Source organism: Narcine bancroftii, chromosome 12 (genome assembly GCF_036971445.1).
Source record: "Narcine bancroftii isolate sNarBan1 chromosome 12, sNarBan1.hap1, whole genome shotgun sequence".
Lineage (NCBI taxonomy): Eukaryota > Metazoa > Chordata > Chondrichthyes > Torpediniformes > Narcinidae > Narcine > Narcine bancroftii.
In genome coordinates this window covers 66,052,836-66,124,046 of record NC_091480.1, presented here as the reverse complement: position 1 = coordinate 66,124,046, position 71,211 = coordinate 66,052,836, and the positions used below count along the sequence as shown (strand labels likewise).

Sequence of the window (71,211 nt, the reverse complement as noted above, 5' to 3'; positions counted from 1 at the left end):
TTCAGTCCAGTGGGAGCCCCAACACAGTGTTCAGGAACGTCAGTCCAATCCGCAAAGTACTGTTTCGGTTCGTTATGGGCCTCCCAGGCTGACCACAAACACTTTGTACAGTTGTTTCCTTCTCCAGATGCTTCAAGGGCTAGGAACAACATCACCCATAGTCCCCACATAGTGTCCATCACAGCCCCCTAAATTCTGTTGACTTCAATATAGAAATATCATTTCAAATACTGAAATACAGTCACCGTAATCCAATAGTCTCTTTAAAGGGACCCGTTCAAACAGTTCTTAGTCCGTAGTTGCTTCACAGGTTCTCAGTCACCTCCGTTCGAATCTGTTCCAATGTCCGTGTAGGTGGGTCCGTTGCTGTTCACTGACTCCAATGATACCACGTCTCGCCTTTTCCCTGTAGTCAAACCGCATGGGACATCCTCTCCACCACTCTGTAGGGTCCTGTCCACCTGGGCTCCGACCACTTTCTTTTGATGACCTTTAGCAGAACCCACTCCGCGACTGATGGTATCGGTGTTTCCCCTTTTCTGTTGGGACTTGTGACCTGTTGTGAAAAATCTGACACCAGAGTCGTTAGTTTATCATAATAAAGCTTGCATCTCATTGAACTTACCTCATTCTTCGTGGTCTGAATTCCTGCTCCCGGTCTCGGAAACTGGTGCCCCGTTTGTAGTTCATATGGAGTAAATCCTGTCACAGAACTTACCGAACTCCTTATTGACATTAATGCCAGGGGCAACGCATCCACCCAATTTAGTTTGGTCCGTGCCTGTACTTTCCCGATCTTACCTTTTATTGTTTGGTTCATCCTCTCCACTTTCCCTTGGGATTGTGGATGGTACACCGTTCCAAAGGCATGTTTCAATCCCAACATTGCTTCTACCTCCTGTAGATCGTTATTCTTAAAATGACTTCCATTATCGGACCTAATTTTTCTAGGAAATCCGTGTCTCGGAATATACTGGTTGATCAGGAATTTACATACTGTCCTTGCATCTTCTCTTTTGGCAGGGATTGCCTCCGGCCACCCTGTGAACACATCTACTGCTACTAAGAGGTATCGATAGCCACTTACCCTCTCAATCATGTCTGTATAATCAAGTACGATTTCCTGCCCTGGTAACTTAGGTAACGGGAACTGTCCTTCATGTGGCTTTACAGTCGCCTTGACATTGAAAGTTATACATACCTCACACTCTCTAATATGGTTCGGCACCATCGCCGGCAGGAAGGGGTGCCACCAATGTATCAAATACCTTATCATCTGCTTCTTTCCACAGTGTGTTAGCCCATGCGCCTCCTCGAGGAGGGGTTTCATGAGTCCAGATGGTAAAACTGGCCTCCCGTCTATCGATCTCCATAGTCCTTGATCCTCGGTTGCCCCCCTTTCCTCCCATATCATCCTTTCCTGAGGTGATGCCTTTGCTTGTTCCTGTATTATTACTTCTACCCTACACGGTGGTAATAAGTCATGTGCTGTTCTGTCTGCCTGTATCATAATAAACTGCGGGCCGTATCCTGCTGCCCTTTTAGTGGCCATGTCCACTTCCTGATTTCCCCGAGCCACCATCGTATCTGTTCTATCATGTCCTTTACATTTAAGAACTGCTAATGCCCTTGGTTTCAGGAGGGCCTCCGCCAGTTTCCCAACGTCCTTCTCGTGTTTAATTGGGGTCATTGCTGCTGTTAAAAACCCACTTCTAATCCATTGACTAAGTTCAACCTGTATTGTCCCTACCACATATGCCGAGTCTGTATATATATTGACCTCCTTCCCTTCTGCCCATTCTAATGCTGCTATCATTCCCCGTAGTTCTGTGAGTTGTGCTGACTCCTTTCCTCTCACTGTCCCTGTAATGATTTCTTCAAATCCTCCTGTAGTTTTTCGTACCACCGCATAGGCAGCTTTCAATCCATCTGTGGGGTGTCTGTAATAACACCCATCTGTAAACAAGGTTTCATCTGGTTCTCTTAAGGGTGTAGCCTGTAAGTCAGGTCTTATTTTAATATCCTTTACTACCCTCTTCTCACAACAGTGTGGTTCTCCCTCTCCCATATTGTCTGCCATGTTAATGCCTTCATGGGAATTTGGAGCATTCAGGATCTTTTCTAGTCTCGTCTGCCTTAGCGAAGTCATTGTAAATGCTGTCGAGCTCACAAATGCTACAAAACTATGTGTTGTTAATACCGTCAGGCCATGTCCCATTACTATGTGTGCCACCTTTTGTAGAATCTTTGCTACTCCCGCTGCATGTCTCGTACATGGTGGGTGTCTGTCTTCCGTCAGGTCTAGTGTGATACTCACATACATGAGCACACATCTTCCACCCCCTTTTTTCTGAAAAAGAACACCATCAATTGTGTGTGCTTTTTCAGAAACATCCAAAAAGAAAGGTAGTTTATAATTTGGAATCGCCAAATCTATAGCTGTTGTAAGAGCTTGCTTCAATAGAATAAAACTCATCACAGCCTGTGCAGTCCAATCAAGTGTAGCTCCCAGATTCCTCATCCCTTGCTCATTCACCAAAGTTCGCAGTGGATGTGTCAACTCACCATACGATGGGATAAACTGCCTACTATAACCTGACAAACCCAAAAACGAAAGCATTTCCTTAACTGTCTTTGGTTTTGGATGATGCAGTATCGCTGTTCGATGTGCAGGGGAAATCCCTGTGCCTTTCGCTGAGACCATTCTACCTAAAAAGGTGACCACCTGTCTGCAGCATTGCAGCTTTGAGCGAGAGACTTTAAAGCCTGCCTTGAACAGCTGCACTAGCAGGAGACAGGTGGCCTCCAAACAGGAAGTATGATCAGGTGCTGCTAATAGGATGTCATCTACATACTGGATCAGAACTACCCCACCTGGCAGTGCTAGCCCCCCCAGCTGTTCTTTCAACACCTGATTGAAAATCCCTGGAGATAAGATAAAGCCCTGCGGAAGCCTAGTATACCGTAACTTTCTACCTTTATACGTGAACGAAAACACATCTCTTAATGGTTCTGCCAGCGGCAAGCAAAAGACCCTAACTTGTGGTCAGGGGTTAAAGCAGTCATGGCAGTATATGGGTTTGGTACTGAAACTGTGGGTGTTCGCACAATACCATTGATGCGCCTTAAGTCATGGGCCATCCGATATTTGCCCGTGTCCTGTTTCGGAACAGGTAAGATGGGTGCATTCCAACTAGAACACGAATGTTCCAACACCCCTGAATACATAAGGCTATCAGTGATATCTGCCAAACCTTCCTCAGCTTCAGGTTTGTGGGGATACTGCTTCTGCCAAATTGGGATGTAATCTGACAGTTCGAAGGTTATGGGATCAACCTGCTGACAAAAACCCACATCTGCTGATCCCACTGACCACAGGTTCTCAGGGAGAGAATCTAGCATAGGGCCCAAGTCGGGGTTATCCATCTTCTCTCTACCACGAAAGCGTTCAATCTGTCTATGCTCAAGGAGGACTCGATCATATGTCAGGGACAAAATCCTGTATGCCTGACCAGATGAGGAGAACTGCACTGTCGGCAATTGGGTATCGGACCAGTCACTTAGGGACATCAAGTTCTGACACATCGGTCCCAAATCTTTTGCCTGGTGAGTAGTGCCAATTGCAAGGGTGACTGAGGAATGGCCTCACCTGCCATCACATACCATTCCAGCTGTTCAGATGTCAGTGCTACCGTAGCGGCCACTCCCTCCTTTCCTACCACTATGTAGTCCGAATTAATCTCCCATTGCATGCCCTCTACCTCTTCATAAAAGGCATGCTGAAACATTTCATCCCCATCCCTATCGTAAAAGAGGGTCATATGGGGGAGGTCTGAGGGAGGGGTATACGGGTGTAACGTCTGGATCCACGGCTTCCATTGATTATAAAGCTTTAGCAGCCCTCCCTTTTGTGGGTCCTCTGGTTCCAACAGCCCCCAGTAAATGTCAGCCCATTGTCCCTCAGACGCGGATCCTCCAGCTGCCGCCAACAACATCTGAGAACCGGAATGAAGTGTAGTTACTGAACAGTTCATAGAATATCCATTTGGAAAGGTGACCTCTATTCCGCTGGGTCCACAAAGGATCGATGCTCCGCACCTGACCAGTAGGTCTCTGCCCAAAAGATTAGTAGGGCACCTGGCTGACAAAATGTATTGATGTGTAAAAGTCTGTCCCGCCACCGAAGTGACTAGTGGTGTAGAAAACGGCAGATTGTCTGGTGTACTCGAGAACCCTATCAGCTGGACGCTAGAGGATGATGTTTTAGCTTGAAACTCAGCGTCAGTGAGTGTTGAAAATCTGGCTCCCGTATCCACTAAAAAGGATACTTCCATGTCCATTACTTTAATCTGCAGGAAAGGGTCTGCCAACCTAGCCTGCTTGTGGGTGCTCGGGCTCTGTCACTGTGGGCAATATTGCTCCTCCTCTGTCAGCAAAGGGAATTGTCTCTTCGGAGCTAGAGTCGCATGGGGTGCCTGATGTACCAGGGGTGTCACTGACGATCTCTGGGGCTGGACCCAATGCTCATTTTGTGGTGGTCCATATCCCCTTCCCCCAATGTCCTGAGGACCCCAAACTAGGGGGCAGTCTCTCTTCCAGTGTCCTGGCTGACCACATACAAAACATACGGCTGGCTGCATTCGTGGAGCACCCCGACCTCTCCCTCTTACTCGGAATACCCCCATTGGACCTCCCGTTCTGCCCACATAGGTGGGACCCGGTGCCCAATTTGGGGCCGGGTGCCAACTCGTATTATTCCCTTGTGGTGGCTGCGGTGGCTGCTGAATCATCTGGTTCGCACCCTTTGAGGAAATCTTTTTTGCCTCGTTTGCCTTTTTCCTAGCCTCTTCCAATTGAAGCTTAAGGAGTTGCACTTGTGCCGACTCCGTAGTTTGTTTGTCCTCCTTTTGCTTAGCCCTGTAACGTTTCATGTGATGGGTCAAATGTTTTTCCCATTGCTCAGTTGAGCAGCCAGGAATATCAGGGTTATTCTCTAACGCCTCCCTAACTACAGCTCGTTACTGCAGCCTTAAAGAGTGTAGTCTGCAAGGGATCTGTGGCTGGGTGTACTCCTGCTTTATCCATCCAACTCTCCTTACACTGACTCAAAAAGGTCGAGATCTCCTCATCCTCCTTTATGGAAAAGGTCAGGGACTGCATGACACCGGGGGGGACGGGAAACTTATCCCGCATTGCCCCTCCTACTGCCGTAGCATGTTTGGCAAATGGCTCGGCATCGAGGCCCCTAGTGATTCCTGCGATCATTTCTACCTGCTGTATCTCCCACAGCCCAAGCTGTTTCCCCAATAATGCTCTCCAATCCCCTATGGCTATCTTATGTCCCATCGTATATTGGCAGAACTTTCCCATCCACCTCCCTCAGTCGGAGGTGGCATTTTGTCCAAAATACAATTCATGTCGGTGAATGAGAAGGGTTGATACCTTTCCCCAATTTGCGGACCCTTATAAATTAGCGGCATCTGTCTATACCTTTCTGGAAGCCGTACTTCCTCCCTGTCCCGCAACGCATATCCCAAAGGGGAGCGAGGGTTCTCCTGACCCTGTCTTCTGTGTGTGATCATGCTTCCCCTGATCGTGACTGGCTGTTCCTCCTCTTCACTCTCAACACTCACACTAGCTATTTCATTTTCCTCGTTCTGCTCTCTCTCCCGCTCCCATCTGACACTCGCTGGGTCATTTCCCTTCCTATTCTCCTCTTCTTGTCCCAGCTCTCTCTCATCTGTTTTTCCCAAGCACCTACTATTTTCCCTTACTGCACATATATCGTTCTGTATTTCGTGCACCCATTCCTTTGTTTCCTCCACTCTCTCCTGCGCAACTCTCTTCAGTCTCTCCTTCGCCTCATGTAGTACTGGACCTGTTAACTCAGTGACATCCACTATTCCCTCACTTATCTGCATCGTTGGCATCTGGGGAATAGGATAAGGTGGTGGCAATGTCTCTGGTAACTTTGGATATAGCAGGGCTGACGGCTTAACCTTCCCCGTTTTCTCCTTTGTGATAGGGGATCCCTTTTTAATATCATGTTGAAGGTTCGCTTCCACAGCCATGCAAGCCAATGTCATATTGTGTAAATCTGCCCTTCTCTGTTCCTTCACTTCTTTCTGCTGTTTAAGCCTTCTTCTATTCCATATAGATCCTTGTCCCTTTGCCTCATGTTCCCGTACCTCCTTTGCCGCTTCCCTCTCGGCTTCTCCTAAGTACATTACCAGCCGGATTTTTTCAAACCCTCGCGGTACCTTCCCCTGACTCTGCAGCTCTTTCCATATCTGTTCGTACCGTGCCATAGCCTGTACCTCCTCTCCCTTCGGTAATCCTCCCAGTAATTGATTCCTTGTTTTTTCCCACTGTCGGTTTACAGATGGGGGAACCCATCTGTCTTCCCCGAACTTTTGCCCTACATCCCTAATTACTCCTTCCATCTTATGTTCCGATTTTTAACCCTTCAGACTTTGTACTTCACTGGGTCCTCCCCTGGTAGGATTTTGCCACCCTGCAATCTACTTCGACCCTTCCCACGTTATTATAAACACCAGCGGCACACTGTACACAATCCTTAAACAGATACTTATTGTACACTATTATGATACACTATTCTTAACCAAATACTTATTATACACTATAGAAACAAATAACTAACACAATACACCTTTTTCTATTTGGCCAAGTGTCTAAACCTATATCTCGAGATCGCTACGAGGGGACTCTAACCCCGTTCTACTAGGGGGACTCTAACCCCCTTTTTCTACAGGGGACTCTAACCCTGTTCTACTAGGGGGACTCTAACCCCCTTTTCTTGCAGGGGACTCTAACCCCGCTTCTTACAGGGGACTCTAACCCCAGTTCCTTACGGGGGACTCTAACCCCCGTTTCTTGCAGGGGACTCTAACCCCCGCTTCTTACAGGGGCTTCTACCCCTGAAGCTTTATTCTTTGGCTTTAACTGGGACTTTTGCAGAGTAGTGACAACACACAATTTTATCGTTGCCAATAGCAGAACTTCGTTTAAACAGGCGTCTGCTAACCTCCTTTTGTTGAATGGCCAGTTGTTGTTATCACCACACCACAATTGACCGGTGTTTCGTATCTTTTTCTTCCGTCACTTCTCCATCTTCATCACGTCGGGGTCACCAAATTGTCGGACTCTGGCTTTACCTTACTCTTAATTTAGTCTATGTGTGGTCTGAGTCCAACGTATTCTTTGAATGAAATGATAGGAGAAGGTATTCGGTTCAACAGTCAATTTATTACACAGCACAAGATAAAAGCTTAACAGAGCTCTGGATCAGTCGTTAGTTCATAGGTCACCTGCACAGTGAGCTATTCCCCAAGACTGACCCCTATTGTCCAGTTGGCTCAGTTTATATAGATCAACCTTATCATACAGAACAAAAGTTGTCTTCCTTTGCTAGATCTTTTTGCATAAGGGTTATCACAAGTCATCTCCTGTTTTGCAGATATCTGGGGTGTAGCACTCCCGTCTTAATCCTCCAGGCCAGACTATCCTCTTGTGTTGATCAGAAATTAATTCATCCCCAGATATTTCTAATCACCATTCTGTCCCTGCCTGGCCAATTTCTGCTGTTCTCTTTAACACCTCCTCCTGCCTTAATCTTCCTCCTAGACTGGTTTTCCATTCCCTTTGTTTCTTGCAGGCCATTCTTTGTTCTGGTCTGGCCTGTGTCTCCTGTGCTACTCACCACCTCCTTCAGTTTGAGCATTCCTCCTAAATCGTTTTATGCATTTCCTCTCCCTGTATTTGGGAGCAGACCATTTTGCTCAGCCAACTTTGCTCCATGCTGTGATTGCCACTTAATCACATTCCTCTTTTTCCCTGAACCATGCAGTAAATATAAAATTATTAATTAATCTTATCTTTTATAATGTTTTAACCCCTAGATTCCAACAATCGCAGCAAGATGGCCACTGAGCCTTTTCGTGCCATATCCTCACTGCCACTCTCCATCGGCATGTAGTGGGTTCGGGTGAATTCAGGGTATGTAAGTGGGTTCGGGTGAATTTGGGGCAGACGGCTTAGGGCTGGAATTGGATCTGGGAGCAGTGCAGGCCCCGGACTTGCCTGGGTTTCCCCTCGTGCAGCAAACCCTCGCCCAATGCCCTTTCTTGCCACAGCTGGAGCACACTGAGTCTTTAGCTGAGCAATGAGATGGGGGATGCTGGCTCTTGATGCAGAAAAAGCGCTCCCTAGCATGGGAAGGTTGCAGGAGTTAGGGCAGGGGCAGCGGGAGCAGCCGGTCCTTGGAAGGGGTCATCTGGGTGAGCGAGCTCGCCAGCTTCGAGGTTGTTATTCTCGAGCTCAGCCTGTTCCAATGATTTGGCCAGTTCAATGTGACTAGCCAGTTCCCTCTTTCCCAACTCAAGTAGTTGTTGCTTTGTGTACCTTGAGTGGACCCCTGCGACTAGAGTGTCCTGGATCTGTTCTTCCTCGCGGACACAGCTTAGTACCTGAACCTCTTGGCAAGCGTCCACAGATCCAGCAGGTAGTCATCGATAGCCTCTCCTGGCCGTTGACGACATAGAGCGAGTTGGTGCCTCGCTAGGACCTCGTTTTGCACCTTTAGGTACTGAGCCTTCAAAGCCTTGATGGCAGCATTGTATGGAGTGCAGTCCCTGATGAATGCATACCCTTTCATTCCTACCCTGGAAAAAAGCGCGGACCTCCTGAGTTAATCGGTGTGGAAGACATCTCTGGTCGCGTTCAGGTAGGTTTGGAAGCCAGTATGTGAACTCCTCAGCCACGTCGGGGAACAGAGGGTCTACCAGCAGCTTGAGTAACACTTCCATCGTTTAGGGAATAAGCTAATAAAATTGTAGCATGAATAAAAGCTCTCACGACTGGAGGGAGAACAAACACTGTTATTAGCTTTTAACTATGAGTAGGATCTCACAGTCATCTTCAGAAGGGTTCTGGGTTTAGGTGGGAAACTGGGGTTATATGTGAGTAGATGGGAGTGGAGCCAAGTGGCAGGACCAGCCATCAGCACAACACACTACCAGTGAATCTAAGTTCACTGCACTGTTCCACTGCCCCCTCCTCAGTGCAGGACAGCCCAACAGTATGGATATGCTGTTGTTCTTAAGTGAATAAAAGCCTATTAGTTTCTCAACAGCAGTCTTTCGAGTAATTGATGGTGCATCAGGCCACAATGTTTGTTGACATTTCAATATTGACAGCATTTTGAAAGCAAAACATATCAGGGGCTTTATAAATTCTGCAATCCAAATCAAGTGGTGTAGGTTAATGGGTATAAATTGTCCGGCACGAACTTGTCCTGCTACCATGCTGTATGTCTTAATAATATTTTTTAAAAGATCAACTAAAGTATGTAGGGGCCAGTTTATAATGCAGTGGAACTCATTGAGATAGGCTTAATCCATTCATGAAGAAGATAATATTAGTGAGGCAAGGGTGAGAGGAGATCACAAGAGATAGAAGAGGCTTATGTGTAATTCAAAAACCTGTTTCAGGGTTATTCAAGCTTACTTTGATTCAAGGAATTTCGTGTATCTCTTATGAAACAACTTCAACTTGAACAGAACTCTGCTTCCTCCCCTGTCAGAACAGGATGGTCAGGTTTTATGAAATATGCAATTGAATTGCAACTAGGTCATGTGGTTTGAATCTAAAAATCCTACTTGACCAGTTTTAGGCATTGTTTTCTTCCTTGGAATTGCAACACAGCCTCATTTGGCCTGTTTATATTGAAGTAAATTCTTGAGGATATCAGGGCGTGGCAGTCAACTCACACAGCCCCATTTGCAGAAGTCCACATAGACCTGATTACTCTGCAACTATCTGTGAATGGACCCTCAAAATGCAGAGGCAAACAAGAAAATCTGCAGATGTTGGGGTCAAACATGATGGAGAAATTCAGCATGCACTTTGCTACTTTAATGGCCAGGTTAAATGATTTGAACGGAATCAGAAATCTCTTATAAAATAATTGGGAAGAAAATGGTATCCAAATAATATCCATGGTTGGTGTAGCGATTAGTGCTGTTACAGTGCCAGCGATTGGGGCTGGGGTTCGAATCCCACACTGTCCGTAAGGAGTTTGTACGTTCTCCCTGTGTCTGTGTGGGTTTTTGCCCAAGGGCTCTGGTTTCCTCCCACCCTTCAAAACATAACGGGGGTTGTAAGTTAATCAGGTGTAATTGGATAGCACGGGCTTGTGGGCCGGAAGGGCCTGTTACCGTGCTGTATTTCTGAAGACAGAAAAAGAAAAAGTCAAAGTGAGGCCGTGTCTGTGGTTCATTGAATATTCGGGAATCTGATGGCAGAGGGGAAGAATCTGTCCTTGTGCCACTGAGCGCTCGTCTTCAGGCTCCTGTACCTTTTCACTGATAGTTGCAGAGTGAAGAGGGCCTGGCCTGGGTGGTGGGGGTCCTTGAGGATAGAAGATGCTTTTTTAAGACACTGCCTCATATTGATGTCCTCGGTGGAGTGAAGTCTGGTGCCCGTGATGTCACTTGCCAGGTTAACAAATTTCTTGTTTTTTCTTGTTATTGGCACCTCTGTACCCAGACAGTGATGCAACCAGGCAGAATACTCTCCACGATACACCTGTAGAAGTTTTCAAGTCATCTCCTTGAGGAGTTTGGTATGTCACCAAAGACTCTTTCAAATTTCTATAGGTACTGCCAGGACATTTTCAATAGACGGTTGACAGGACGGTGGCCGGTAGCCTTATCTGCCTCAGTCTTCTCAGGAAGTGCAATCGCTGTTATGCCTTCCTGACAAGTGTGGAGATGTTGTGTGTCCACGATTAGTTCACTAGTTAAGTGTGTAACAAAGAGATGGCAGAGGAACTAAATTAATATTTTGCATCAGTCTTCACTAGGTAAGACCATGGTGATATACCTGACAGTCAGAGGCCTCAGGGAATAAATTAAGGACAGTCAGGATTACTAGAGAGACAGTGCTTGGTAAGTTAAATGGGCTAAAGATAGATAAGATAGATAAGTGTCCCGGACCAGATGATGTGCACTCACGGGTTCTGAAGGAGGTGGCTTTCGAGATTGTGGAGGCCTTGGAATTGATTTTCCAGGAATTAATAGACTCTGGCATGGTTCTGGAGGACTGGAAGGTCACAAATGTAGTCACGCTGTTTAAGAAAGGAGGGAGGCAGAAAAAAAGGAAATTATAGGCCTATCAGTCTGACATCGGTAGTTGGAAAGTTATTGGAGTCGATCCTCAATGTTGAGGTTATGAATTACCTCGAGGTTCATGACATGATAGGTCCAAGCCAGCATGGTTTCATGAAGGGTAGGTCCTGCCTGACCAACCCCAAATGGAATTTTTTGAGGAAATTCCAAGTAGGATGGACAAGGAAGAGGCTGTGGATGTTGTGTTATTGGATTTTCAAAAGGCCTTCGATAAGGTCCCACATAAGAGGCTGCTAAATAAGATGAGAGCTCATGGAATTACTGGAAAGAAATTAGACTGGGTGGAGCATTAGCTGATGGGCAGAAAGGAAAGGGTGGGAATAAAGGGATCCTGTCCTGGTTGGTTGCCTGTTACTAGTGGTGTTCCGCAGGGGTCAGTGTTGGGGCCATTTCTTTTTACAATGTATATTGATGATTTAGATTATGGATTGAATGGTTTTGTGGCAAAGTTTACAGATGACATTAAGATGGGTGGTGGAGTAGGAAGTGATGAAGAAACCGACAGGTTGCAGAGAGACTTGGACAGCTTAGGAGAGAAATGGCAGATGAGATCCAATGTTGAGAAATGTACGGTTGTATATTTTAGAACAGGAAATAAATAGGCAGATTATTATTTGGATGAGGATAAAATTCAAAATTTGGAAATGCAAAAGGACTTGGAGGTCCTCGTGCAGGAAAACCACTAGGTTGGATCAGCAGTAAAGAAAGTGAATGTTATGTTAGCATTCATTTCAGGGGGAATAGTGTATAAGAGTAAGGAGGTGTTGATGAGGCTCCATGGGGCATTGGGGAGATCTCGTTTGGAGTACTGTGTATAGTTTTGGGCCCCTTATCTTAGAAGGGGTGTACTGATGTTGGAGAGAAGATTCACCAGGATGATTCCTGGAAAGCAAGGGCAAACATATGAGGAACATTTAGCATTCTTGGAATGTGTTCATTGGAGTAGAGAAGAATGAGAGGGGATGTCATAGAAACATTTCAAATGCTGAAAGGATTGGACAGAGTTGATGTGAATAAGATGATTCCCTTCGTGGGTGAGTCCAGGACAAGAGGCCACAGTCTTAGAATTAGAAGGGACCCATTTAAAACAGAGATGAAGCCTGATTTTTCTAACTTTATTTAAACCCAAATAATTCGACTGTGGATAAACTTCTTCTATGGGACATGTTTAAAGTATATTTGAGAGGTCTCTAGGATTGAAAAAGCGTATATAAGGGAGGTGGAAAAATTGAAAAGGGAGATCACAGTGTTGGAAAATGGTCTTCAATGAGTGGGCTCTGAGGATAAACATAGATGGTTAATTAATAAATAGCATATAAAATGGAAAAAATGACAACAAGATCTAAACAGAAATACTATGAACAAAAGGGGAAAGAGCCCATAAGGTCCTCTCCTGGCAGTTGAAAGCAGGGCAAGCCTCCAGAACAATAAACTGAAAGATATAAATTAAGCTTTCAAGCAATGTTATGTTAATTTATATAAATCTCAATCAGTAGGGATTTGAATAAAATTGGGAGTTTCCACTTACAATTGGATCTCCCAAATTAGAATTTAGAAGAAAGGGTGGGACTAAATGCTTCCTTTACCCAAATTGAGATAGTGGAAGAGTTGGCCTCCTTGCGAATTAATAAATCCCTGGGACAGGATGGATTTCCATTGGAATTTTATAAAGAATTTAAAGATTTATTAATACCTCTGTTTATGGGTGCATTACATCAGGCAGTTGTGACCCACACTCTCTTGGAGTCCTTTTCGACAGCAGTTTGGTGATTCAAAAAAGATAGGGATCCAATGAAGCCGTTGTCTTATAGGCCCATATCACTTTTGAATACTGACTGTAAGATTATTGTCAAAGCCTTGGCAAATAGATTGGCAATTTATTTGCCTAAGTTAATAAATGGCTTTTTGCAGGGGAGACAATCGGCGGACAATGCCTGAAGATAGCTCAGATGTACACATCTGCTGCAAACAAGAGATGACTTGAGTGTCGGCATGGTTCTAGATGCAGAGAAAGCCTTTGACTGACTGGAGTAGGACTTTTTATTCAAAGTGCTGGAAAAATTTGGACAAGGACAAACATTTATTAATTGGGTTAGAACTCTATATTCTGAGCCTAAAGCTGAAGTAATAACTCATGGTCAAATTTCATAACCATTCTCACTGTCCAGATCTAGCAGACAAGGTTATCTCCAACTCTTTTCTATTGAACCGTTAGAGGAATCCATCTGTCTAGATCCAGACATAAAGGGTCTCAGGATCAATCAGGAAGATCATAAAATCAATTTATTTGATGATGACAGAACCAGTTAACTCATTACAAAAATTGCAGTCTAAATTTGAAGATTGGGGCTTATATCAGGTTATAAAGTCAAGTGGGACAAGAGGCAAGTTATGCCACTTACGGGAGTGAATTCTTAACAAATTAAGAGAAAATCTCAATTTAAGTGGCCGCTCAATGGAATTAAATATTTAGATATTAAGGTAGATAACAACCTGGAGAATTTATACAACTTGAATTATCTTCCCTTGCTTCGGAAAATTGAGGATGATCTTAATAAATGGGTGACCTTCCCAATAACTTTGATTGGAAGGGTCAACTGTATTAAAATGAATGTGCTGCCTAGAGTACAATATTTTTTTTCAAAGTTTGCCTGTTCCTGTACCTCAGAGCTTCTTTCAAAGCTTTAATGTGCATCAGGAAGTTTCTGTGGAAAGGTAAGCCTTCCAGAGTCTCTATTGATAAATTAATTTGGAATTATGAATTGGGAGGATTAATGCTCCAGGGTTTCAAAAACTATTTTTGGGCAACCAATTGAAGTTTGTCACCTTCCTCTTTGACGGAGGAGACAAGTCTTCATGTGTAAAATTGGAGTTGCATAAGGATAGCAGAATATGGAACAACTACTTTTTCGATGCTTCTCCTCACTGAACTATTAATATAAAAAGTATTAAATATTTGGTGTGGGTGTCTAAGTAAATTAGTTGAGGTAGGATGAATGGAAAATTGCTTCTATGAAGACAATGAATGGTGAATGATTTTAATTCTAACATTGGTATGTAACAACAAGGAATTTGGCCTTTCCTTTGAAATGCTGGTGGCATAACCACATTCCACCCTCTCAAAAGAGAGGATCTTCCTGATAAACATGCAGTGCAACTGGAGGCAGGGTTCACAGTCTATATAAAGAGCTTGCAGACTTTTCAGCCTTCACCAGATCTGGCAAGCCTTGAAAGGTTTCAAATCTACTTGTACTACCATCTCTCGAAAAATCCAAAATGCAAACTACAAAGAAGATTGAGCGCTCCAGCAGCAATCAAACCACTTCCTTTGTCCAGTTGAGTAACTCCGATATCGTGAGAAGCAGCGCTTCACCCACTTCTCAATCCTACCAAACCAGTCTCAGCACTTACAGTCAGTCGAATCAGGATGTCGATCCTCTCATCCAAGTGATTCGGAAAGAAGAAAAAGAACAGATTAAGTCGCTCAATAATCGTTTTGCCTGCTTTATTGAAAAGGTAATAAAAATATTCAAAGTCTTTTACTGAAAGTTTGCCTGTAAAATACATTGAACTTTCTTCCTGCAGTTTTTAAGAAATAATTCCTCTCAGGGGGAAGGATTTTGGAATCCATTTAGGATGTGGAATATTGTTTCTTTCTTTATTGTTGTAAGGTGGTTTATAGAAATGTTTGCCCTGTGATGCTCCCACAAAACAACGAATTTCGTGACTTGTTCATGACAATAAATTCTGACTCGGATTTTAACAGTAGTTGTTTGCTGATAATTTTGGTATTCTCTGACAATTCCCTTCCCTCCCTCCCACCACCCAAAAAAAAACATCCACTGCCACCTCTGCCTTCCAGGTTCGTTACCTCGAGCAACAAAACAAAGTTTTGGAGACCAAATGGGCTCTCTTGCAGCAGCAGGGAGGTTACACTTCCAACCAAGAAGATATGTACAAGGCATACATCAATGTTCTGAGCCAACAGCTGGACACCTTTAATCAAGACAAGATACGACTGGATGGCGAGCTAGAACAGATGCACAGGACGGTGACAAGTCTCAAGATTCAGTATGTATCCAACACAATATTGCTTTTCTCTTTTAAAGTTTGCTCCTCATTGAGTGAAGGGTGCAAATCCAGTAGTTTTAAAAATTTAGACATACAGCAGAGACTATGCCACCCAATTTACACCCAATTGACCCCCAACCCCTGATATGTTTCAAGCAGTGGGAGGAACCTGGACCCCCTGGAGCAAAGCCCACACAGACACGGGGATAACGTACAAACTCCTTACAGACAGTGTGGAATTCAAACCCCGGTCCCTGTCACTGGCGGGAGAGATCATCCAGTAGTTGTCTCTACCTTGGCTCTTTGTTCAAGCAGTCCAACTTTCTCTCTCATCATTGCCTGTGCCACCTTCCACCTTTTCCACTTTCTTTCTTGAGCTGAAGAGAAATGCCTCTTCTCAATCACTCGGTATCCAAAGCTCTCCCCTAATCCAGCAGCTCTCTGCAGAAGTGCACTGAAAGGAAACTCTCGCTCCAGTGTTATCTCCTTTTCCAGTCCAATAGTCCAGTTGTCAACTTCAGGATTCCATCAGGACCAACGCTTGGATCAGCTCAACTAGTTCATGAAAGCCTGTTCTTTTTTAAGCAACAAATGCAAATTAATCTTTGCATTATGGTGAAAGTGATCCCTGGCAAAGTGTGCAGTGAAAGCTCATATATGCTGTAGAGAAGGTGCAGAGGAGATTTACAAAGATGCTGCCTTTATTGGAGAACATGCCTTATGAGGAGAGATTGAATGAACTTGGCCTTTTCACCTTGGAGCGATGGTGGACGAGGGGTGACCTTGACAAGAGGTGTGTAAGAAGAGGAGAGGCATTGATTGAGTGGATGGCCAGAGGCTTTGCAGAGTTTCAAGGTGCTTGGGAGGATGTTCTTCACACAGAGCATGGTGGGTGCATGGAATGCTGGAGGTGATGGTGGTGGAGACAGGAACAAGAGGATCTTTTCAGAGATTCTCATACATGGAGCTTAGAAAAATGGAGGGTTGTACAATTGGAAAACTCTCGGCAGGTGAGTAGATTATTGGGCCAGCACCACACTGTGAGCTGAAGGCCCTGCACAGTGCTGTCGATTTTGATGCTCTATGTTCCATCAAGAGTTAGGAAGTCATCTCTGGATAATCATCTCTAGCTTTCTAATCTGCAACCTGATGGAAAATTCAAGTTTGCAACATTTGTTTGTCATGTCAGCAAATGATCAATCTTCCATTCAAGCTCACCTCATATAACTTCTCTCCGGTCCCCATGCGTGTAAGGAAATAGAGGTGTTATTCAAACTCGGAATTGCTGTCAAAAATGTAACAGCAGCTCCTACAGTGAAGTCACACCCCATGCAGGTGCATCAGACTATTTTGAAACATGGCTTCCTGTCAACTTCTTTTAAAACCTGCTTTTGCCTGAGAAATAGTTCCTGGAAAGGAGTCGCATTTTTTTTTCCCAAAAGACAATGTGAATGCGTCCTGAGGCCTGGCAATGCTGACAACTTGGGCCAATTCTACGATTTGGGAATGAGGAGAAGTGCAAAGGTGCGATACAGCAAGAAAATAAAGCAGAGCTGCTTTCTTCCCCTCCTCCCTTGACCTGTCCTTCCAGTTCTTCCACCCACTCAGCCTCACCATCCCTCCTCCCCCTCGTTGCTGCTGTCCCTCCCTCCTCTCTCCACCTATCATCTCCTGTCTTTGCCACCCCCTTCCCATTCTTTTCTTCAGATGCTTGCCAGCATTTTCTCATACCTCGATGAAGGGCTCAAGCCCAAAATGTCGGTTATGTATTTTTATCTTTGCTACATAAAGGACACTGTTGCTGAATTTCTCCGGCATTTTGTGTTTTTACTTCAACCATGGGTGTCTGGAGAATTTTGTGATTTACTTCCCTCCTCTAATTGTTCTCTGAAAGAAAGCATTTGTTCTGAATTTTCCCCTCCCTTATGACTGTACCTGGCAGACGAAGTACATCCAGGATTTATTTCAGTTCATTTTTACATATGTTTTTACATTTAACCATGGACTTTTTTTTAACCTCTCAGGAGGTACAGACAATTGAATATAGAACAATACAACACGGAACAGGGCCTTCAGCCCACAATGTTATGCCAACCTACTTAAACCTACTCATATCTCATATCCCCCTATTTTTCTTGTATCCGAGTGCCTGTATTAAGATTTTTTTAAAATGCCCCAAATGTTCCAGCCTCCGCAGCTCTCTGAGTAAAAAACAGACATCTCCGTGTCAGAATCCAACAACAATCAACCAGTATTGATGGATTTTGGTTGCCCTGATACCTCTTTTCTATGAAAAAACAGATGTCTCCCTTAAATCTTCCTCCCCTCACTTTATCAGATGGCCTCAGATGTTTGCTATTCTTGCCCCAGGGAAAAAGGTGCTGGGCATCCGCCCTATCTATGCCTTTCATAATCTTGTCACCTCTATATCCTTCTTCGCTCCAAAGTGAAAAGTCCCAGGTCTGCTAACCTTGCCTCATAAGACACATTCTCCAATCCAGGCCACATTCTGATAAATCTCCTCTGCACCCTCTCTATAGCCTTCACATCCTTCCTGTAATGAGGCTACCAGAACTGAACACAATATTCCATTGCGGTCTAACCAGAGTTTTACGGAGCTGCAACATTACCTCACAGCTCTTGAACTCAATCTCCCATCTGATGAAGGCCAGCACACCATAAGCCTTTTCAACTACCTGATCAACCTGTGCATATCTTGAGAGATCTATGGATTTGAACTCTGGGCCCCTCTGTTCATGCACACTGTTAAGCATCTGACTATTAACCATGTACTCAGCTTTCAAGTTGACCTACCAAAATGCATCACCTAACACTGATCCGGATTAAACTCCATCTGCCCCTTTTCCGCCCAACTCTGCAACCTGTCTACATCCTGTTGTAACCTACGACAACCTTCAGCACCATCCACAGCACGTCCAACCTTCACATCATCTGCAAACTTACTGACCCATCCTTCCACTTCGTCCAGGTCATTTATAAAAATTACCAAGAGCTGGAGTCCCAGAACAGATCCCTCCACTAGTCACCAACCACCAGGCAGAATGCGCTGAGGGAACTGTTCCATGCCACACAGTGTAGACTTTTGTGAATGCTATTTGGGGAAAATATTATCAAGATTATGTGGTCAGGAGACTTGCACAGGAAGATGATACCCTAAAAGTCTCCACAAGGGGCAATTTGAGATACAGTATTGAAATGCATGAAGTAACTGTTAAAAAAGCATGTTTAAAATTCCTCCATGTTAGCGCACATTCAGGTATGTAAAATGTTGTACAAATTTCAATGAAAATGGTATTCACTGGTTTAAAGACAAATATGTTTGCAGTGCCAGACACAAAAGATGCTGGAATCTGGAACAGGTTCTTGATGTAAAATGTCAACAGTCCTCATGTAGGGTCTCAACCCGAAATATCAAGACCTTGCTGAGTCTCTCCAGCAGTGTGTTTTTACATTTTCATTCCTAAATGTCTGATTCACAAAGGAAATAATATTTAATTTAATATAGGTGCTCACGATTGAGGCCTGGTTCTGTGGCTTTGATTCATGGGTTCAAAATTCCACACCAGGGATTTGAGCACGTCAAGAGGAAAGAGGTCTCGGTGCCACAAGACTTGCCCCACCAGATTCAGGAACAGCTGCTCCCCCTCCACCATCAGACTCCTCAACACCAAACTCAATCAGGAAACACACAATGTTGGAGAAACTCAGTAGGTCCAGCAGTGTACCTTATACAGCAGAGATAGACATAATGCTTCATGCTTGAGCCCTTCATCAAGGTATCAATCAGGGACTCATTTAAGGACTCTTTATTGATTTTTTTCTCTCTCTGTATCGCACAGTCAATTTGTTTACATTTCCTTATTTGTTTACATGTGTACATTGAGTACTTTTTTTTGCACTGCCAATAAGTGGTAATTCTGCCTGGCCACAGGAAAAAGAATCTCAGGGATGTATGTGATGTCACCTATGTACTCACCCTCCAAAGACATACTGGGGTTGTAAGTTAATTGGGGTATTTAGGTGGCATGGGCTGGAAGGGCCTGTTACCATGCTGTATGTATGGCTAAATTTAAAAAAAAATAGCACAGAACATATGTTGGATTGAATAACCCTGTTTGTTAACATCTCGAGTTAGTGAGGGGAGCAGATGCTATTAAATTCTGAGGGACAGACCTCTGGCCACCTGATAGTCAGCTGAGTTTTGAAAATGGGTATGGCATGAAGCATTGAAAAAAATTAATAATTAAAAGCACCCTGATCTGTATGGATCCCATTGGGATGGACAAAAGGCATTGTGAAAGAATACATTTATCAAATATGCTTAACAAAGAGTGAGAATATAGTTGCCTTGTAACATAGGTGAGAATGTGACTGCCATCTAACATGACCTTCCCTTTGCTGTAGTGAGATCATAACTAATACCAAGCACATCCTATTTTTTACCAGCTTGTCTGCAGACACCACAACGAAACATATTGCTGTAAAAACTGGAATTGCCAGCTGTGTGAAACTTATAAGGTCTCATGCAGACCCCAGGTTGAAGGTATATAAAAATGGGATGGATACTCCTAATGCTTTGAGTGGGGCTCAGTGTAGATAATGAGTTACTGAACTCTTTCTTTGTACCCCTCACTCCTTCTAGCTTTAACAAGGCTGAATAAAGGAAACTTTTGTACGCTTAATTGGTTTTGCTGTTTGTTTTATTACAGCGCAGACTAACTTTCACAGCATCTCCCATGCCACCTGACTGAATGTCTTGTTAATGCTGCATCAATCCTCTGGACCTGCTTGATGCTGTCATAACTGCTATTTTAACTTTAACTCTAAATCATTCTTGACTATGACCTCAAAAGTGTTTGACTTTCTTCTCATAATCACAAGCTTTTAAAATCTATGTTCATATATTTCTTCATACCATAGAAAGAGGCCATTCAGCACATTGTATCTGTTGCTCTGAGAGGGATCCTATCAGTCCTATTCCCCACTTGCTTCCCTATTCTCTTAAGCACCCCCACCCCCTCATCCCCACCAATTATCCTGCCCCCCCACAAACACTAGGGCTAATTTATAGTCACTATTGCTTTGATAAATAATATCCTTGTGAATAAAAGGGTGATCTGATTGCGTTTAGCTTTTTTTCAGCCATTATGCATGGCCTGTATTCTTTGGTGTTTTTATTAGCTCTTCTACCCACTTTAATAAATAAATATGTACTAGATTAAGGCCAGTTAATCACTCTCTCACTGAACTATTCCCAAGACACGCAACACTGAAATAGATTTGCTGATGTAAAAATTCATATCATGTACATCACAGCCTATCTTCTCTTTACCCTCTCACTCATCAGTTCAGTTTACTATGACAAAGATCACAAGATTACACGAAAAAAGAACAGAAGCAGGCCATTTGGCCCATCGAGTCTGCTCCATGAAACCTTCCTGAGCTAAACTGTTCTCATATCTAGTTCCAAGTTCCATATCCCATGATACCCTGAATAATTAGATACCTATCAATTTCCCCTTTAAATTCCCCCAAAGGTCCGGCCTCCACAGCTGCACGTGGCCACAAATTCCACAAATCCATGGCCCTCTGACTAAAGACGTTTCTTCTCATCTCTGTTGTAAATTGGTACTTTTTAATTCTAAGTCTGTGCCCTCTTGTCCTGGAATAGCCCAAGAGTTGGGCCTCAAGTACACATATGTAATTATTGTATGATTAACGGTAACACACTTTTTATGGAAATAAAAAATATTTTTTTTCTTTTTAATCAAAGATATGAAGATGAGATGAATAATCGTGCAGGAATGGAAAATGACTTTGTTACTTTGAAGAAGGTATGTTCATCACTGACACAGGACAACAAACTATTTTCAAAAGCTTTGCTTCCTGAAAACAAATTGGGAATGCTGATAGACAATTTCAAGCTGAACACAAAGATCGTTTCAGATTTGCTGCATCAGGTTGGAAGGTAGAGAAACATTAAATTAACTTTGATTGAATTGAACCTGTCTAATCACACCATGACACTGGCACGTCGCGTTCGTTCAACTGAACTAAAAATGTTTTTCCGCTGATTTCTGTTTGTACTCGGCATCTGATGCCTCTCGTGTCAGTGTCCAACAATAGTCGGCCAGCATTGATGGGTTCCAGTTGCCCTGATACCGCTTTTCCACAGTCGCAATGTCCTGGTGAAAACCTTTCACCGCGTCCGTCACTGACGGCACCGAGATCAGCCGGGAAGGAGTCCATGTGCGGATGCAGAGAATGAATTTTCAACGACATGTTGCACTTCAGGGCTTTTTATGAGTGAAGTCAACTTAAAATATGACAGGAAATCACCAAAATAGGTTATATCTAAAAAATGGTGCGTGATAGGAAAATTATAAGGTGATTTTCGTGATTAACAGCTCGAAATCCTTCCTAAAGTGTTCAGGAAGCAAACTCTTTGTTGTCCAGTGTTAATTTGATATATTCTAAAATAATCTTTACACGCTTGTGCTAAAATTGAACACAAACTGATTGTTCTTGTTTAGAGGGTTGATGATTCGTATCTGACAAAACATCAACTTGTGGATTCATTGGATGGACTTATCAGTGAGCTTGACTTTTTGAAGCAGGTCTATGATGAGGTAAAATTGTCATCAAACATTTTACTAGCATTATATAATAAAAGTGATGTTTTATCCGGCTTTCTTATAGTGTTCTATAGCTCAAAATATGATTTCTATCATTGTACAAGAATGAAACTTCAAACCCTAATGCATCTTTGAATACCTTTATCAATGCCTCTTTCATCAGGCCTTGTCTGAGATATTTTCCAAAGATCAATCCCTCTCCCAATTCCCAGGGTGCATGTGTCATATGAAAAATAAAAACATTTTTCTCAAGGGGTTTGTGACATTATCATGTGGGTTGTGTTTTAATGTAAAAATTCACAGAAAGGTAACTGCCATGCAGACTCTTTACTGCGACAAATGCAGAGGCCATTTGACCTGTTAGGTCTGTGCAAGCTCCGAGCAGAACCATCTCATCGACCTCATTTCAAGTTCAAGTTTATTGTCATCCAATTGCCCAAACAGAATGTGACGAAGCAGCTTTCTCTGGTGCAAAACATGCAGACACACAACCAGACAAAACACACATACAGACACAAAATACATACGCAGGACAAATATCCTCAAAGACAGCGCCAGATTTGAACCCTGGCCCCAATCGCTGGTGCTGTAACAGCGCTGCCCTGACCACTATGCTAACCCTGCCGATCGTGTTTAAATCCATCACAGTTTGTATGTTCTCTCTTTGTCCGCATGGGGTTTTCCTCCGGGGGCTCTGGTTTCCTCCCACCCTTCAAAACGTACTGTGGGGGGGGAGGGGTGGTGTAGGTCAATGGGTGTAATTAGGCGACACGGGCTCGTGGGCCGAAAGGGCCTGTTACCGTGCTGTACGTCTAAATACTTGGCACAATCCAGTTTTATGTTCCTTGCACAATGTTTCCCTTGGTAAAATAGTTGTGGATTCCTAATCTCCCACAATTTTCCACTTGTTCTTTTCTTCTTTGATCCAGCAGGCATCAATTTCTGGGCTGCCACCCCTCTTTATGCCTAATGCTAGCTCAAGCAAAAAAGTCATCCTCTTTTGCCCTCTCATGGGAGGCTCAATCTAACATTGAAAGGTGAGCGCATCAAAGGTCACTGAATAGCCCTGGCTAGGAAGCCTTGACCCAAATATAAATCAACAATCAGGTTAGCCCAATTAAAAGTTAAGACCAGTCCGCTCAGGTACACACTGGCCACAATGACCAGGCACTGGAGTTATTTCACCCAATTCCCTAACAAAGATATTTTTCTTTCATCTCAACCCTAGGAAATTCAAGAGATGCATTCACAAGTCAGGGATGTTGCCGTCACTGTCGAACTTGATAATTACCGTGACCTGAACCTTCAGGAACTTGTTGCGAACATGAAGGAGCAGTACGAACTGTTGGCAGTCAAGGGTCGTGACGAGGCACAGGCTGTGTACAAGACAAAGGTAACGAAATATGTTTCCACTAATTTAAGCAAGTAATTTGGAATGACATGATTTTCAGATAGTCTCTTGCCGATCTGCGTTTGGTCCAATCAGCTGCCCCTCCATTGATTAAAAGGACGGATGGGAGTTTGCATGTTCTCCTTGTGACTACTTGGTTTCACCTGGGTGCTACGACTTACTCCCACATCCCACAGATGTGCCTGCTTGGTAGTTGATTGGTTACTATATTCCAATTGTATACAATGAACTTGAGTGCAGGGAGGTGGCCGGAGAGAATTGGGAAAATAGTCCAGCACGCGACCGGCAACCCCGGTGTCTGACAATCTGGTCCTCCCATACCCAAGGCCCATGTTGTGCGCTGACAAAGAATAAACTGAACATGTGTAGCCTGAACAGATTTGCTCATTTGTTCATCAATAAATGCAGCTGAAGAGGCAATAATGTGGGCACCTGAGTGGAAAATGTTCTGTTCCACTGTACTCTTTTTTTAAAAGGGCCCAAATTTTGCAAACTAAAATAACCAAATGTGCAAGGTAAGTGGAGAGCATTTTCCATGGGTCTGGTGCTTATTGTGAGCTAGACTTTCAGGTTATTCTATCTGAAGATCTTTGTGTAGTCACCCCAAATGACCTTGCGTTTGATTGCTGACATGAATTTATTCTGCTTGCTCGTCTTCCTAAAGTTCCAGGAGATTGTGGAAATGTCAACGGCCTTCAGCTTTTGTACCCTCAATTGTTCATTTCCAGGTTGTGGGCATTTCTATTTGGCTCCTGAGATGGCTAGTGGAATGCTGCTTGAGGGGTTCCAGGGTTTTGATGCAGTGAGCAAGGAGCTGTGACATCTTTCCAAGATGGGATGGTTTATGATGGGGATGGGTACATGGAAGACCCTTGTGTGACTGGGATGGGGACATAGGTTGCCTCATGGGATTGTGACGGGTATATGGTGGGTTCCCCGTGGGACAGGAATGAGGACGTGGGGTTGTAGGGGTCAAGCAGCAGATTCACCCATTCTGATCCCCTGTAGTGTCACATTGATTCCTCCTGTCATATTATCTCCATTTCAGGTCAGTCAGCTGTCTGATTCTGCTGAAAAATATAATGATGAACTGCGTCTCCTCAAGGGCGACCTTGCTAACACAAATAGGCGGATCACGAAAATGAATTCTGAAATAGAGTCCCTCAAGAACCAGGTAATGACATTAACATCAATCTCTACCAAACATTTGATGCAAATCTCAAAATTCTCTAGGCACCACAGTTGAAGTAAAAACACAAAACGCTGGAGGAACTCAGCAGCGTCCTTTATGCAGCAAAGATAAATCACCAACGTTTCAGGCTTGAGCCCTTCATCAAGGTGTGAGAGAATGTTGGCAGGTGTCCGAACAAAAGGGTAGGAAGGGGGGGTGGGGGGGGAGGGGGTGGCAAAGGCAGGAGATGATAGTTGGAGAAAGGAGGGAGGGGTCAGCAGTGTTCAGGGGGAGGGAGGATATTAGAACTGTGTGGGTGAACGAACTGGAAAGACAGGAAAAGGGGAAAGGGAAAGAGAAGGCGAGCAGGTTTTTTTTTTTAATTTTTTTATTTTTCACACCATAAATCACATTAGCCATGATATACACTTTTTCTTTTTCACACTTATACAGTGACTTTTTCTCCCCCCCCCCTCCCTCCTCCCAAGCCACCCCCCCACCACCCCCCTCCAGAAATTCTACTGAGTCCATTCTTTTCTTTCCTTCTCCTTCCATCAACTTAGGTAGTGTTTGTCCCCGGTAGGTTTTCGCTATTGTATTTAATGTAAGGCTCCCATACTTGTTCGAATATTTCAATATTATTTCTTAACCTATATGTTATTTTTTCTAATGGAATACATTTATTCATTTAAATTTAGTAGTTTCTTCCTTTTAATTTGGTTATGTATTCCATTAATATTTAAAGTCATATAGTTCAGCGTAGCCATTTTATATTTTGTTTATCTTCTCTTTCCGCTTTTCCATCATTACCTTACCTCCTTTTCCATTTCTGTTTTCTTATTTTCAACTCTTTATAAGACAACATTCCTACAACATCCAACATTTTCCTTATTCTCCTATTTCTATCTTCTTTATCCCCAATCTCCCCTTCCCCTCCTGAGTTGTCCTTTATCCCTTGTCAGACAACCACATCTCCCCTCTCCATTTGGATTTGCGAATCCACTCGCAAGCGTCAACTGATTTTGCAGTGACCGCTATTTCCCCCCACCCAGCCCCCCCCAGAAAAGATTTCACTTTTCATATGTCACAAAGGTCACTCTTTTAATTCCCTCCTTATTCTCTCTATTCCATTACCTTCCCTTATTAATTCTTGTCTATACTATATATATTTTCCTCTAAGTACAGATACATTCACGTATGCACATTGTCTCTATTCACTCTTATACCTCTTTACCCGCATACATATCAATCGTGATCATTTTTACTCTCATTACCCGTCTTCATCCCTCAGTCTATTTTTGTCTTTACCAACATACATATCAATCGTGATCATTTTTACTCTCATTACCCGTCTTCATCCCTCAGTCTATTTTTGTAATTGTTCTGCAAATTTTCGTGCTTCTTCTGGATCCGAGAATAGCCTGTTTTGTTGTCCTGGAATAAATATTTTCAATACCGCTGGATGCTTTAGTATAAATTTATACCCTTTCTTCCATAAAATCGCCTTTGCTGTATTGAACTCTTTTCTCTTCTTTAGGAGTTCAAAACTTATATCTGGATAAATGAAGATTTTTTGCCCTTTATACTCCAGTGGTTTGTTGCCCTCTCTTACTTTTTCCATTGTCTTCTCCAGTACCTTTTCTCTTGTAGTATATCTTAGGAATTTTACTACAATAGATCTTGGTTTTTGTTGTGGTTGTGGTTTAGAGGCCAATACTCTATGTGCCCTTTCTATTTCCATTTCTTGCTGTAGTTCTGGACATCCTAGGGTCTTAGGGATCCACTCTTTTATAAACTCCCTCATATTCTTGCCTTCTTCATCTTCCTTAAGGCCCACTATCTTTATGTTATTTCTTCTGTTATAATTTTCCATTGTATCTATTTTTTGAGCTAGTAGTTCTTGTGTCTCTTTAGTTTTTTTATTAGATTCCTCCAATTTCTTTTTTAAGTCTTCTACCTCCATTTCTGCTGCTACTGCCCGCTCTTCCATCTTGTCCATTTTCTTTCCCATTTCTGTTAAGGTCATATCTATTTTATTCCTTTTCTCTTCTGTGTTGTTTATTCTTTTTCTTAAATCATTAAATTCCTGTGTTTGCCATTCTTTAAATGACTCCATGTATCCTTTAATAAGAGAAAGTATATCCTTTACCTTGCCTTTCTTTTCTTCTTCTATTTCACCGTACTCTTCCTCTTCCTCTTCTTCTTCCTCTGGGTTGGCCATCTGTTGTTTCTTTGTTGCCCTTTCCTTCTCTTCTTTCTTGTTTCTATTGTCTTCTGTGGTCTCTTCTTGCTGCAGGTGTTCTGCAGCTGTCGTTGCCGGCTGTGGAGATCGACTCCCCAGCTGGTCCCCCCTCCCGTCGGTGTGTTTTTTTTCATGTGCATCGCGCATGCGCAACTCCTCGCGCATGCGCGGTTACGCACTTTTACTCGGCTCAGCGAGCCATTTTTGTAGTCCATTATTTACCGACCTGAGGGAGCAGGTTTCTCTCTCCGCAGCGGGCCTCTTCGGACAGGTAAGGCCTTCACCTTTTTCCTCCGTTGTCTTCTCTTCCTCTCTTCTTACCGTTGATTTTGATTTTTCTTTTTTTGTCGCCATCTTCTTTCCACCTTTATACTCACTTTTCTGTAACTTTTATTTCTGTGCCTTTGTGTTTTCCTTTGTTTTTCCCGACTTTTCTGGAGAGGGCTGGAGTTCACTGTCCGGCCACTACTCCATCACGTGACTCCTCAAGGCGAGCAGGTTTAGTGGAAAGCAGTTTAGTGGGAAGCAACACTTCACCTGTACATCCACAGGACTTATTTACTGGATCCGGTGCTCCCTTTGTGGCCTTCTCTACATCAGAGAGACCAGTCACAGACTGAGAGATCACTCCACTCAGCATCTTTGCTCCATTTGCAAACACAGCGACCTCCCAGTGGTCAACCATTTCAAATCTGTGTCACATTCCCAAACTCATATCTGTCCACGGCCTTGTGAACTGTCGCACACCGACCACCCGCATATTGGAGGAACAACACCTTATTTTCCATCTGGGCACCCTCCAACCACATGGCATGAACACTGACTTTACTGCTTTCCATTAAACCTTCTCTTCCCCCTCCCCACTTTACCTGTCCTTCCAGTTCTTTCACCCACCCACCCACCCAACCATCCCTTCTTTATTGCTGCTGTCCCCTCCCTCCTTTCTCCACCTATCATCTCCTGCCTTGCCACCCCCCCTTCCCCTCTACTACTCTTTTGATCAGATGCTTGGCATTTTCTCATACCTTGATTAAGGCCTCAAGCCTGAAACGTTGGTGATGTATCTTTACCTTTGCTACATAAAACACTGTTTGACCTGCTGAGTTTCTCCAGCATTTTGTGTTTATATTCTATTCATTTTCCACTGCTTGATGAAGAAATTTGAGAGTAACTCTACTGTTCCTACCACTAACCTGGTAAAGATGAACTAATTCAACAGTAGGCTCTTTTAAACTGCCGCACCTGGGTAGCCCTTCTGGGACCCAGGTGTGTTTAATAGATCAAAAGTGCTCCCAGCACCTTTTAACCTGCAGGGGGATCGCCCCGTTAAATCGCCAACCCATCACGTACTCACCGGATGAAATGAAGTAAAAGATTTTAACCTTACTCTTCCTGAGAAGCACGTTTAAACCATGCTCTAATATCCCCTTTCCTGACCTGCACTGCTGAGTTCCTCCTCTACATTTGAACTTGGCACCAACATGCTACCCGGTGATACCCGGACACAAGCGCTGACGTCACTGGAATAATCGGGTCGGCCATTTTTGTTTTCAAGCCGCCAGTGGACGAGACCTAGGTAAGTTTAACTGGGTTCCCTGACGACCTCCGAGGTAGGGCAGGGACCTGGTTGACTTTGAAGCTGGCTGGGTAGGACCCTTTCAAGCTGCCTTGTGAGTGGGATACTAACTGGGCAAATTGCCTGGTTAACCTCATTTTACAGGGCAGCTTGAAAGTGCCTAATGATGAGAGATCTTTTTTTTTAATTTTTTTATTTTTCATACCATAAATCACATTAGCCATGATACACACTTTTTCTTTTTCACACATATACAGTGACTTTTTCTCCCCCCCCTCCTCCCAAGCCACCCCCCCACCCCCCCCCCCTCCTCCCAAGCCATCCCCCCACCCCCCCCCCCCTCATCCATTTTAGGTATACAATCTAGGTTGCATTAAACCAGTCAGACAATGTTGTCATTCAACAAAAATACACCAGAAATTCTACTGAGTCCATTCTTTTCTTTCCTTCTCCTTCCATCAACTTAGGTAATGTTTGTCCCCGGTAGGTTTTCGCTATTGTATTTAATGTAAGGCTCCCATATTTGTTCGAATATTTCAATATTATTTCTTAAACTATATGTTATTTTTTCTAATGGAATACATTTATTCATTTCTATATACCATTGTTGTATTTTCAAATTATCTTCCAATTTCCAGGTTGACATAATACATTTTTTTGCTACGGCTCGGGCTATCTTAACAAATCTTTTTTGTGCATCCTCGAAATCAATTCCAAATTCTTTGTTTTTTATGTTACTTAGGAGAAAGATCTCTGGATTCTTTGGTATATTGTTTTCTGTTATTTTATTTAATATCTGATTGAGATCTTCCCAAAATTTTTCTACTCTCTCGCATGTCCAGATTGCATGAATTGTTGTTCCCATTTCTTTTTTACATCGAAAACCTCTATTAGATACTGTTGGGTCCCATTTATTTAACTTTTGAGGTGTAATGTATAGTCTGTGTAACCAATTATATTGTATCATACGTAGCCTCGTATTTATTGTATTTCTCATCGTTCCAGAACATAATTTCTCCCATGTTTCCTTTTTTATCTTTATATTTAAATCTTGTTCCCATTTTTGTTTAGTTTTACCATTTGTTTCCTCATTCTCCTTTTCTTGCAGTTTAATATACATATTTGTTATAAATCTTTTGATTAACATTGTATCTGTAATAACATATTCAAGGTTACTTCCCTCTGGCAAACTCAAATTGCTTCCTAATTTATCCTTCAAGTAGGATCTCAGTTGGTAATATGCCAGCGCTGTATCTCCAGTTATATTGTACTTATCTCTCATTTGTTCAAAGGATAAGAATTTACTTCCTGAAAAACAATTTTCTATTCTTTTAATCCCTTTTTTCCCCATTCTCTAAAGGAAAGGTTATCTATTGTAAAAGGGAGTAGCTTATTTTGCGTCAATATTAGTTTTGGTAATTGATAATTTGTTTTATTTCTTTCTACATGAATCTTCTTAGTATGTTCCCTTGCGTATTAGCTACCTTCAAAAAGATATCTTGCATAAACTTTTGATCTTCTTCGTTAGGTGAATATACATTAAGTAGATTCCAAAATTCCGAATATATCTGACATTTTATCATAACATATCTCCCTGCTGGATCTATTATTTCCTCTTCTATTTTAAATGGCACATTTTTACTAATTAATATAGCCACTCCTCTTGCTTTTGAATTATACGATGCTGCTGTTACATGTCCTACCCAGTCTCTCTTTAATTTCTTGTGCTCCAATTCAGTTAAATGTGTTTCTTGGACAAATGCTATATCAATTTTTACCTTTTTCAGTAAATTTAGTAGTTTCTTCCTTTTAATTTGGTTATGTATTCCATTAATATTTAAAGTCATATAGTTCAGCGTACCCATTTTATACTTTGTTTATCTTCTCTTTACGTTTTTCCATCATTACCTTTCCTCCTTTTCCATTTCTGTTTTCTTATTTTAAACTCTTTATAAGACAACATTCCTACAACATCAAACATTTTCCTTATTCTCCTATTTATATCTTCTTTAGCCCCAATCTCCCCTTCCCCTCCTGAGTTGTCCTTTATCCCTTGTCGGACAACCACATCTCCCCTCTCCATTTGGGTTTGCGAATTCACTCGCAAACGTCAACTGATTTTGCAGTGACCGCTATTCCCCCCCACCCAGCCCCTCCCAGAAAAGATTTCACTTTTCATATGTAACAAAGGTCACTCTTTTAATTCCCTCCTTATTCTCTCTATTCCATTACCTTCCCTTATTAATTCTTGTCTATACTATCTTCTTTCTTTGGCTTGGCTTCGCGGACGAAGATTTATGGAGGGGGTAAAAAGTCCACGTCAGCTGCAGGCTCGTTTGTGGCTGACAAGTCCGATGCGGGACAGGCAGACACGATTGCAGCGGTTGCAGGGGAAAATTGGTGGGTTGGGGTTGGGTGTTGGGTTTTTCCTCCTTTGCCTTTTGTCAGTGAGGTAGGCTCTGCGGTCTTCTGCAAAGGAGGTTGCTGCCCGCCAAACTGTGAGGCGCCAAGATGCACGGTTTGAGGCGATATCAGCCCACTGGCGGTGGTCAATGTGGCAGGCACCAAGAGATTTCTTTAGGCAGTCCTTGTACCTTTTCTTTGGTGCACCTCTGTCACGGTGGCCAGTGGAGAGCTCGCCATATAACACGATCTTGGGAAGGCGATGGTCCTCCATTCTGGAGACGTGACCCATCCAGCGCAGCTGGATCTTCAGCAGCGTGGACTCGATGCTGTCGACCTCTGCCATCTCGAGTACTTCGACGTTAGGGATGTAAGCGCTCCAATGGATGTTGAGGATGGAGCGGAGACAACGCTGGTGGAAGCGTTCTAGGAGCCGTAGGTGGTGCCGGTAGAGGACCCATGATTCGGAGCCGAACAGGAGTGTGGGTATGACAACGGCTCTGTATACGCTTATCTTTGTGAGGTTTTTCAGTTGGTTGTTTTTCCAGACTCTTTTGTGTAGTCTTCCAAAGGCGCTATTTGCCTTGGCGAGTCTGTTGTCTATCTCATTGTCGATCCTTGCATCTGATGAAATGGTGCAGCCGAGATAGGTAAACTGGTTGACCGTTTTTCCTCTAAGTATTTTTTCCTCTAAGTATATTTTCCTCTAAGTACAGATACATTCACGTATGCACATTGTATCTATTCACTCTTATACCTCTTTACCCACATACATATCAGTCGTGATCATTTTTACTCTCATTACCCGTCTTCATCCCTCAGTCTATTTTTGTTTACCTTCCCTTATTAATTCTTGTCTATACTATCTATATTTTCCTCTAAGTACCGATACATTCACGTATGCGCATTATACCTATACACTCTTATACCTCTTTACCCACATACATATCAATCGTGATCATTTTTACTCTCATTACACGTCTTCATCTCTCCGTCTATTTTGTAGTTGTTCTGCAAATTTTCGTGCTTCTTCTGGATCCGAGAACAGTCTGTTTTGTTTTCCTGGAATAAATATTTTCAATACCGCTGGATGCTTTAGTATAAATTTATACCCTTTCTTCCATAAAATCGCCTTTGCTGTATTGAACTCCTTTCTCTTCTTTAGGAGTTCAAAACTTATATCTGGATAAATGAAGATTTTTTGCCCTTTATACTCCAGTGGCTTGTTGCCCTCTCTTACTTTTTCCATTGTCTTCTCCAGTACCTTTTCTCTTGTAGTATATCTTAGGAATTTTACTAAAATAGATCTTGGTTTTTGTTGTGGTTGTGGTTTAGAGGCCAATGCTCTATGTGCCCTTTCTATTTCCATTTCTTGCTGTAGTTCTGGACATCTTAGGATCCTAGGGATCCAATCTTTTATAAACTCCCTCATATTCTTGCCTTCTTCATCTTCCTTAAGGCCCACTATCTTTATGTTATTTCTTCTGTTATAATTTTCCATTATATCTATTTTCTGAGCTAACAGTTCTTGTGTCTCTATAGCTTTTTTATTAGATTCCTCTAATTTCTTTTTTAAGACCTCTACCTCCATTTCTGGTGCTACTGCCCGCTTTTCCATCTTGTCCATTTTCTTTCCCATTTCTGTTAAGGTCATATCTATTTTGTTCATTTTCTCTTCTGTGTTGTTTATTCTTCTTCTTAAATCATTAAATTCCTGTGTCTGCCATTCTTTAAATGACTCCATGTATCCTTTAACAAGAGAAAGTATATCCTTTATCTTGCCTTTCCCTTCTTCTTCTATTTCACTGTACTCTTCCTCTTCTTCCTCTGGGTTGGCCATCTGTTGTTTCTTTGTTGCCCTTTTCTTCTCTTCTTTCTTGTTTCCATTGTCTTCTGTGGTCTCTTCTTGCTGCAGGTGTTCTGCAGCTGTCGTTGCCGGCTGTGGAGATCGACTCCCCAGCTGGTCCCCCCTCCCGTCGGCGTGTTTTTTTTCATGCGCATCGCGCCTGCGCGAGGAGTCGCGCATGCGAGGTTGCGCACTTTTACTCGGCTCAACGAGCCATTTTTGTAGTCCACTTTCTACCGACCTGAAGGAGCGGGTTTCTCTCTCCACCGCGGGCCTCTTCGAACAGTTAAGGCCTTGTCCTTCTTCCTCCGTTGTCTTCTCTTCCTCTCTTCTTACCGTTGATTTCGATTTTTCTTTTTTTGTCGCCATCTTCTTTCCACCTTTATACTCACTTTTCTTTAACTTTTATTTCTGTGCCTTTGTGTTTTCCTTTGTTTTTTCCGACTTTTCTGGAGAGGGCTGGAGTTCACCGTCCGGCCACTACTCCATCACGTGACTCCTCCTCATGATGAGAGATCTGATGTTGAAACTCAAATTCTGCTTAGAACAGTGACATTGTGGCGTCTGCTGTAGCAGTACCATTAAATCAATCCAGCAGGCACAGTAGTTAGTCAGGAATAACATTTATTCAAGCTTGCCTCTCTTTTTTAAGTCACTTCCGGCCCGGACACCCGGGACTGGAAGTGGCGTCATCACATCCCCAACGTTGAGATGATGGGAGCCCCGTGCCATCTTACGGGTAAGTCCCTAACTGCCCTGTGTGCTGCGATTGCGCGGCCGTTCGGCCAGCTGCATGGGCGGTGATTTGGCCCGCTACACCATATCATTTATCCAACTGACCCTTTTAGCTTCGAGGGGAGTATGGGGATTGGTTTCAAGTGGCAAAATACCATATGATTCACTTGTGCTTTTTTGCCAATAAGCTAAGCAGCTTATGACCAGGAAGATTTTTTGCTAACATTTGCATTTTAAAACAAAACTCCATGCAGCGCACTGGGTTAGAATCAGCAATCACTGAAGCAGAAGAACGAGGTGAGCTAAATTTGAAAACCATCAGGGCTAAGATTGCTGAGAAAGACAATGAAATTGTCAAGGCCAAGCAGGAAGCAGCCAAGAAAATGCGTGAATGCCAGGAACTAATGAACATAAAACTTGGTCTGGATTTTGAAATTTCAACCTACAAGAAAATGCTGGAGGGAGAGGAGATCAGGTACAAATTATTTGGGTTCACTTGGGGGGAGGTGGGTGGTATTGTTCATAATCAATCAATCTTGTTGAAATTGTTTTCCTGTCAGGAACGTAAATAACCAACCCAAACTCTTTAACAATAATATATATTTTAAATTTAGGCAATAATCACAAAGGACTGGAGTTGTGAAACTGATAGTCTTTTATTAACTATCGACTGGAACAGCCGTTAACCTCATTGACTGATCAAGGCAGAGTGGAATGGGGAGCATGCAAAGGGCTATGGGTTGGATCGGTCTCTGGAGGCGTGTCCAGCCTGCAGCAGCCAATCATGGCACAACAGTGGTTTACCACAGACATACAGCACAGTAGCAGGCCCTTCTGGCCCATGAGCCTGTGCCACCCAAATACCCCAATTAACTGTATATTTTTGAAAGGTGGGAGGAAACCAGAGGCCCCCGGGGAAAACCCACGGGGAGAACATACAAACTCCTTACAGACACCAAAGATTTCGAACCCCAGTCCCGATCGCTGGCGCTGTAAATGCGTTGCGCTAACTGCTCTGCCAACCATGCCGCCCTGATGTGAACAAACTGACTGTGCAATGCAGAAAATAAATGTTTAATAATAAATAATATGCAAAGAGTCCTTAAATGTGTCCCTGATTGGGTTAGGCAGTGGAAATATAAAAATAGTTTCCAAGGAACATGTTTATTGAGTTTTAGTTTAGGAAATCAATTTTGTGGAGGGTCAGAGGTGGTTGTGAGAAATATTATGTGCAAAGATATTTCTCCTTTAAACACGGTTAAGTACAGCAACATTTTTCCAGCTCTTTTTATTTATATCATAAACTTTGGTTTGCAGGATTGGTCAGCAACAAAAAGCAATTCTTCACGTTAACCCCACACCGATAATCTCCGGTAAGTTGTTCTATCTCATCATGGGCTAACTCAGTCATCATCTAAACCCAACCCAGTGTAGGTCTCAATCACAACCAAGGAATGTGAGCCCCATAGCTGGTTCTCAAGTTATTGAGTTTCAAGCCAAGTTCAATCTATTGCCATCTGAATGTACAAGTATAACCCAATGAAACAGCGTTCTCCAGTCCTTGGTACAAAACACGCAGACACACAACCAGACATAACATACATACAGGCAAATGATACACATGCAGGACAAGTATTCATTTATACAATTAAATAAATATTCTTCTTTTTCTATATTTTTATTAGTTTCATTGTATAAATGTTACATAGGTACATGAGAATAAAATAGAATATTAATAAATCTTATGGAAAAATGCAGATGATATTGTAACCTATGTTATATTAAAAAGAAGTAGAAAAAAAAATCATTAAACTACTATTCTACTTGTCTAACCCCACCCTACAGAGGCGATTGGCTTAACACGGACAGACCACTACTGATAATAAAACCAATAAGGTACCAGTGGGGTCATAAAGTAGAAAAGAATTAATCTTACAAATGTTTAAAATAATTAAGAAAAGAACCTGATAAAGAAATATAGTTAATTTCATTTCAGTCATGATGTTTTCCAAAATCATCGTATCAGCCAACCACTGAGTGTGAGCGGGAGGGACAGCATCTTCCCATCTCATTAAAATGCCCCTTCTAGCGATAAGGGAGGCAAGGGCAATGACATGGGATGGTGAAATCGTCAATATCAGACCCATTGGCCCACTTATTCCAAAGAGAGCGAGAAAAGAATTTGGAGTCAAAGTAATGTTAAAACTAAAGACAAGGTACGAAATACCTCTTCTCAAAAATTGAAAAGAGAAGGACATAACCAGAACATATGGTACAGTGAACCTTCTTCAGTTAGCCATTTATCACATTTAGAAGAGAGATTAGAGTAGAATTTGGCCAATTGGATGTTGGGATAGTGGGCCCAGTGTATGACCTTAAACTGTGATAATGAGTGTTGACCACAAAGAGAAGATGAATGCACTCAATTTAGAGGAGAATTCCATGTCATTTCAGAAATTAACTTGATAATCCTGTTCTCATAATTTTTAAAATTCTGTCCAGGGAGCCTGTCCCAAGAATTGAGAAGTAATTCCTAAAGGCCAGATCCCACCCCTTCGTAATTAGGTTGGAAATGATCAATCATCTCCATCCAGGTCTTCGGGGAGCTACAAAATTAAAGAACTCCAAAAGCTCCTAACCTGTAAATAATGAAAGATGTGGTGTCTAGGGATTAAAAATTTGGTGGATAATTGTTCAAAAGAGACAAGATTTTGGTCAGTAAAAATATCTAAACAGGATTGGATACCTAAATTTGAGCAATGATGATAACCGCTATCTCGAACCGACAGTAAAAAAAATAGAATTACCTAAAAAAGGACTAATTTTAATAAAAATCGATGGTACCCAAAATGTTTCTGAATTGAAACCAGATTCTCAGTGTATGTCTGACAACAAAATTATCAGTTAATTTGGAGGCCAGAAAAGATAAAGAGAATATATCTTGGTGGATTTAATTTCTTGGTTAATCCATCTTGAACCACCTAAATCTTCCTTGCGATGAATCCAAAAAATAACTAATCTAATATTAGCTGCCCAATAAATGATCTGGATGATGATACAGAAGGTTGGGTGAGTAAGTTTGCGAATGACACGAAGATTGGAGGAATTATAGATGGAGCTGAAGGTTGTCAGAGGACATAGACAGGATTCAGTGTTGGACAGAAAAGTGGCAAATGGAGTTCAATTCAGACAAGTGTGAGGTGATGCATTTTGGCAGGACAAATCGAAAACCTGAGTACAGGGGTAATGGTCGGTTAATTAAGAGCGTGGATGAACAGAGGGATCTTGGGGTTCATGTCCGTGCATCCCTCAAGGGAGTTGCCCAGGTCGATAGGATAGTTTAAAAAGCCTATGGGATTCTGGGCTTCATTAATAGGGGGATTGTGTGTAAGAGTAGAGAAGTCATGTTGCAGCTTTAGAAGTCTATGGTGAGACCACATTTGGAGTGTTGTGTCGAGTTCTGGTCACCTCATTACAGGAAGGATGTGGAGGCTAAGGAGAGGAGATTTACAAGGATGTTGCCTGGATTGGAGGCAATCCAGAAAATGAGGATTTTCTTAGATTGCCTCTTATGAGGCGAGATTGGCAAAGCTGGGACTGTTCTCTTTGGAACGTAGAAGGATGAGAGAGGACTTGATTAAGGTCTACAAGATTATGAGAGGTTGGACAGTCAGCACCTGTTTCCTAGGGTGGGAATAACAACCACTAGAGGACACATGTATAAGATTAAAGGAGGGGAGTATAGGGGAGACATCAGGGCGAGGTTTTATTTCACACAGAGAATTGCTGAGGCCTGGAATGCCCTGCCAGGAGTGGTGGTCGAGGCTGAAATATTAAGGGCCTTTAAAAGACTATTAGATGGGCACATGGATGAAAGGAAAGTAACGGGTTATAGGGTATGGAGGGTTTAGCACTTTTATACCATTTGGCACATCATGGAGGGCCGAAGGGTCTGTACAATGCTGTCATGTTTCAATGTTTAATGTAAAGTTAGGTAATGCCAAGCCCCCATTCTTTTTTAGTTTGTCCTGGGCTTTAGGCACAGGGGTATCACTCAAAACCTGCGCGATAAACATTAAGCCATGATAATTTTTTGTTGGACTCTTTTGAACATGCATGAATGTGCATTCCATCACTTCTACTTTATTTCCTTTAGACTACGGAGTTTCCAGTCCCACGTATTCCAGAAGTTATTCAAGCGAACAATACGAATCCTCAGGGAGTGGAACCAGTTTGCAGAATTTCTCTACCAGCTCAGTTGGGAGGAAAGCTGTCATGGTGAAAACAGTTCAGTCAGTTCAAAGAACCACACACTGAAAGGGGTCTGATACAAAAAGTCGATTGTGATTGAACACATCACTTTTTTTTTTAATGCACCAAATGGGAATTAATAACAGCAGTAAAAAAAATTCCTTTCATTTCTAATAATCAAGCCAACCATTCTTCTCTCCTTTAATTAGTGGGAGTTATAGCCATGCTCAGGGACTTTCTGGGTGAAAATTGCTCATTTTCCTCTTACCATACTTCCGGGCTAAAAATCATGAGTTAAGTCATCAGGGATGTCAGAAGCAGCAAATTTGAAATGTTTAAACCATAAAACTCTACAGCACGGAAACAGCCCTTCTTGTCTGTCCTGAACCATTTTTCTGCCTAGTCCCACCGACCTGAACCCAGTTCATCATCCTCCATACCCCTCCCATCCATGTGCCAGTCCAAATTCCTCTTAAATGTTAAAATCGAGCCCACCTTTTACACTGAGTTAGAATTTGACGTGAATTTAACTTGGAGCTCGGTCACATTTCTGAATGGTGAGAATTGCATTCCCTGTGGTGAGAAATTCCCTCCTCACCATCATGTTTCCTGAGTAGAATTTTAAAATTCAAAACGCTTGCAGTAATTGTACATAAGAACGAAATGGATTATTGTGATTTCACCGCTGTGTGTGGGCTATTCTTTGTCAGAAATTCTTCAGTCGATTGTGATTGCTCGATTGTTAATTAAACATAAGTCTTTCTGTTTTATGTTGTGTTAAGTTGCAGTTTTGTTGTGTGGTGAAGTGAGATGGACAGGTAAAAACTGTCGCCTTTTCTTGCTTTGTACTCCGCAGGGATATACCCTTACATATATATAGACGTACAGCACGGTAACAGGTCCTTTCGGCCCACGAGCCCATGCTGGCCAATTTACCTACAACCCCCAGTACGTTTGGAATGGTGGGAGGAAACCCACGCAGACATGGGGAGAATGTACAAACTCCTTACGGACAGCACTGGATTCGAATCCCGGACCCCATCGCTAGTGCTGTCGCAACTTTGCACTAACCACTATGCCAACCATGCCGGCCACATCATGCCTTCATGTCATAAATTTCAAGCCAATTGCAAATGTCAGTTGAATGAAATGTACACAAACAAGGGTTCTCCACACCCCATGGACAGTATCCAGTATTAAAAAACAATTTTTTTCCCCTGACTCCCACACTCATACCACAAAAAGGCAAAGGAAAATAAAGGTGGGGTTGGGGAAGGGGTGCATTTAATGGCTCGGGATACTCATTTCAAAACAGAAGAGTAAGCAAATCAGTGACTGATTCATCAACGGACTATTTTTCCCTCACCTCAGATTAAGGCTTGGAGGAAGGTAAAATGAGGGGAAATTAAGGTCACTCGTACATGGAACATAGAACATTACTGCACAGTAAAGGCCTTTCGGCATTCGATGTTGTGCCGACCTATACAGTACTGGTATAGCCCACTTTACGAATGCTTGAATTACGAAAATTCGCTTTTACGAAGAAAGCCGCATTCGCTTTTACGAAAATAGCCTCCAATGGTAGTGAATGGGTCTTCACTTTACGCCATTTCGGCTTACGAAAGGTTTCATAGGAACGCTCGCATTTTGTAAAGCAGAGTATACCTGTATATTCCTACCAACAAATGTACTAAACCCACCCTACCTTGTAACCCTTTATTTTACTTCCACCCATGTGCCTGTCTAAGAGTCTCATAAATGCCCACATTTCAGCCTCCACCACCATCCCCGGGAAGGCCTTCCAGGCACCCACAACTCTCTGTGTAAAAATACTTACCTCTGATGTCTCCCCTGAAACTTCCCTCCCTTCACTTTGTCCAGATGTCCCCTGGTGTTTGCTATTCCTGCCCTCAGGAAAAGGTGCTGGCCGTCCACACTATCTATACCTCTCATAATCTCGTAGACCTCTATTAAGTCTCCTCTCATCCTTTTGCGCTCCTAAGAGAAAAGTTTGTGTGTTGCACTTGACCCCAGCATCTGCAGACTTTCTTGTTCCACTTCACTCACCTGTTAGGGTGACATGTGCAGTTACACAGCGAGGGTAACTGTGTGAGTCTGGAACCCTGATCTTCAGCTGGGGAAGCAGTGAGGTGAAGTGAGACACTAATTCTAATGTGTAGCACAGTTCCTGGATTTTTTTTAAGAAGGGGTACTGTTTCTTCTGATCTTCATGTGAGTAAAGGTCCTGACACCTGCCCTCTGGAAAAGAGGTACAATATTTAAAACATCCACTTCCAGCATCCTGCTTTTCCCAAAATGGGTCATGCTTCATCCTTTGGACTCCGTGTCCCAGATTTCAGGGATTATCCATGTCCCCCGTTTTCCAGGACTGGTTTTATACACAACCACCAGCTGGTTCAGACTAGTGTTCACACTGTAGTTTACCCATGGACCTAAACAGCAGTATATATCATCTAAGGTTACAAATGGCTGGAGTCCAAAGGGTTAAGGCCAAGTGGAAAATTTCACCCAACCCAAGTTGCAAGACAGGACAAGAATTTTGCCTCGATGGAGGGTTCTGGCTGGAAATGTTGACAATTCTTTTTCTCCCAGTGATGGTGTTCAACCTGATGAATTTAGTGGGTTTAGCTTCAAGTTCCAGTGTCTCCTCCAGGCAAACAAGCACCGTGACTCTGGTCCTCATTTTCCATCCCACCATCCACCGCATGCAGCACATAATCCTCTGACAATTCCGCCAATTTCAGAGCAATCCCACCACCAGGCACATCTTCCCCTCCCCACCCTCAACCTCCAACCAGATCTTCCAGGCCAGTTGAAACTTTTTATGCATACTGCCTAATCTAATCTACTGTCTTCCTCCAGTGGCCACCATTTTGATTCTGCACCCCAACCCCACGCCGACATGTCTGCCCATGGCCTTGTGCACTGTCAAACTAAGATCACCCGTAAATTGGAACAACACCTAATTTTCCATCTGGCCCTCTCCAACTGGACGGCATTAACATCGACCTCTCTGGTTCCTGCTAACCCACTCCCCATTCTCCCTCCCTTCCCCATCCCTCTGTCTCCTTTTCTCCAGTCCTCCACCCCTTTCCCTCTCCATTCACAGAGCCATCCCTCCTCCCCCTGTTTGTTGCTGTACCCTCCCTCCCTTATCCACCTATTCTCCTACCCCTGACCTCCCCCCACCATTTTGTTTGGGTGCCTGCCGACATTTTGTTCATCACTTGAGGAAGGGCTCAAGCCCGAAATGTTGATCATGCAACTTTATCTTTGGTATATAAATGACACTGTTTGGCCTGCTGAGTTTCTCCAGCATTGTGTTTATACCTAAACCTAAACCAACGGTGTCTGCAGACTTGCGTGTTTTACTCTAATCTACTGCATTTAGTGCACAAGGGGTAGCCTCCTATACATTGATGAAACCAAACGCAGATTGGGTGACTGTATCACTGAACACCTACGCTCTCTATTTAGGTGTAAGCTTGAATTTTGTGTAACCAACCATTTGAACTCTTCAAAGACACACCTGTGAATTATAAATAACATTTGGGGAGCAATGACCCTTACCATCAAAGATAAAAATCAGGCAATTCAGGCAATGGATACTACAAAGGTAAAATTAGAACAGATTTTCAGGTAGTTAAACAAGAAAATCTGTAGACGCTCGAGTCGAGTGCTGTACACAAAGGTGCTGGAGTAGATCACATACCATCCACAGGTAGAAAAAGGCAATCAGTGTTTCAGGCCTGAGACCTTTTTAAGGAGTGGTGGGTTAACTATAATCCAGGCTCTTAGGCTGAGTTTTAGTAAGCCTCCCCCTGACCTTGCCCCCCTGCCCCACCCTCCGTTGAATAGAAAAAAGTGATGTTAAGTTGCATTAAATAACTTATATTAGGGTTCTCCAAACCCTGCTGCTGGGAGCCCGACGTCCCTGCTACTGCCGGGCTCCCCTCCCTTCCGGGCCCCTTGGCATAAGCCTACTCAGCCTAATGGTTCATCCGCCACAGTTTGTAAGGAATGTTGAAAGTGGACCTGAAGAAAAAGTTGGAGAATGAGAATGGGGAAAGGGGAGGAACATAGCTCTCAGGCTGGAGTTATGTGGATACAGGTCAGAGAAAGAAGTTGAGAAATAATGGGGGGAGGTGGCAGAGGGCTGAGAAGGGTAGTTCTCTGATAATGGAAGGGCGACAAATGGGGTGGGGAGAGTGGGGAAGGCGGTTAATGGAAATTGATGCCATCTACTTGGAGACTGCCAAGCTAGAATATAAGATGTTATTCGTCCAATTTGCAGGTAGCCTAAGTTTGGCAGTGCATGAAGCCATGGACAGACATGTTGGTATGGCAATGGGATATGGAATTGAAGTGGGTGGCCACTGGGAGGTCCTTGCTGTTGCAGTGGATGGAAATGATCCCCCAGTCTGCGTCCAGTCTCTCCGAGGTAGAGAAGACCACAATGGGAGCACGGGATGAAGTAGACGACCCCCGCAGATTCACAGATGAAGTGTTGCTTCACCTGGAAGGACTGCCTGGGGCCCGGAATAGTGGTGCGGGAGGTGTAAGTGCAAGTCTTGCAGTCACTGGAGCAGGTACTAAAGGAAGGGAGGGAGTGAGAAGGGAGGAGTGGATGAGGAAGTCATGGAGGGAGTAGTCCCTGTAGAAGGCTGAGAGGGGAGGATTAAGGAAGATGTGTCCGGTGGTGGGATCATGACAGAGGATGATATGTTGAATGCAGAGAATGGTGGGGTGGCAGGTGAGAACAAAGGGAATCCTATGCATGTTGCATCTGTGGGGAAAGGGGCCAGGGCCGATGTGTGGGAAATACTGGAGATGCTGATGAGGGCTGAGTCAACGGTCATGGAGAGGTAGCCACATTTTCTGGAACTCAAGGCCACATCCTGAGAGCAGATGCGATGGAGACAGAAGAATTGAGAGAAAGGAATAGAATCCTTATAGGACACAGGGTGGGAAGAGTTAAGGTAACTGTGAGAGTTAGCAGGTCGAAAGAAGATGTCTGTTGAAAGTTTGTGCTCCAAAATGGAAGCAGAGAGATCAGAAAAGTGGGAAGAGTTGCCAAAGATAGACCAAGTGAGTCTGAGGATAAAATGACAAGCTCATCTTGGTTGAAGAAAGCAGGACCAATGTAGTTGTCGGTGAAATGGAGGAAGAGTTGAGAAGCCTTGCCTGTTTTGGCTCAGACTCTGTTATCTTTGATACAGTGGAAGCCATGATTTGGGAAGATGAAAGAAACTTTTAGAGGTATCTGTGTGGAAAGTCTCATCATTGAAGTGAATATTGAGAAATGGAGAGAGTGGAAATTGGGTGAGGGGGTGGGGAAGAAAGTATAATCAATGTAGCCATGGGCTACATTGCACTTTTAGTGATATTTGCAGCTTCCCTGTGTTCTGAGATGGAGATGAAGTGTCAGAGATGGATTATATGAATGAAGGTTAGTGCAGGGTGAAAATTAATATGTGAGGAAAATTTAAAGTTCAGTGTAAGTACAGGAAGTAGTGTGAATGCAGTGTTCAATGTCGAGGAAAGAAAGAGTAGGCTCCCATGAGCCACACCGCCCAATTACACCCACTTGACCAATTAGCCTTCCGACCCTGTACATCTTTGGAACTTGGGTGGGAGACCGGAGCGCCGGTTTCAAACTTGGGCCGCAGGCGCTGCGGGAAGACTGACAGACAGCACCGGATTCGAACCTGGGCCGCTGGCGCTGCAGGAAGAGTGAGTCAAAAGAATTACCAAGCAGAGAAATGTGAGGTTCAAAGCACAATGGAAGAAAAATCGGTAGAGAAACAAAATGGTAAACGTCGAAAATAAAGAAAGCAATAATTTGTTCTTGAAGAGAAGGTGCTTGGTTTTTTTAAATTGGATTCAGAAACATGAAATGGATCCATTTGAAAAATTTTAGTTTATTTCTCATTCAAGCAACCAAAAATTCAAATGATAGTATCTTCTCAAGCTTTTCCAAAAAACATCTCAATATTTTTTGTATCTAGTTGTCAAATGATCAGAATCAAAGTCATATTGATCAACACAACATCAAAGGCTGAAGGGCCTGTACTATGCTGTAATGTTCAATGAGAGAGATGTACCGAACCATTCATAGTTGTTAATACCAAAGTATGTCTGAGGGATTCAGTAATGTGTAATCGATGCTAATAAATGATTCCACCAACATGAATCCATTATATGGCCACTGATGTCACTACAGTTCAATTTATTGGTCTGTGGAGCATATGTTGCATTTGACAGATTGATCAGTGATTCGGATGATCAAAAGATTGTGACCATTCCTTATCCCAGCAAAAGCATCAAGGCATAACCAAGGGATTTTACAGTGTCAACCTTTTAAAAGGTTTCACAAAAATGTAAAGCTAGAATTAACAAAATTGAACTCTGAATTAAAGATGACAAATGAATAAGAGATAGCAATAAAATTGTTTAGTTGCAAGATTCTCATAATTCCGTGAATTCTTTCTGCATTATAGCAAGGCAGTTGTTCTTGATGAAACGGTCACACCATCTAATTGCTCAATTGTTTTCACCAGTACAGTCTTATTGGGCTCTGACTGTTCTCCGCCAGCGTAAGAGGATCTCATCATGTCCAGATCATTCTTATAAAAGGAGCCTCCACCATACTGGCCTTTACAAAAGGAAACAAAGTTGAAAACTATGATTATCAGTGCTGAGACCAGTGTTGTTTGTCATCTATATCAATGAACTGGCTGATAATGTAGTCAATTGGATCAGCAAGTTTGCAGATGACACTCAGATTGGAGGTGTTGTGGGAAGCGAGGAAGGCTTTTTAAGCTTGCAGCGGAATCTGGGCCAATTGGGGAAATGGGCCAGAAAATAGCAGATGGAATGTAATGCATAGAAGTGGGAGGTGTTGTATTTTGGAAGGAAAAACCAAGGTAGAACATACATGGTAAATGGTCGGGCGCTGAGGAGTGCAGTAGATCAGAGGGATCTGGGAATACAGATACATAATTCCCTGAAAGCGGCATTACAGGTAGATAGGGTCGTAAAGAGAGTTTTGGCAAATTGGCCTTCATAAATCACAGTATTGAGTTGGGATGCTATGCTAAAGTAGTATAAGACATTGGTGAGGCCAAATTTGGAGTATTGTGTGTAATAAGATTGAAAGAGTGCAGAGAAGATTTCCTAGGATGTTGCTGGGACTTCAGGAATTGAGTTGCAGGGAAAGGTTAAAGAGGTTAGGACTTTATTCCCTGGAGCGTAGAAGAATGAGGGGAGATTTTAATTTATATTTTATTCTCTGGGAAAAGTTTTGACAAGGAATTACACATTTCCCTACCTTGCTGTTGCACTGATTGGATGCTGAGTGTTCTTATCCCTTCGGCCATCCTGTTGAGAAGAAATATTCGTGTTACCACAGGTCTTTTGAGGATGTTCCAAGGCATATATTGCTCAGGTTTACAAATTGCTTCCCTCTCTAAGGAACACTGACTTTGTTGGGTGAACCTCTGTGGGGATTTCTACCCTGCAGACCCTTGGCCGAGCTGTTCATTCTTCACGTCTGAGCGCTGATAGTAAAAAGCCTTTCTGAGCATGGAAGGGCCTCAAATTTTAAATGAAATGTATTAATTTTTTTTATTTACAGAATGGTAGAAGCTGATTACAGCATTTAAACCCATGCAGCCCAATTTCACCCAAATGAACCTACAAACACCCGAAAGGTTTTAGAGGGTGGGAGGAAACAGGAGCATCCAGCAGAAACCCACGCAGATATGGGGAGAGTGTACAAACTCCTGACAGACAGCACCAGATTTGAAGCTGGGTCACTGGCACTACACTAACGGTGCTGCTCAAATAGGAAAAAAGATTCTGGGCTCCTTCAGGAGGTCAGGAGCACAACTGTCCACACTGTTATGGGGTATATTATATTTTATATTATATATAAATGTTTGTAAAAGAGATAGATTGTTGTGGGTTTATGGTAGGTCACTTCACAAACAGATACTTACAAAACACATCCCATTTAAAATGCAAGAGCTTTGCTGAAAGAGAGACTTCATGTCCACAGTGACTTTGCAGAAACTTTGAAGAGTGCCTATGGAGACTTCACGTAGGTATTAATTGGACCGATGCTGTGGAGTAAATGAACTATTGTCTTTAAAGCAACAGATGACCAGCAGAAACTGATTCCGGTGCCAGCCATCTGTCTGGTTGCAGTTTGCTGTTCTAAGAGGGGTCAAGTGGTTTTGCAAGCAGAGAGAGAGAGAGAAAAGACCAAACAGGATTTCTCTTTTAGACAGAAAGAGAACTGATTTCTACAGTGGTTTTTGAGGCTGCATAATGGCAAGCTAGCAGCTTGTTGAAACCCACATTTTGAAGACGAGTTGTGAGTTCTGAGTTCAGCCTGGTGAAAAACACTTGTAGTCTTTGCAAGAGGAAATGATTGGCTAGACTGTTACACCTGAAATAAGGGAAACAAGAGGAACTCTGTGGTGACCTAGAAGAATGGGTTATAATTTGGAAAACCAATGATGGGGCAAGTTTCTTCACCAAGACACTGAAGTTATTGGTTCGAGGAAATCAGTTTGTGTGTGTCCAATGAGCAACAAATTTCTCCATCTGAAAATCGACAATAACCTTCCTGAACAGTAACAATTTGCCTGTAAGCAGCAAAGCATGGTGAAAATTCATATATGTAAAATTCTATGAACAGTGTAAGACTTGCCTGACTTGGAGTAGTGATAAGTGAGATTGGACACTAAATCAAAGAACTTTCCTGAACATATACACATTACATACACATGCGCTTAAAATTAGAAGGAGGTTGTTAAGGTTAAGTTAAGAGTAATAAGTTACAGTTTGATCCCATTTTCATGTTTAAAGATGAGTAAAAGCAACTTTTGTTTAAGTGGCCATTGATCTTGGTGAATTCCTATTGCTGCTGGGTTTTGGGGTCCTCTGGAGTTGTAACAACACAAAAAAAGAGTATGGTCGAAATACTATTAAATCTGGATACGACGTACAATACCATCATCTACTGAACTATTGGGAGAGTTATGCCAACATGAGAAATGGTGCATGAACAACTGACTCACAGTTAATTCTGGAAATGAGCTTGGTGCTTAGATGAACTAACTGACTGAATGCTATTTTCAAAGTCAAAAATCCCAGTCACAACAATATATCAGAGCACCAAAGCATATTGAGCTATGCAAGTACACATACTGGTGTAAAGGTGTCACAAATGGAAGGTGGAACTGGCCAATGTCCTACCTTGCTTCCTCTCCCTCCAGGAGCTTCCTATAGGCAAGAATCTCCATATCCAGACCCAGCTTGACTTGCATCAGATTCTCGAGTTCCTGGACTTGCTTGGTCATCTCTTGCTTGGCTTTCTGGATGGCGTCTTGCAGTTCTTGAATTCTGCTTTTACTGCCTTTGAGAGACATTTCCCCACGTTCTTCCGCTTCTCTGATATCAGCCTCCAGTTTCAAACGCTAAGTGGCACAAAGGTTAACATGATGACTTGTACGTGGAGCGCTGCCTCACCTGCCACACCCCACCCAAACCCCCTCCTTGAGAAGGACCATGCTGAGCGTGCTGTGTTGTAGATTGGCTGAGAATGGATCAGCATACTAAGCCTTTCCCCGGAAGGAGTGAGAGGGTCCTGGAATGGCAGAATTCGACCCAATTGATCGGAGATTTCAGTCGTCTCTTGGCCGTTTGCTTTGGGCTGGGAGGAGAAGAGGGTATTTTGCCAAACTGCGGGTGTTGATACCCAGATCCTGCATGCTTTCACTCCGAGGCTTACCTGGGCTTTAAGATTTTCGATGTCCATGCTGATTCTCCGGATGGATTGATTCAGATCATTACATTCTGTTTTTATTGCCCGCATGTCTGCTTCCAAACCTCCACCTGACATGCTCAGCTCTTGCATCTGCAAGAACACATCGAGAACTGGTCAGCAAAAGGTTTCCCCCTCCAACACAGAGGTCAGAGCTGCCAGTGCGGGTGGGACCTGGCGACTTGGATGCGAACGCTTACCTTCATCATTTTCCATTGTTCAGCCTCCTTGCGGTTAGCATCTGCCAATATTTTATATTGATTCTTGATCTGTTCAATGATCCCACTCATATCCAGTTTACGAGAAGTGTCCACTTGCACGCAGACAGAAGTGTTCTGGATCTGTGCCTGTAGCTCGCGGATTTCCTAAAGGTGGGTGGTGTGATGGAATATTTGGAGATGTTTTGGGGAGATAAATTGGTAGAATTAGAGTAGGTTACATACATACACACATTTTAAAACAGATCTTATTTGAAATTCTGAAGCATTCATATTCAGTGGCTTTACAGAAACTATGCAGAATGCAATGCACATTGCACAATTAGGTGCTAATTGAAATGATGTTGGACATTTTTGCAAGCCTTCTGACCTCTCTGCAAAGGGCTCACTCAAAGGTCATTGAGACGTTTGTTTACCTAAAACAACAGATGGGAGCAGAAGATGAACTCCTATTGTTTGCTGGAGAAGGAGGAGGGGTTTTTGCAAGTGAGAGAGAGAGAGAGAGAGAGAGAGAGAAGGACATGTGGCTGGCTGTTCTGAATCTCAGAGAGAGGGAGAAACTGAACAATGTCAGCCAGGAGAAGGTTGTTCAAACTGAAACAGAAGCTCCAGTGTGGCGGATGGCTGGAAGTGCTATCTGTCTGATGTTTCTTTTGGAATAGGAAGAACAGAAAGGAACTCTGTGCTGGCCAGAAAGAAAGAGGTTATCATCTAGAGAACCCACATGGGGCAAGTTTCATCAAAAAGACATTGAGGTGAATAATGGTGGTACCTGAATTGTGCAAATCCTGGAACAGCACATGTCTCTCTGCAAACCTCCAAGAACCTTCCTGGGTGGTAAACATTTACCTTTCCAAAGAACATTTCTTAAATTTACGCACACATTACTTACACGTGCGCTCAGAATGAAAAGGGGCTTAAGTCGGGGCGTTAAGTTAATAGTGATACGTTAAAGTTTGATCCTGTTTCCATGTTTAAAGAGAATTTAAAACAACTTTTGTTGAAGTAACTACTTGTCGTGGTGAATATCTTTTGCTGCTGGGCTTTGGGCTCCTCTGGACTCATAACAGGCGGAAGGAAAAGAACTGAAAGGAGATTGAAGGGATCGGCAAGGGACCAATTGCCGGACCATGTCGCCTGTTTACCTCGTCAAAGATACTCTTGAGGAATTCGAGTTCATCGGTCAAGGCTTCCAGCCTCGCCTCCAGTTCCACCTTGTTCATGTAGGATTCATCGACATCCTGAAGAGGAAAGGGACACAGGGCTGTGAAAGGTCGTTGCTTACTTCAACCACGGTGTCCACAGATGTTCGTGACCCACGCCTTTGAAAAGCTCGCTCGGAAATGCGCTTGACATATTGGACAGACAGCTCGCCAGTCATACTCACCTTCTTGACGATGACAAACTCGTTCTCCATTTCAGTCCGCTTGTTAATTTCATCCTCGTACCTGAAAGGAATCTAGACTTTAGGGAAAATCTCTTCCAAAGAAGGCATTGAGTCCCGTTGCTGCGAGGGGACCCTGCTGCTTTGTGCTGACGCCTCGCACGCTGCCCGGTTCATTGGGAGTGCTCTTCCCTCCCTGCTCCGTGGGAAGTATCGGCCCTGCCGCGCCCCAGACCAGCGCGCCCTCCTTGCCCTGAATCTCCCGGTCCATCTCGCTGGCTTTCAGAGTTCTGGGAGGCTCCTCGCGTTCCAGAGCTCGGCTTCGCCTGCGCCTCTCCTCTTGGCGCACTTGCCGGTCCCATAGAGAAGCCCCAGACGCCCACTCGCTGCTGTTGCTCCGCCGCACCAGAACCAAGTGTCCGAGTGGGAGAGAGCGGGGTGCCTCATGCATTGAACCTTGCCGCAATCTGCCGGCTTCTGCTCCATGTCTCTGACCCCGTGAGCGCGTCCGGGACGAGAACAGATGAAATGGGGAATGCCTCACACGCACTTACTTGCCCTTAAAGTCCTCAACCAGCGCCTGCATTTGCACAAGGTCCGACTCGAACTTCGCTTTCTCCTGCCCCAGAGCTTCCAGTTGCCTCTTGAGGTTGGCGATGTACATTTGGAACATGTTCTCGATGTTCGATGTGGAAGTTCCCTGCTTTTGCAGGAGATCCAGTTTGGTCTTCAGTTCAGTATTTTTCAGTTCCAGCGCGCAAACCTGCGGATGGGAAGCGAGCCCACGGTTAGATTGACAGGGAGCCGGCAAGGAAAGGAGGCGCCATTTGGCCAGACACACGCAACCCCGGCTTCCCAACATGCGCGACGGGGGAGAGCTGGTGCACTGACCTGCTCAATGAAAGAGGCAAACCGGTCGTTGAGCCCAGTGATCTGCTGCGTCTCCTGGAGACGAATGGCTTGCTGACTGAGGTCATTTTTGGGTAAGGGGCTGTGCAGATCCACAGCCGTCTTCATGCCAACACCGAGCCCCATACCAACACCGAGCCCCATGCCGGAGGGGCGGGACAACCTCGAGCTTCTCGAACTGGACAGGATGAGACTTTGAGCCCGCCCGGCACCCTGGTATCCTCCAGACGATCTGAATCCTCCACCTATGGAAGACATGCGGCTCCCGCCCCATTGTCCCAATCCGGAGCTTCGTTGTCCTCCTGATCTGCTGGAGGAGCTTCTTGTTATCTTGATCCCTGTTAAGGACATGGTGAAAGATGATGTGGGCTCTGTGGCGGCGAAGCTGCTCCGGCGATCGCAAGTCCCCGGTGCAGCCGAGAGAGGCTGGAGCTGCTTTTATGAGCTGTACAGAGGGCTTGGTCGGCTTATCAGGTGACAAGGATGGGGTTGGAGCAATGGAGAGAGAGAGGAGGAGTCGGCCGCCACCTTCTGCCGTGAGTTCCAACCTGTTCCCCTGCGCTGCTCACCGCCCTTGGCGCTGCGGGCAACGCTGGCGTCAGCAGAAATGTATGGGCTCCAGAAAAGCAGGCTCCTGACTGCCCAGAGCTGCACGGCCGTGTCGGGCTGGAGCCGACGAAGAGACGGGTTAAGGGGCCATTCTTCTCAGCCTATCCAGCCCCGCGGTTGGGTTACAGATGTCCCCAGCACACTCCAATCTCCTCCCATTGACCTGCCTTTAGCCATGTGCCTTCAAACCTTTCCTGTCCATGGACGTTCGTGCACCTTACAATTTTCCTGTCTCTGGACGCTCCTTCTATTTCCCCACCACCCTTTGTATGACAACTGTGCCCCACAGGTCCCCTTTAAATCTTTCAAGATTCTATCTTCAACTGATCATGCTGGTGGTAAAAGAGTGTCCTATTACATGAAATGTCCTTTTGCTTGCTGCAAGGCAGACAGATTCGCCACCGGCAGTAATTGCCAAAGCGCCTCTGATAGATCTTACAGTCAGACTTACAGTTATAGGGAGAGAATCACCCCCACCCCACCCCCCATCCCCTTAGATTCGCTTCCGGCGCTTCCCCTGCCCCCGCAGCCACACAGAATCCAGTCCAAGCCATTGGCACTTCGAGCTCCAGATCTCCGACATGGTCAGGGACCCTTCAGCGCCATCGGCACCTCTTTGAATCGCCGTTCCCTTCCGCGGGTTCCTCGCCTCGGTCGCCAGCAGCCCGCCGCATGACCTGGTCCCTCGGCCGCAGAGTCCCCTCAGCTCGTCTCCTCCACTTGCCCCTCTCGTCAAGTCAAGTCAAGTCACCTTCATCAACGTTCAACACGTGTTCGCACAGTAAAGACGAAATAGCTTTTCTCCAGGACCAAGGAGCATATTTATATAAATATAAGTTAGAATAGAAGTTGAAATATTAGAATAGTAAGACTATACTGTAAAAGTTCCCTGCACTTCAAGGGGAAAGCCCCAGCCCACCCATCCTCTCATTATCATGCCAGCTCCAGTAACATTCTCATGAATGTTCTGCACCCATTTCCAATTCAATCTTTCCAATCGCTGGGTGGCCAGAATTGCACACCACACTCCAGCTCTGGTCTCCCCAACGTCCTGTGGAGTCGGAACATGACATCCCTGCACCTGGACTTACTTCCCTAACCAAAGAAGGCAAGCGTGGAAAACACCTTCTTCGCTACCCTGTCCTCTTGGGTCACTGCCTCCATGGAAATATCTGGCTGTGTCCCAAGCCTCCTTGTGCTGCAGCACGCCCCAGCGACCTTCCATTCACCATGTAATTCTTGCCCTGGATTAATTAATCCACCTCAATGCAACACCTCGCACTTTCCGAGTGAAATCCCATCTGCCGTTCCTTGCTCTGCTTGTCCAGTTCATCTGCATCCTGTTGTAATCCGGGATCACCTTCTCCACTCTCAGGTATAGCACGAACTTTTGGTATCGTCGGCATTGAAGACGTTCACACTTTAACCTCAAAATATTTTCAAGATTTAAATAAGCAAGTTCAGGGATTTCTTTGGAAAGTGAGGATGGTAAGAAAGTCGTTGTAAAATTAACATGGAAATATGATCAAGGAGGAAGACAACGTCCCAATTTTAAGAATTGGTACAAAGCAGCACAATTAAGCTTGTTAGTTTTTATGTCCGTTAACATTAGTCCATCATGGGTGGATATCGAATTAATAAGATAGGAGACGAGTTTATTTATAAATGTCTTTCTAAATCTAGTGTAATAGACAGGGAAGGCCCAATATTAAAACATTGGTTGAATATTTGGAATTAAATAAACTTGGAAACTGGTGGAAATATTCTTTCATTGAAAACGCCATTAATTAATCCCTTGTTGATTTTTACAAAAGAGATTCCTTTTTCAAATAGATGGTATTAGAAGGGAAATGAGGAGGGGGTGTTAAGGTCAATTAATGATTGAATATGATGTACCTTAAAATACATTAATTAGTTATTTTCAATCGAAGGGTTTTCTAAAGAGAGAAACTAGGATCGGAAACTATTCAAAAGATCTTTCAAATTTGGAACAAATTATGGTTGATGGAATGATTTTAAAATTTATTTCAATTGCATATATTTTGTTACAAGAACTGACACCTAAATTAGGATTGCTTAAATCAAAAGAAAGATGGGAACGAGGTTTGGACATGATTATGGATCTACAAAACCGGCAAAATTTGTGTCAAGAGGTTCTGACAAATCCTATTAATGGAAGAGATAGATGATTTCATTATAATGTTTTACATCAACTGCATATTTACTCCTCAGAAATTGAGTCGATGGAGATTGGATTTATCGGATCAATGTTTTAGATGTGGAACGGATATTGGTACCTTTCTTCATTCCACGTGGTCTTGTTCAAAGGTCAACCCTTTGGGGGTTTGCCACGGATCACAGGAGTGAACTTTCCTTTAAATCGTGAATTATTTTTGTTGGGACATTTTGAAAGTGTCACTCCTACATTATCGCTGTCAGATTTGCAATTAAAATTTGTTAAGTTGATTTTAGTAAAAGCGAGGAAATGTGTTACCGTGACATGGAAATCCGATGTTTCATTAACATTAGATAGACGGCATGCTGAAATACAAAGCTGTATTCCATGAGAAAAAATTGCTTCTAATTTAAGGAATAACTTTTCTTGTTTTAAAAAATTTGGGGTCCCTATGCTAAAATAATGAAATTAAAAGTATGATTTTATTAATTTATTTTTCCTGATCAGTGAAGTTTTCTCTGAAAGTGTAATTTTATGGTGTTTTTGAGGTCTCTGATTGTCAACTGATACAATCCGAATTAAATATTTGTAATCATTTTATAATGAAATGGCATATATTTCAGTTTAGGGATTAGATTAGTTCAGGTGAATGGATTAGTAGGTGTACGGTTTTTATTTGTAGTAGTTAGTCTTTTTTATTTTATATTTTAGTTTTTTATATAGTTTCAGCATATATTTGTTAAGATACTATTATGTAACTATGGTATTATATTAACTTCTTGACATTATATATGTTGAATAAATAAAATATTCAAAGAAAAGAAGGCATTCAAATTGATAAGAGACAAGAGTGGGGCCAGTGCTGAATCCTGCAGCGCACCATTAGACACAGGCCTCTAATCTGAGTCATTACACCCCACTGCCACACTCTTACCATTAAGTCAACGTACATCAAGAAAAAGGAGATGATTGTGGCCTTCGGGAGGACCAGGAACGATCAGCCTCCACTGCATGTTAATAGCTTGAGAGTGGCGAGAGTGGAGAGCACCAAGTTTTTTGGAGCTCACATGACTCATGACCTATCGTGGGTACTCAATATCTCCTCACTTGTCAGGAAGGTGCGACAGCGACCGCACTCCTTTAGAAGGCTTAAACGGGAAAGACTATCACCCACCATCATGTCAACTTCCTGCAGAAGCTCTATGGAGTATGTCCAGGCCGGCTGTATCACAGGGCCGGACAGTTCCTACGTGGCGACAGGGCAGAGGTAAATCCACTGGACCATAAAAGCAGCAGCGAGGATTACTGGGAGCACACTCCCATTAATGTGATTTACTGAGATGGGTATTTAAAGCGGCCTCTCAAAATCAAGGAAGACCCCACCACAATGCACCTCACATCTTCCAGCTGCTCCCATCAGGAAAAACTATCAGAACCATCAATTAAAACCAGAGTCAGCTCCCTCAACAGATCGTTCAAATCCTGGACAGTGACCTCACAAAGCACAAACTTCCCCAATGACCCCACACTAACCTCTGACCTCAAGCCCATTTGACCTTCACCAATGAGTCCAACCATACCACTATCCCGACTGTGATTGCAATGCCCGCTAATCACAGAATGGCCTGTCTACCTCACGGACAGCCCTGCTCAGCCCATCACATGAGTGCAGTCACCTTGGTGTTTGTGTGTATCCAGTGGTGTACACATAGTGAGAGGTGATTTGCAGGGGCGTCGAGTCTCCTGGCTGGGAAAGGGGCTCTGAGAAGGTGGATTGAACACACGGACTGGAAAAACTAATGTGCGTGTGTGTGTGTGTGTGTGTGTGTGTGTGGGCGTCTGTGAATGCGTGTGTGTGTGCGCGCATGTGTGTGGTCAGAAGGAATGATCCGTGGTCAGGTGGAGGGACCCTTGGTCAGACAGGGGGCAATTCACCTGGCCAAGTAAGGGACCCCAAGAATGCGGTAGGTTTTCAGCCCCCGGACAGCGTAATCTGCAAAGGGTGGCATGAAGAGTAGATATGGTCATGTCCTCTTTACACACACACGCACACGCGCGCGAACGCACTCACACACAAACAGACAAACACCCACACATACACACGCAAGCCCACACACACACACACACACACACACACACACACACACACACACACACACACACACACACACAATGACACACACAACAGTATGTGCGCTGTAGCACTGAGTGTCAGTTGGACGCGTGGCTGATGAATATGCCGAGAGAGCCAACAACTCGAATGCTACTGAAGGAAACCACGGACACTGATCCCTGCCGGCACTGAAAACAGTCACTCTGCGGCGAACTGTCCTGCTCCGTTGGTTTTGATAGTCCTGTGTTGGGAAGGGAATGAATCCCAACCACTTTTGCCCCACACCAGTAACCGCGCACATCCAGCTTCCCAATGGGGTGGTGGGCTGTGGGCAGGTCTTTGCCTGGGCACCATGTGGCCAATACAAAGGCCCGACTCTCAGGGGGAGTCCCCGAACTGTGAGCAGGTCTTGGGACTGTTTGTGCAGACGGTGCACCCGGCACTGGGCCCGGGTAACTGAAAGCAAGTGAAGCATTTCATATGGGTTTTCAATGACGTGTTCTTGTGATCGTGTATATTGAATTCTACGTTTTAATTTTGAACACTTCACTGTTCTGGATTTTCTAAATCTCCGTGCATCGACCAGTCAGCAGAAGCTGTTCAGCCCATGATGTGTGTGGGAATCATCGGGCCAATTTTCCAATCATCTCACCTGCCTGCATGTGGGTCTTGTTCTGTCCATTGTTGGAATATAGGGGTTAATTAATCATAGAAAATATGTAGAATATATGCTTATGTACTATTCAGTTTGTATACATGAATCCAGTACTATGTCTTTTCTTTTGGCTTGGCTTCGCGGACGAAGATTTATGGAGGGGGTAAAAAGTCCACGTCAGCCTGACAAGTCCGATGCGGGACAGGCAGACACGATTGCAGCGGTTGCAGGGGAACATTGGTTGGTTGGGGTTGGGTGTTGGGTTTTTCCTCCTTTGCCTTTTGTCAGTGAGGTGGGCTCTGCGGTCTTCTTCAAAGGAGGTTGCTGCCCGCCAAACTGTGAGGCGCCAAGATGCACGGTTTGAGGCGTTATCAGCCCACTGGCGGTGGTCAATGTGGCAGGCACCAAGAGATTTCTTTAGGCAGTCCTTGTACCTTTTCTTTGGTGCACCTCTGTCACGGTGGCCAGTGGAGAGCTCGCCATATAACACGATCTTGGGAAGGCGATGGTCCTCCATTCTGGAGACGTGACCCATCCAGCGCAGCTGGATCTTCAGCAGCGTGGACTCGATGCTGTCGACCTCTGCCATCTCGAGTACTTCGACTATGTAACAATTTAATATTTACCTCATGGTGAAGGGAAAGAGTAATGTAAGTAAGGGGCAACCACAGTATGTAGCAAAGTTGGCTGATTACAGTAGGTTTAGAATTGCCTGCTCCCAAAATACAAAAGAGAGGATATGTATGAAACAATTTAGTAGGAAGGTTAAGGCAAAAGGAGGTGTTGATTAGCACAGGAGCCAATGGCCAGACAAGAACAAAGAGAATCCTGACAGAAACTGTCAGAAACAAAGAGAATGGAATAACTCAGTAAGAAGGCAGAAGGAGGTGTTGAGTAGAACAGAAGAACATGGCCAAATGAGAACAAAGAAATAATTAGAAATATCTGGGGTATGAATTGATTTCTGATCAAAATAACAGGATATTCTGACCTTGAGGACTAAGATGGGAGTTCTATATCCCAGATATCTGCAGAGCAGGAAATTACTTGTGATAAATCTTATGCAAGAAATCTAGCAAAGAAAGCCAACTTTTGTTCTGTATGATAATGAGATCTAGCAAAGGAAGCCAACTTTTGTTCTGTATGATAATGAGATCTAGCAAAGGAAGCCAACTTTTGTTCTGTATGATAAGGTTGAGCTATATAAACTGTAGAGACTGGACAGTAGAGGTCAGTCTTGGGGAATAGCTCACTGTGCAGGTGACCTATGAACTAACGACAGAACCAGAGCTCTGTTAAGCTTTATTCTTGTGCTGTGTAATAAACTGATTGTTGAACCGAATACCTTCTCCTATCACTTCATTCAACGAGCACGCTGGACTCAGACGACATATAGACTACATTGAGGGTAGGGTAAAGCCAGAGTCCGACACCATCTCATCCTATTCCTGAACCTGCCTCGCTTCTATTTCAAATGCTGCAGCTACCTGCTTCCACTGCCTCCCGGAGCAAAGCTCTTCAGTGTGTTGTGTGGAGAACATGCCTCGCACATCTCTTTTAACCTTTCCCTGTCTCACCTGACAGCTGCGTTCTCTAATATTGGACCTTGCCACGGTGGGGGTGGGGAGGCTTTGACCATCTCGCCTATCTATGACCGTTATGATTTGATATGGTGCTCTCAGGACGCCCCTCAGCCTCGAACATTCAAATGAAAACAATCCAAATGTGTCCAACCCGTTGGAGATCATACTCTCGAAGGCAGGCAACTCCCGGCTGAAAATGTCCTGCACCCTCTCAAAAATGTCCTTGGACGGCAGTGACCAGAACTTCACAGCATTCTCCAAATGTGGCCTCAGCATATTGCTACACAGCTACAGCGTGACCTCCCAAATTTTAGACCCAGTGAACAATAAGGGCAAGCATGCCTTACCACTTCTTTACCCGCCATTTCAGGGAGCAATGGGAGAATTTGCAGTCATTCTGGTAAATTAGAGATTGCAGAACGCATTGGATTCGTCCCCGTGCCATTTCCTGCAAGGCCCTCATAGCCCGGAGATGAAGAGTCCTTTCCTCATTCAATTTGGACTGGTTCTGTGTGCAGGACCCACTGGAATTGTTCTGGCCCGGTGCCTATCTCACTGCACCACTGACGAGTTGCACAGAATTTATGATAATTGAGCTGCATTGTGAACAGTGTCAATGTATGTACTTTCAGATAATAAACTAGCCTATCTCAGGTGAGGGAGCCCTTCTGTTGCAGCTCGGCTTGGTCGGGTGTGATTTTGATTCGAGACGTCTATCTGTTCTATTTTTCAGCCTCTTTCCTTGAGAGCAACTAGTGGAATGATTCACTGTTCTTCAACTCGACACGAAGATGTGAACCTTGATCTTTTCGATCATTTAATCATGTGCTTGAGCAAAGTAAAATCCAGAGTTGCAGATTGAAATATTCCAGTTTATTCAAAATTGATGGACAAGGTAAATTCCCGATACAGAAAGAGAGAGAACCAGAGAGCAGATACAGCATGTAAAACATGGGGTCATTTTCTGTTTTACAATGACCAACAATTAAAGATGACTTCCCCAATTTGCTCACAACCCCAAGCTGCAGACTAATGTAATATCATTTCTACCCTCATTAAGATCGAAGTTAATGTCATGTTGCACAACGGCGTGCATTGAGCAGAATTCCAAGGTCATGCAGAAAGGGAATGTGACCAAGTGAACCCACTTCACGAAAAACACCACAAGGAAGAATTGCTGCGCCTTGCAAGAAAGCCACGAGCGACAGAGCGGACAGGAGGTTCTCCCTTGTGATTTAAAATGTGCTCTGCACTTGGCTTTTGGATTGCAGCACCGATTTCGTAATTAATGGTGTTCCGAGTTGTATGGAAGAGCTTTCCATCTCACCGGCCCCTTGGAGAAATCCAGACAGTTTGCTACTCAATTGATTAAATTGCCCATAATCAGCTGCAGTGGGGGAGAGAAGGGGGAGAAAGGCCATTGAAATGAGGACGCTGCAATTTCGGAAAGAACTGCAACAACCAAGGCAGACACTTTGCTACTACAATGCACCCCAAAGGACTCGATCGAACACAAGCTTCACTCTAAGCTACATCGGCACACATCAAAACATGGGGGTGGGGGGTGGGAGGGGAGGGGGGCGGGGAGAAACGGCGTTTGAAAAGAGGGAAAGAGAACCCGAGACGAAGTAAGATTTGGAAAGGTGATCACTGAAATGTCAGCATTTGGGAGCTCGAGGTGCATCCGTCAGTCACGGCACCGAGATAACAGGACAGTAGAGTGCAGAGATAAGTAAGGACAGTCACAGGGCTCTGGAGAGAGTTGGACACTGAGATCGGAAAGATGCAACATTACCAAGTTCGGAACAAATATACATCAGGGAACAAAGCGGGTGGTGGGAGTTGGAATAAGTTACAAGGAGGACAAGAGATCTTTGATGGAGATGGTTGTACCAACAAGAATTGGAACAGGGCTCCAAGAGAGGAGCACAACAGTTCAATGTGGAAGAGGGAAAAGCACAAATGAATAGGTCAGCCTGACTTAGGGACTGAGTTAGATTATAGGAAGGAGGTGACGATGGAGGTGGATGGCCTTGCTACTATGTCTCTGATGAATGCCTTGGCTTGATGTCAGAACAGGAAGAGCAGACATTAGAGGGAATGAACGGCTGACCAAATGGTAGTCAGGCATCAAAAGGGGCGAGGGCATCCCGTCCCAATGAGAGAAGGCAGAAGAAACACTGGAGAATGAAGGTGAATGCAACGGTGTATATTGTTGCAGAGACACGGGTAGGGTAAGGATGAGGAGGGATTGCTGCCCATGAGACAGACACATGGAGTCTCGTTAAAGCAACAGGCTGGGAGCCAGGGTGCCATCCGACGACTGATCGCAGAAGAAGGCCGCGATGTGGAGTCTCAGTTAGGGGTGAGATGTCAACTGTGAGCTTTCTGAGGAAAGGATGGTGGATGTGAAGGGAAAAGCGAGGAGTTCAGTTCACACCATCTCTTGGCCAGGAGACCATGAAGGCCAGTGAGGTAACACTCATGAACAAGTATCATTAAAGCAATGCATATAGCTGTGTTCTCTGGGTAAAATCTTGACACGTCTGCCTACCTTGCTGTTGCACTGATTGGATGCTGAGTGTTCTTATCCCTTCGGCCATCCTGTTGAGAAGAAATATTCGTGTTACCACAGGCCTTTCGAGGACGTTTCGAGGCATATTTTGCTCAGGTTTACAAATTGCTTCCGTCTCGAAGGAACACTGACTTGGTTGGGTGAAACCCCGTGGGGATTTCTAGCCTGCAGACCCTTGCCCGAGCTGCTCATTCTTCACGCCTGAGTGCTGATAGTAAAAAGCAGTCATCTTTCTGAGCATGGCAGGGATCTCCACAACCTCAAATGGGGCACACCGCGGAGCACATGGGTACAAGGTACGTGGCTGCTGCACCCACGCTCCTTTGGAACAAGAAAACAGAATTGGTGTAGAGGTGTCACACATGGAAGGTGGAACTACCCAATGTCCTACCTTGCTTCCTCTCCCTCTAGGAGCTTCCTGTAGGCAAGAATCTCCATATCCAGACCCAGCTTGACTTGCATCAGATTCTCGAGTTCCTGGACTTGCTTGGTCATCTCTTGCTTGGCTTTCTGGATGGCGTCTTGCAGTTCTTGAATTCTGCTTTTACTGCCTTTGAGAGACATTTCCCCACGTTCTTCCGCTTCTCTGATATCAGCCTCCAGTTTCAAACGCTAAGTGGCACAAAGGTTAACATGATGACTTGTACGTGGAGCGCTGCCTCACCTGCCACATGCCACCCAAACCCCCTCCTTGAGAAGGACCATGCTGAGCGTGCTGTGTTGTAGATTGGCTGAGAATGGATCAGGATCCTAAGCCTTTCCCCGGAAGGAGTGAGAGGGTCCTGGAATGGCAGAATTCGACCCAATTGATCGGATATTTCAGTCGTCTCTTGGCCGTTTGCTTTGGGCTGGGAGGAGAAGCGGGTATTTTGCCAAACTGCGGGTGTTGATACCCAGATCCTGCATGCTTTCACTCCGAGGCTTACCTGGGCTTTAAGATTTTCGATGTCCATGCTGATTCTCCGGATGGATTGATTCAGATCATTACATTCTGTTTTTATTGCCCGCATGTCTGCTTCCAAACCTCCACCTGACATGCTCAGCTCTTGCATCTGCAAGGACACATTGAGAACTGGTCAGCAAAAGGTTTCCCCCTCCAACACAGAGGTCAGAGCTGCCAGTGCAGGTGGGACCTGGCGACTTGGATGCGAATGCTTACCTTCATCATTTTCCATTGTTCAGCCTCCTTGCGGTTAGCATCTGCCAATATTTTATATTGATTCTTGATCTGTTCAATGATCCCACTCATATCCAGTTTACGAGAAGTGTCCACTTGCACGCAGACAGAAGTGTTCTGGATCTGTGCCTGTAGCTCGCGGATTTCCTAAAGGTGGGTGGTGTGATGGAATATTTGGAGATGTTTTGGGGAGATAAATTGGTAGAATTAGAGTAGGTTACATACATACACACATTTTAAAACAGATCTTATTTGAAATTCTGAAGCATTCATATTCAGTGGCTTTACAGAAACTATGCAGAATGCAATGCACATTGCACAATTAGGTGCTAATTGAAATGATGTTGGACATTTTTGCAAGCCTTCTGACCTCTCTGCAAAGGGCTCACTCAAAGGTCATTGAGACGTTTGTTTACCTAAAACAACAGATGGGAGCAGAAGATGAACTCCTATTGTTTGCTGGAGAAGGAGGAGGGGTTTTTGCAAGTGAGAGAGAGAGAGAGAGAGAGAGAATGACATGTGGCTGGCTGTTCTGAATCTCAGAGAGAGGGAGAAACTGAACAATGTCAGCCAGGAGAAGGTTGTTCAAACTGAAACAGAAGCTCCAGTGTGGCGGATGGCTGGAAGTGCTATCTGTCTGATGTTTCTTTTGGAATAGGAAGAACAGAAAGGAACTCTGTGCTGGCCAGAAAGAAAGAGGTTATCATCTAGAGAACCCACATGGGGCAAGTTTCATCAAAAAGACATTGAGGTGAATAATGGTGGTACCTGAATTGTGCAAATCCTGGAACAGCACATGTCTCTCTGCAAACCTCCAAGAACCTTCCTGGGTGGTAAACATTTACCTTTCCAAAGAACATTTCTTAAATTTACGCACACATTACGTACACGTGCGCTCAGAATGAAAAGGGGCTTAAGTCGGGGCGTTAAGTTAATAGTGATACGTTAAAGTTTGATCCTGTTTCCATGTTTAAAGAGAATTTAAAACAACTTTTGTTGAAGTAACTACTTGTCGTGGTGAATATCTTTTGCTGCTGGGCTTTGGGCTCCTCTGGACTCATAACAGGCGGAAGGAAAAGAACTGAAAGGAGATTGAAGGGATCGGCAAGGGACCAATTGCCGGACCATGTCGCCTGTTTACCTCGTCAAAGATACTCTTGAGGAATTCGAGTTCATCGGTCAAGGCTTCCAGCCTCGCCTCCAGTTCCACCTTGTTCATGTAGGATTCATCGACATCCTGAAGAGGAAAGGGACACACGGCTGTGAAAGGTCGTTGCTTACTTCAACCACGGTGTCCACAGATGTTCGTGACCCACGCCTTTGAAAAGCTCGCTCGGAAATGCGCTTGACATATTGGACAGACAGCTCGCCAGTCATACTCACCTTCTTGACGATGACAAACTCGTTCTCCATTTCAGTCCGCTTGTTAATTTCATCCTCGTACCTGAAAGGAATCTAGACTTTAGGGAAAATCTCTTCCAAAGAAGGCATTGAGTCCCGTTGCTGCGAGGGGACCCTGCTGCTTTGTGCTGACGCCTCGCACGCTGCCCGGTTCATTGGGAGTGCTCTTCCCTCCCTGCTCCGTGGGAAGTATCGGCCCTGCCGCGCCCCAGACCAGCGCGCCCTCCTTGCCCTGAATCTCCCGGTCCATCTCGCTGGCTTTCAGAGTTCTGGGAGGCTCCTCGCGTTCCAGAGCTCGGCTTCGCCTGCGCCTCTCCTCTTGGCGCACTTGCCGGTCCCATAGAGAAGCCCCAGACGCCCACTCGCTGCTGTTGCTCCGCCGCACCAGAACCAAGTGTCCGAGTGGGAGAGAGCGGGGTGCCTCATGCATTGAACCTTGCCGCAATCTGCCGGCTTCTGCTCCATGTCTCTGACCCCGTGAGCGCGTCCGGGACGAGAACAGATGAAATGGGGAATGCCTCACACGCACTTACTTGCCCTTAAAGTCCTCAACCAGCGCCTGCATTTGCACAAGGTCCGACTCGAACTTCGCTTTCTCCTGCCCCAGAGCTTCCAGTTGCCTCTTGAGGTTGGCGATGTACATTTGGAACATGTTCTCGATGTTCGATGTGGAAGTTCCCTGCTTTTGCAGGAGATCCAGTTTGGTCTTCAGTTCAGTATTTTTCAGTTCCAGCGCGCAAACCTGCGGATGGGAAGCGAGCCCACGGTTAGATTGACAGGGAGCCGGCAAGGAAAGGAGGCGCCATTTGGCCAGACACACGCAACCCCGGCTTCCCAACATGCGCGACGGGGGAGAGCTGGTGCACTGACCTGCTCAATGAAAGAGGCAAACCGGTCGTTGAGCCCAGTGATCTGCTGCGTCTCCTGGAGACGAATGGCTTGCTGACTGAGGTCATTTTTGGGTAAGGGGCTGTGCAGATCCACAGCCGTCTTCATGCCAACACCGAGCCCTATGCCAACACCGAGCCCCATACCAACACCGAGCCCCATGCCGGAGGGGCGGGACAACCTCGAGCTTCTCGAACTGGACAGGATGAGACTTTGAGCCCGCCCGGCACCCTGGTATCCTCCAGACGATCTGAATCCTCCACCTATGGAAGACATGCGGCTCCCGCCCCATTGTCCCAATCCGGAGCTTCGTTGTCCTCCTGATCTGCTGGAGGAGCTTCTTGTTATCTTGATCCCTGTTAAGGACATGGTGAAAGATGATGTGGGCTCTGTGGCGGCGAAGCTGCTCCGGCGATCGCAAGTCCCCGGTGCAGCCGAGAGAGGCTGGAGCTGCTTTTATGAGCTGTACAGAGGGCTTGGTCGGCTTATCAGGTGACAAGGATGGGGTTGGAGCAATGGAGAGAGGGAGGAGGAGTCGGCCGCCACCTTCTGCCGTGAGTTCCAACCTGTTCCCCTGCGCTGCTCACCGCCCTTGGCGCTGCGGGCAACGCTGGCGTCAGCAGAAATGTGTGGGCTCCAGAAAAGCAGGCTCCTGACTGCCCAGAGCTGCACGGCCGTGTCGGGCTGGAGGCGACGAAGAGACGGGTTAAGGGGCCATTCTTCTCAGCCTATCCAGCCCCGCGGTTGGGTTACAGATGTCCCCAGCACACTCCAATCTCCTCCCATTGACCTGCCTTTAGCCATGTGCCTTCAAACCTTTCGTCCATGGACGTTCGTGCACCTTACAATTTTCCTGTCTCTGGCCGCTCCTTCTATTTCCCCACCACCCTTTGTATGACAACTGTGCCCCACAGGTCCCCTTTAAATCTTTCAAGATTCTAGCTTCAACTGATCATGCTGGTGGTAAAAGAGTGTCCTATTACATGAAATGTCCTTTTGCTTGCTGCAAGGCAGACAGATTCGCCACCGGCAGTAATTGCCAAAGCGCCTCTGATAGATCTTACAGTCAGACTTACAGTTATAGGGAGAGAATCACCCCCACCCCACCCCCCATCCCCTTAGATTCGCTTCCGGCGCTTCCCCTGCCCCCGCAGCCACACAGAATCCAGTCCAAGCCATTGGCACTTCGAGCTCCAGATCTCCGACATGGTCAGGGACCCTTCAGCGCCATCGGCACCTCTTTGAATCGCCGTTCCCTTCCGCGGGTTCCTCGCCTCGGTCGCCAGCAGCCCGCCGCATGACCTGGTCCCTCGGCCGCAGAGTCCCCTCAGCTCGTCTCCTCCACTTGCCCCTCTCGTCAAGTCAAGTCAAGTCACCTTCATCAACGTTCAACACGTGTTCGCACAGTAAAGACGAAATAGCTTTTCTCCAGGACCAAGGAGCATATTTATATAAATATAAGTTAGAATAGAAGTTGAAATATTAGAATAGTAAGACTATACTGTAAAAGTTCCCTGCACTTCAAGGGGAAAGCCCCAGCCCACCCATCCTCTCATTATCATGCCAGCTCCAGTAACATTCTCATGAATGTTCTGCACCCATTTCCAATTCAATCTTTCCAATCGCTGGGTGGCCAGAATTGCACACCACACTCCAGCTCTGGTCTCCCCAACGTCCTGTGGAGTCGGAACATGACATCCCTGCACCTGGACTTACTTCCCTAACCAAAGAAGGCAAGCGTGGAAAACACCTTCTTCGCTACCCTGTCCTCTTGGGTCACTGCCTCCATGGAAATATCTGGCTGTGTCCCAAGCCTCCTTGTGCTGCAGCACGCCCCAGCGACCTTCCATTCACCATGTAATTCTTGCCCTGGATTAATTAATCCACCTCAATGCAACACCTCGCACTTTCCGAGTGAAATCCCATCTGCCGTTCCTTGCTCTGCTTGTCCAGTTCATCTGCATCCTGTTGTAATCCGGGATCACCTTCTCCACTCTCAGGTATAGCACGAACTTTTGGTATCGTCGGCATTGAAGACGTTCACACTTTAACCTCAAAATATTTTCAAGATTTAAATAAGCAAGTTCAGGGATTTCTTTGGAAAGTGAGGATGGTAAGAAAGTCGTTGTAAAATTAACATGGAAATATGATCAAGGAGGAAGACAACGTCCCAATTTTAAGAATTGGTACAAAGCAGCACAATTAAGCTTGTTAGTTTTTATGTCCGTTAACATTAGTCCATCATGGGTGGATATCGAATTAATAAGATAGGAGACGAGTTTATTTATAAATGTCTTTCTAAATCTAGTGTAATAGACAGGGAAGGCCCAATATTAAAACATTGGTTGAATATTTGGAATTAAATAAACTTGGAAACTGGTGGAAATATTCTTTCATTGAAAACGCCATTAATTAATCCCTTGTTGATTTTTACAAAAGAGATTCCTTTTTCAAATAGATGGTATTAGAAGGGAAATGAGGAGGGGGTGTTAAGGTCAATTAATGATTGAATATGATGTACCTTAAAATACATTAATTAGTTATTTTCAATCGAAGGGTTTTCTAAAGAGAGAAACTAGGATCGGAAACTATTCAAAAGATCTTTCAAATTTGGAACAAATTATGGTTGATGGAATGATTTTAAAATTTATTTCAATTGCATATATTTTGTTACAAGAACTGACACCTAAATTAGGATTGCTTAAATCAAAAGAAAGATGGGAACGAGGTTTGGACATGATTATGGATCTACAAAACCGGCAAAATTTGTGTCAAGAGGTTCTGACAAATCCTATTAATGGAAGAGATAGATGATTTCATTATAATGTTTTACATCAACTGCATATTTACTCCTCAGAAATTGAGTCGATGGAGATTGGATTTATCGGATCAATGTTTTAGATGTGGAACGGATATTGGTACCTTTCTTCATTCCACGTGGTCTTGTTCAAAGGTCAACCCTTTGGGGGTTTGCCACGGATCACAGGAGTGAACTTTCCTTTAAATCGTGAATTATTTTTGTTGGGACATTTTGAAAGTGTCACTCCTACATTATCGCTGTCAGATTTGCAATTAAAATTTGTTAAGTTGATTTTAGTAAAAGCGAGGAAATGTGTTACCGTGACATGGAAATCCGATGTTTCATTAACATTAGATAGACGGCATGCTGAAATACAAAGCTGTATTCCATGAGAAAAAATTGCTTCTAATTTAAGGAATAACTTTTCTTGTTTTAAAAAATTTGGGGTCCCTATGCTAAAATAATGAAATTAAAAGTATGATTTTATTAATTTATTTTTCCTGATCAGTGAAGTTTTCTCTGAAAGTGTAATTTTATGGTGTTTTTGAGGTCTCTGATTGTCAACTGATACAATCCGAATTAAATATTTGTAATCATTTTATAATGAAATGGCATATATTTCAGTTTAGGGATTAGATTAGTTCAGGTGAATGGATTAGTAGGTGTACGGTTTTTATTTGTAGTAGTTAGTCTTTTTTATTTTATATTTTAGTTTTTTATATAGTTTCAGCATATATTTGTTAAGATACTATTATGTAACTATGGTATTATATTAACTTCTTGACATTATATATGTTGAATAAATAAAATATTCAAAGAAAAGAAGGCATTCAAATTGATAAGAGACAAGAGTGGGGCCAGTGCTGAATCCTGCAGCGCACCATTAGACACAGGCCTCTAATCTGAGTCATTACACCCCACTGCCACACTCTTACCATTAAGTCAACGTACATCAAGACAAAGGAGATGATTGTGGCCTTCGGGAGGACCAGGAACGATCAGCCTCCACTGCATGTTAATAGCTTGAGAGTGGCGAGAGTGGAGAGCACCAAGTTTTTTGGAGCTCACATGACTCATGACCTATCGTGGGTACTCAATATCTCCTCACTTGTCAGGAAGGTGCGACAGCGACCGCACTCCTTTAGAAGGCTTAAACGGGAAAGACTATCACCCACCATCATGTCAACTTCCTGCAGAAGCTCTATGGAGTATGTCCAGGCCGGCTGTATCACAGGGCCGGACAGTTCCTACGTGGCGACAGGGCAGAGGTAAATCCACTGGACCATAAAAGCAGCAGCGAGGATTACTGGGAGCACACTCCCATTAATGTGATTTACTGAGATGGGTATTTAAAGCGGCCTCTCAAAATCAAGGAAGACCCCACCACAATGCACCTCACATCTTCCAGCTGCTCCCATCAGGAAAAACTATCAGAACCATCAATTAAAACCAGAGTCAGCTCCCTCAACAGATCGTTCAAATCCTGGACAGTGACCTCACAAAGCACAAACTTCCCCAATGACCCCACACTAACCTCTGACCTCAAGCCCATTTGACCTTCACCAATGAGTCCAACCATACCACTATCCCGACTGTGATTGCAATGCCCGCTAATCACAGAATGGCCTGTCTACCTCACGGACAGCCCTGCTCAGCCCATCACATGAGTGCAGTCACCTTGGTGTTTGTGTGTATCCAGTGGTGTACACATAGTGAGAGGTGATTTGCAGGGGCGTCGAGTCTCCTGGCTGGGAAAGGGGCTCTGAGAAGGTGGATTGAACACACGGACTGGAAAAACTAATGTGCGTGTGTGTGTGTGTGTGTGTGTGTGTGTGGGCGTCTGTGAATGCGTGTGTGTGTGCGCGCATGTGTGTGGTCAGAAGGAATGATCCGTGGTCAGGTGGAGGGACCCTTGGTCAGACAGGGGGCAATTCACCTGGCCAAGTAAGGGACCCCAAGAATGCGGTAGGTTTTCAGCCCCCGGACAGCGTAATCTGCAAAGGGTGGCATGAAGAGTAGATATGGTCATGTCCTCTTTACACACACACGCACACGCGCGCGAACGCACTCACACACAAACAGACAAACACCCACACATACACACGCAAGCCCACACACACACACACACACACACACACACACACACACACACACACACACACACACACAATGACACACACAACAGTATGTGCGCTGTAGCACTGAGTGTCAGTTGGACGCGTGGCTGATGAATATGCCGAGAGAGCCAACAACTCGAATGCTACTGAAGGAAACCACGGACACTGATCCCTGCCGGCACTGAAAACAGTCACTCTGCGGCGAACTGTCCTGCTCCGTTGGTTTTGATAGTCCTGTGTTGGGAAGGGAATGAATCCCAACCACTTTTGCCCCACACCAGTAACCGCGCACATCCAGCTTCCCAATGGGGTGGTGGGCTGTGGGCAGGTCTTTGCCTGGGCACCATGTGGCCAATACAAAGGCCCGACTCTCAGGGGGAGTCCCCGAACTGTGAGCAGGTCTTGGGACTGTTTGTGCAGACGGTGCACCCGGCACTGGGCCCGGGTAACTGAAAGCAAGTGAAGCATTTCATATGGGTTTTCAATGACGTGTTCTTGTGATCGTGTATATTGAATTCTACGTTTTAATTTTGAACACTTCACTGTTCTGGATTTTCTAAATCTCCGTGCATCGACCAGTCAGCAGAAGCTGTTCAGCCCATGATGTGTGTGGGAATCATCGGGCCAATTTTCCAATCATCTCACCTGCCTGCATGTGGGTCTTGTTCTGTCCATTGTTGGAATATAGGGGTTAATTAATCATAGAAAATATGTAGAATATATGCTTATGTACTATTCAGTTTGTATACATGAATCCAGTACTATGTCTTTTCTTTTGGCTTGGCTTCGCGGACGAAGATTTATGGAGGGGGTAAAAAGTCCACGTCAGCCTGACAAGTCCGATGCGGGACAGGCAGACACGATTGCAGCGGTTGCAGGGGAACATTGGTTGGTTGGGGTTGGGTGTTGGGTTTTTCCTCCTTTGCCTTTTGTCAGTGAGGTGGGCTCTGCGGTCTTCTTCAAAGGAGGTTGCTGCCCGCCAAACTGTGAGGCGCCAAGATGCACGGTTTGAGGCGTTATCAGCCCACTGGCGGTGGTCAATGTGGCAGGCACCAAGAGATTTCTTTAGGCAGTCCTTGTACCTTTTCTTTGGTGCACCTCTGTCACGGTGGCCAGTGGAGAGCTCGCCATATAACACGATCTTGGGAAGGCGATGGTCCTCCATTCTGGAGACGTGACCCATCCAGCGCAGCTGGATCTTCAGCAGCGTGGACTCGATGCTGTCGACCTCTGCCATCTCGAGTACTTCGACTATGTAACAATTTAATATTTACCTCATGGTGAAGGGAAAGAGTAATGTAAGTAAGGGGCAACCACAGTATGTAGCAAAGTTGGCTGATTACAGTAGGTTTAGAATTGCCTGCTCCCAAAATACAAAAGAGAGGATATGTATGAAACAATTTAGTAGGAAGGTTAAGGCAAAAGGAGGTGTTGATTAGCACAGGAGCCAATGGCCAGACAAGAACAAAGAGAATCCTGACAGAAACTGTCAGAAACAAAGAGAATGGAATAACTCAGTAAGAAGGCAGAAGGAGGTGTTGAGTAGAACAGAAGAACATGGCCAAATGAGAACAAAGAAATAATTAGAAATATCTGGGGTATGAATTGATTTCTGATCAAAATAACAGGATATTCTGACCTTGAGGACTAAGATGGGAGTTCTATATCCCAGATATCTGCAGAGCAGGAAATTACTTGTGATAAATCTTATGCAAGAAATCTAGCAAAGAAAGCCAACTTTTGTTCTGTATGATAATGAGATCTAGCAAAGGAAGCCAACTTTTGTTCTGTATGATAATGAGATCTAGCAAAGGAAGCCAACTTTTGTTCTGTATGATAAGGTTGAGCTATATAAACTGTAGAGACTGGACAGTAGAGGTCAGTCTTGGGGAATAGCTCACTGTGCAGGTGACCTATGAACTAACGACAGAACCAGAGCTCTGTTAAGCTTTATTCTTGTGCTGTGTAATAAACTGATTGTTGAACCGAATACCTTCTCCTATCACTTCATTCAACGAGCACGCTGGACTCAGACGACATATAGACTACATTGAGGGTAGGGTAAAGCCAGAGTCCGACACCATCTCATCCTATTCCTGAACCTGCCTCGCTTCTATTTCAAATGCTGCAGCTACCTGCTTCCACTGCCTCCCGGAGCAAAGCTCTTCAGTGTGTTGTGTGGAGAACATGCCTCGCACATCTCTTTTAACCTTTCCCTGTCTCACCTGACAGCTGCGTTCTCTAATATTGGACCTTGCCACGGTGGGGGTGGGGAGGCTTTGACCATCTCGCCTATCTATGACCGTTATGATTTGATATGGTGCTCTCAGGACGCCCCTCAGCCTCGAACATTCAAATGAAAACAATCCAAATGTGTCCAACCCGTTGGAGATCATACTCTCGAAGGCAGGCAACTCCCGGCTGAAAATGTCCTGCACCCTCTCAAAAATGTCCTTGGACGGCAGTGACCAGAACTTCACAGCATTCTCCAAATGTGGCCTCAGCATATTGCTACACAGCTACAGCGTGACCTCCCAAATTTTAGACCCAGTGAACAATAAGGGCAAGCATGCCTTACCACTTCTTTACCCGCCATTTCAGGGAGCAATGGGAGAATTTGCAGTCATTCTGGTAAATTAGAGATTGCAGAACGCATTGGATTCGTCCCCGTGCCATTTCCTGCAAGGCCCTCATAGCCCGGAGATGAAGAGTCCTTTCCTCATTCAATTTGGACTGGTTCTGTGTGCAGGACCCACTGGAATTGTTCTGGCCCGGTGCCTATCTCACTGCACCACTGACGAGTTGCACAGAATTTATGATAATTGAGCTGCATTGTGAACAGTGTCAATGTATGTACTTTCAGATAATAAACTAGCCTATCTCAGGTGAGGGAGCCCTTCTGTTGCAGCTCGGCTTGGTCGGGTGTGATTTTGATTCGAGACGTCTATCTGTTCTATTTTTCAGCCTCTTTCCTTGAGAGCAACTAGTGGAATGATTCACTGTTCTTCAACTCGACACGAAGATGTGAACCTTGATCTTTTCGATCATTTAATCATGTGCTTGAGCAAAGTAAAATCCAGAGTTGCAGATTGAAATATTCCAGTTTATTCAAAATTGATGGACAAGGTAAATTCCCGATACAGAAAGAGAGAGAACCAGAGAGCAGATACAGCATGTAAAACAT

General features: G+C 44.3%; 4 protein-coding genes across 4 annotated transcripts in view; 1 reads left to right on the top strand and 3 right to left on the bottom strand.

Annotated features, from left to right (window-relative positions):
- The first annotated feature begins 14,403 nt into the window (after positions 1-14,403).
- On the top strand, positions 14,404-38,339 carry LOC138747435 (keratin, type II cytoskeletal 8-like). Its single transcript, XM_069906648.1, has 9 exons — positions 14,404-14,723; positions 15,070-15,278; positions 21,073-21,133; positions 21,833-21,928; positions 23,163-23,327; positions 24,394-24,519; positions 33,573-33,793; positions 34,636-34,691; positions 37,475-38,339. Exons 1-9 carry the CDS (start codon positions 14,484-14,486, stop codon positions 37,633-37,635), a joined length of 1,335 nt encoding a protein of 444 aa, XP_069762749.1. The 5' UTR covers positions 14,404-14,483; the 3' UTR covers positions 37,636-38,339.
- A 5,152-nt stretch (positions 38,340-43,491) lies between these two features.
- On the bottom strand, positions 43,492-50,356 carry LOC138747434 (keratin, type II cytoskeletal 8-like). The gene is made up of 9 exons (XM_069906647.1): positions 49,916-50,356; positions 49,579-49,787; positions 49,028-49,088; positions 48,786-48,881; positions 47,623-47,787; positions 47,390-47,515; positions 46,855-47,075; positions 44,921-44,970; positions 43,492-44,245 (listed from the first exon to the last, which is right to left on the bottom strand). The coding sequence occupies exons 1-9, from the start codon at positions 50,282-50,284 to the stop codon at positions 44,085-44,087; spliced, it is 1,458 nt and encodes a 485-aa protein (XP_069762748.1). The 5' UTR covers positions 50,285-50,356; the 3' UTR covers positions 43,492-44,084.
- Positions 50,357-57,920: 7,564 nt separating this feature from the next.
- On the bottom strand, positions 57,921-63,552 carry LOC138747433 (keratin, type II cytoskeletal 8-like). Its single transcript, XM_069906646.1, has 9 exons — positions 63,093-63,552; positions 62,756-62,964; positions 62,205-62,265; positions 61,963-62,058; positions 60,804-60,968; positions 60,571-60,696; positions 60,036-60,256; positions 59,624-59,673; positions 57,921-58,456 (listed from the first exon to the last, which is right to left on the bottom strand). Exons 1-9 carry the CDS (start codon positions 63,477-63,479, stop codon positions 58,305-58,307), a joined length of 1,467 nt encoding a protein of 488 aa, XP_069762747.1. The 5' UTR covers positions 63,480-63,552; the 3' UTR covers positions 57,921-58,304.
- Positions 63,553-71,109: 7,557 nt separating this feature from the next.
- Positions 71,110-71,211, bottom strand: part of LOC138747432 (keratin, type II cytoskeletal 8-like) — a 5,632-nt gene continuing 5,530 nt past the window's right edge. Inside the window, exon 9 of the mRNA XM_069906644.1 lies at positions 71,110-71,211. This exon is cut by the window's right edge and continues 434 nt beyond it. The gene's annotated coding sequence lies outside the window, so the exon portion shown is untranslated.

Coding starts and splice junctions, on each gene's coding strand:
- LOC138747435 (XM_069906648.1), top strand. CDS start 14,484: ATGCAAACTACAAAGAAGATTGAGCGCTCCAGCAGCAATCAAACCACT. Junction 14,724..15,069: donor TTGCCTGCTTTATTGAAAAG/GTAATAAAAATA, acceptor TCTGCCTTCCAG/GTTCGTTACCTCGAGCAACA. Junction 33,794..34,635: donor CTGGAGGGAGAGGAGATCAG/GTACAAATTATT, acceptor TTTGGTTTGCAG/GATTGGTCAGCAACAAAAAG.
- LOC138747434 (XM_069906647.1), bottom strand. CDS start 50,284: ATGTCCTTAACAGGGATCAAGATAACAAGAAGCTCCTCCAGCAGATCA. Junction 47,516..47,622: donor AACAATGGAAAATGATGAAG/GTAAGCGTTCGC, acceptor GTGTTCTTGCAG/ATGCAAGAGCTGAGCATGTC. Junction 44,246..44,920: donor CCAATCAGTGCAACAGCAAG/GTAGGGAAATGT, acceptor CCTTTTGTAAAG/GCCAGTATGGTGGAGGCTCC.
- LOC138747433 (XM_069906646.1), bottom strand. CDS start 63,479: ATGTCCTTAACAGGGATCAAGATAACAAGAAGCTCCTCCAGCAGATCA. Junction 62,059..62,204: donor AGTTTGTCATCGTCAAGAAG/GTGAGTATGACT, acceptor TTTCCTCTTCAG/GATGTCGATGAATCCTACAT. Junction 59,674..60,035: donor CTAGAGGGAGAGGAAGCAAG/GTAGGACATTGG, acceptor TCTTCTCAACAG/GATGGCCGAAGGGATAAGAA.